The sequence below is a fragment of the Chenopodium album genome, chromosome 22, assembly GCF_948465745.1.
Source record: "Chenopodium album chromosome 22, dcCheAlbu1.1, whole genome shotgun sequence".
NCBI lineage: Eukaryota > Viridiplantae > Streptophyta > Magnoliopsida > Caryophyllales > Amaranthaceae > Chenopodium > Chenopodium album.
The window spans coordinates 37,104,860-37,158,323 of record NC_137855.1 but is presented as its reverse complement, the minus strand read 5'-3'; the positions used below and the strand labels follow the sequence as shown (position 1 = coordinate 37,158,323).

At 35.4% G+C, this 53,464-nt stretch overlaps 4 protein-coding genes and 2 pseudogenes across 6 annotated transcripts; 4 read left to right on the top strand and 2 right to left on the bottom strand.

Moving 5' to 3' along the window:
• The first annotated feature begins 535 nt into the window (after nt 1–535).
• On the top strand, nt 536–11,303 carry LOC145603734 (rab GTPase-activating protein 22-like). 2 transcript variants are annotated; one of them, XM_081659707.1, is made up of 11 exons: nt 536–1,078; nt 1,687–1,782; nt 2,311–2,414; nt 3,885–4,138; nt 5,129–5,251; nt 6,391–6,479; nt 6,761–6,866; nt 7,215–7,312; nt 9,392–9,649; nt 9,952–10,035; nt 10,913–11,303. In XM_081659707.1, exons 1-11 carry the CDS (start codon nt 983–985, stop codon nt 10,925–10,927), a joined length of 1,323 nt encoding a protein of 440 aa, XP_081515833.1. In that variant the 5' UTR covers nt 536–982; the 3' UTR covers nt 10,928–11,303. The 2 variants fall into 2 exon arrangements, with proteins under 2 accessions (XP_081515833.1, XP_081515831.1); XM_081659705.1 differs by lacking the exon at nt 10,913–11,303 and having other exon boundaries at nt 9,952–10,053.
• A 1,678-nt stretch (nt 11,304–12,981) lies between these two features.
• On the top strand, nt 12,982–15,739 carry LOC145604326 (COBRA-like protein 10 pseudogene; annotated as a pseudogene).
• Nucleotides 15,740–24,112: 8,373 nt separating this feature from the next.
• LOC145604325 (kunitz trypsin inhibitor 5-like) lies at nt 24,113–24,793 on the top strand. The gene has a single exon (XM_081660244.1). The coding sequence runs from the start codon at nt 24,113–24,115 to the stop codon at nt 24,791–24,793; it is 681 nt and encodes a 226-aa protein (XP_081516370.1).
• A 694-nt stretch (nt 24,794–25,487) lies between these two features.
• LOC145603541 (DDRGK domain-containing protein 1-like) lies at nt 25,488–33,879 on the bottom strand. Of its 2 annotated transcripts, XM_081659467.1 has the most exons (10): nt 32,878–33,010; nt 29,164–30,162; nt 28,785–28,920; nt 28,428–28,536; nt 28,114–28,217; nt 27,635–27,736; nt 27,396–27,554; nt 27,014–27,070; nt 26,452–26,488; nt 25,488–26,004 (listed from the first exon to the last, which is right to left on the bottom strand). In XM_081659467.1, the coding sequence occupies exons 3-10, from the start codon at nt 28,902–28,904 to the stop codon at nt 25,802–25,804; spliced, it is 891 nt and encodes a 296-aa protein (XP_081515593.1). In that variant the 5' UTR covers nt 28,905–28,920; nt 29,164–30,162; nt 32,878–33,010; the 3' UTR covers nt 25,488–25,801. The 2 variants fall into 2 exon arrangements, with proteins under 2 accessions (XP_081515593.1, XP_081515592.1); XM_081659466.1 differs by lacking the exons at nt 25,488–26,004; nt 26,452–26,488; nt 27,014–27,070; ... (4 more) ...; nt 28,785–28,920; nt 29,164–30,162 and adding an exon at nt 30,529–31,485 and having other exon boundaries at nt 32,878–33,879.
• Nucleotides 33,880–38,559: 4,680 nt separating this feature from the next.
• Nucleotides 38,560–41,388, top strand: LOC145603542 (protein translation factor SUI1 homolog). The gene is made up of 4 exons (XM_081659468.1): nt 38,560–38,715; nt 40,469–40,571; nt 40,703–40,962; nt 41,063–41,388. Exons 2-4 carry the CDS (start codon nt 40,535–40,537, stop codon nt 41,105–41,107), a joined length of 342 nt encoding a protein of 113 aa, XP_081515594.1. The 5' UTR covers nt 38,560–38,715; nt 40,469–40,534; the 3' UTR covers nt 41,108–41,388.
• A 7,329-nt stretch (nt 41,389–48,717) lies between these two features.
• LOC145603419 (protein DMP7 pseudogene) lies at nt 48,718–49,405 on the bottom strand (annotated as a pseudogene).
• Between the last annotated feature and the right edge of the window lie 4,059 nt (nt 49,406–53,464).

The following is a 53,464-nucleotide window of genomic DNA, read 5'->3' as shown; positions in this document are numbered from 1 at the left end:
TTACACTTTACCATATTTAGGTTATGTTCCGTTCAACTTATTTAGGCAATCATGAAATTTTCAATTATTGAAAGTACCCATGCAAAATAATGATAACTCATTCGAAATGAGTACGAAAAAAAAATTACTCGTATCAAATGAGTAATATTTTATATAGCATACAATTATGGTTACAACTTAATTAAATATGAAAAACAGAGCTAATAAACCAAACATAACCTTACGAGTTAGAGTAATTTAGGATTTAGCTTAGTGATGTAATGCTAATAGCTAATGCACACAAAAAAACCTAAAAAAAACACAAGCAAATCTCCGCGAAAATGGCGAGTCAATGAGGGGTCTTAATATTCTGACGCCAATTGAATTATCCTTCCTTGTCATCTTCTAATAAAATTAAAAGCAAAATTAGTTATAACCCAAAAAAATAACCATAAATTTGACTAACTCTGAAAATCCAATACATAAATAAAAAATGTAATAATAATAACATATCTATCAATCAATTAATTAATTAATTAATAATACAGAGATTCTGAGGAGAAAGTCACAGAGAAAGAGAGAAGTTGGTTTAGGACATCCTCCCATTTTTGTTGACGAAGTACAGCCCACCATATCAACCCCTTAACAAGAAACATCCCAGAAATTATACCCATTTTTAAAGAATCATTTTTCCTATTTATAAAAAACAAATTTTTCCCAAAATTATATTATACAGAAATTGATTTTTCTTGATTTTTTGCCTTGAATTTTGTGCTATTACTCAACTCCTGATCTGGGTTCCTCTAATTTTGTGAACCCTTTTGTCGGATTTGAAGTTTTTTTGCTTCTGATTGTTGGGGATTCCAAGCTCAGGGAGTTGTTGGGTTCAATCAAATTTTGATTCAGCAGAATTTTCTGATTTTGGGTGTAATAGATTATAATTTTCTGGATTTGGGGGTGTTGAAGATCAATTTTTTTTTAATATTAAATCTTGATTTGATTCATGATGATGTGGAGGGATCCCGGGCAACCTGCTGATTCTTATTATGAAGTCAGACCTGAAATTACAGATGCTCCAAAAACCAAGTTTAGGATCAAGGTTTGTTGGGTTTTATTTTTTATTTCTTATTTATTGGCATTTATTTTCAGTTTATTATTTATTGAAATTGCTGATTGAATGCTGATTTTTTTCACATGGACATTGCTTTGTGCTGAAAATATGTGATTTTGTCAATTGCAATGGTTGCATAGAAATATAGAATGATAGAATTGTGGGTGTTTGGGGAAAATGTAGAATGCTTCTCGTTGGTTTGCTTGGTTATTGAGCGGTTTTCGGCTTTAAAATCTGTTTTGCTGGAGATATGATGATTGAATTGGTAGGATCTTATATGTACTAACTATTGAATTGGTCAGCTAACATGCTGTTCGTATCCACCTGAACTTTAATAGTACTCGAACGAGGTTTGTGAATAGTACTCGAAGTCCGAACAGGGTTTGTGAATGGAACTTTGATAGGCAACAGATGTATTTCAGTTAAATGCAATAGGCATTGTTGATTTTCTTCTTTGAACATGATTTGTGCTTGTGGACTGCTGTCTTTATGGGCTGTCAGGCTGTTTGGTTTAGAAAGAATTAATGTATCAGCTGGACTTGTTTTTGATGATTGATAAATATGGATCTGTTTTAAATGTCAAATTTCTTTTTCAGGCTGGTAAAACACTGAGTGTAAGGAAATGGCAATCAGCTTTTACTGCAGATGGCGAACTTGATATAAGCAAAACACTTGGTAGGATACATCGCGGGGTAAGTTTGGCTGAAAAGCTTTCATCAACTTTATGTATGCTGCTATTCTACTGTTCTACTCTTAGTTGCATTTTTAGCCCTAAGACTTGAATTGCTTTCTAAAATTGATCTCATTCTAATAAATGACAAGGTCATCTGTAAGTATCTTTGAGGCCTGCTGTCTGCCATTATTGCATATCTTTACAAATTATGTTTCTTCTGAAAGCTAGTATTATGTGTATATCTAAATTAATAAGTCATAACTTGTTATCAAACATTCCCATTTCAATATGAAGAAATTAAAACTTGCAAACTGTTAGTTTCGGTCTAGTCACATGGATCAATACATATCGCAAGTTCCCATGGGTTTAAAATGTCTCTTTAACTTGTGGGCAATCATTTATTTAACAGGAATTGAGGAGCCAATTATGATAGTGAGACCTAGGGCATCCTGTGTTTGGCTCCTTGGTCTTCGTTTTTGAATATTTTTGATTTTTAGATACATTAATGTAGATTAGGGATTCTTATGTTTGAATATCTTCTTATCAGGGGGTCCATCCATCAATTAGGGGAGAGGTTTGGGAGTTCTTGCTTGGATGTTTTGACCCAAAGAGCACATTCGATGATCGATCACAAAAACGGCAACGGAGAAGGTAGTCATTTGAACCATGTTTTTGAAATCACTTCTTCTAATTTGAATAATACATCACTGTTTCTTGAAGAAAGTAGGAACTAGCATATCTGTTGTGGGTAAAGAATTGGTGGTTTTAAGAGTTTCGGAAATGGAACGTTATTAAATTCTACTTTACTAGTGTTGTGGGTGGTGGCCGTGAATATACAGGCTATATTATCTAAGTACAGCAAAATATCAGACGTGATCGGCATTGTAAGATACTATGAAACTCCTTGAGTTGGAGTGTATTCCATTAATCATATATATAGGGTTACAATGTTGAGTCCTAAACACGTTAGGAAATCTCAAAAGATATTTACAGAAACTAACAGAAACTATATCCTTCTATACAGAATACTATCTAGAATATTTATCATATTCTAACAGGCATGTTGCTTAATCAATTATATCAAATTCAGGCACAAGAATTGCAATCTGGTTTTGATACTCTAGCTGTGATATGAAACTATGTCATACTGATTATATTCGTTACAAATTGTTATGAATAATGTGTAATCCATTGCACATGCCTGATTTATTGCAATTGGTCCTCCTTATTGTCTGACCTTGTGGAAACAAGGCTTCACTGTTTGTTTGGTTTTTGGTTCTGTCTTTGGAGTCCTATGATTCTGGCTCTTTTCTGACTGTCCCATGACTCCAGTCAATGCTTTAATTTATTAGTTGCAATCATCTTTCTAAACCTTGTGGAATCTACTTCAAAATTGTTGGCCTATTAGAACTCACTTTTGTTATGTAACTGTGTTTCTATGATGTCAACTAGGGCTTCAATATCATAATGTGAAAATCGTTATGTATCTTCTAGTGTCTTGCTGCTCACAGCTTCATTACTACTGCCTTGTGTGGCTTTGAATATACTGATGCAGCTATTTTGCTGGCCGCTGAACTTGTGATATGATTTGGTTTTCTGTTTTTCAGTTTCCAACATGTTATATAGTAGTCTAAGCCCTTGATTGGTAGAGAGAGTTTTGGCCAAAATTTTAGAGGAATGGGGTACTTTAAGAGATACCTTTAACTGCACGTTTGGTTAGTGGTCATAAATAGTGGGAATGGTAATGAAAAAGAAAGTAATTTTACTAGGAAATCTTATGTTCCTTACCATATCATTGGAACTCTACCTCCAAATGTGTGTTTTTCTACATAAATTTCCATTAGCACATGATACCACCTGTAAAAAAAATAATGAAATTTTGTGAAGAAAAAGATTTATTTGAGGAGGGACTAGCATTTGGATATTGGCTTTACAAACTTAATTATAAAATCATTACCATTACCACTGTTAATGTAACCTACCAAACAGGCTGTAATACTTGTGTTAGGTAATTGGTTGCATGGAAAGGGTCACTGTGGTCTGTGGATATATATGTCAGATTAGCAAGATATAATTTTGTGGATTTCTGTTTACTTATCAGCCGATTTTGTGCATTTACAGGGTGCAATATGCTCAGTGGAAAGAGGAGTGCCGTCTGATGTTTCCCCTTATTGGCAGTGGTAGATTTATAACAGCTCCCATAATTAATGATCGTGGGGAGCCTATTCAGGATCCTTTGGTACTCTTAGAAGCAGGTCTAGGAGATGGTGCTGGTGCAGGAGCTTCCAGCAGTCAAGGAACGGACAATGTAACAAAGAATAATGGTCCCATGTCCAAGAAAGAAATTCAGTGGAAGCTCACTTTACATCAAATAGGTCAGTGTTTGGATAAACTATACTAAATTTGTGAGATATATGTCAAATTGTTGGGTCAGCGGTCATAGTCACTGGCAGGGTATTTGCTATTCCAATCTTATTCAGAAAACATCCTCTAAGTGGTGTCTGTGGTAACTGCTGTGGGTTTGACGCTTCTAGAAATCTAGAATTGCATTTGGATGAGAATTTTAGCTTTAAATTTTCTCATTCCTTGTAATTTCAGTTTATTCAGAGCTTTCTATGTGTTGCAAAATACAGGTTAACTAGTGGCATTGATTATATAGTTCCATGCTCTCACCATTACTTGTACCCCTTCTGTTTCATACTAATTGGTAATTAGGCTCCCATACCTTTTGAGGTCAAACCTTTCCAAAATATTTTTTGACAGTATGTTGATGAAAGCTTATAATTACAATTTTGATAGTGATCGCTGAACTCTGTTACATGTCTATTAATACAAGTAATTTCTATTCTTATGAATATATACTGAGCGAAAAAGTTTTTTTCCTTTCCTTTTTTTTTTCCCTCTTTTTTTTTTTTTTTTTTTTTTTTGTTGGAGGGGGGGGGGGGGGGGGGGGAGGGGGTCTGAATTCAGATGTTGTGTCAACTATTACTCCATCTATTCTCTTCTGCGAATGATATGCAAGTATAATTTCTGCCTGTTTGATATTCTTAGAAGCATTGGTTGTGGTAATGTCATATGTACCTGAAAGTCATTCAGATTAGAAAGCCTTGCTTGCTTTTATTCTAATTGAAAGATTTCTCCCTTGTCATCCTAAAGTTGTGTTACCAGTATTCTCTGCATTGCTTTCATCCCTGCTGCGGGTTAGCTCAGATAACATGTTGTGTTCCAAATCGAAAAGATTTTTCTTTTTCTTTTTCCATTTTCTGCCCTAGCATTGGAAAAACTTTTCTGTAGCTTGATAAAATTTTACCTTTTTGTTTTTTCCTATGTTTGTCGTAATTACGGGATAAATATTTTAATGGCAGGTCTTGACGTGAAACGCACTGACAGGGCTCTTGTCTTCTATGAGAAGCAAGAAAATCTAGCTAAACTTTGGGATATATTGGCTATTTATGCCTGGATAGATGGTGATGTTGGGTACTGCCAAGGTCAGTTATCATTTAACCCCCTTTTGTTTGAGCCTTGTTAATTTCAGATTAAGCATTATAGCTTTATGTTAAACTAGGTTCATGTTAATAGTTTTATGTGGTGGCTAGACCTACATTGAAAAAGCCATATTTAATCAGAAAGTTGGTTGGTAAAATTTCTTAAGCTGGATGAGTGAGAGAAGGATCTTCTGGATAAGTTGATGGAAAAAAAAAAAAAAAAAAAGTTGTAGATGGCTTAGGATTGCTGAACTTTGCTCTACCCTTTAAAAAATCTTTTTGCATACCTTGGAATGAGTTGTTTCTTATCGCTCCTTTGTTTTTGGGATAAATGTCGATGATCTATCCATGAGCATTTGTCATAGTTTGACCTGAAGCTGTGTTATCTGCCATACCTCTTAAAATATCACTATGGATTCAGTGTACACTCATATCCAAGAGACTTATCGTACTCCTACTATTTCCAAATTTATGCATCACTTAATAACAAATTTGGCCTTTTCTAAATAAGAGCATTACTTCTACATGTGGTATGATCCTACCATACTTCAGCATGTTGCCCACTTTTACATTTTAATATACTTTTCATGCCCCCATGTGCTCCAATGCCATCACATTCTATTTTTCACACTCCACCCACAAATTCACATAATATCATGTGTAATACAAGTGATGCATCTATTTAGAATGGCAGTGTGTAGACTGAGTACTATATTAAGGGTTTGGGGTGTTAGGTTGGTTTGGGATGAGAGCCAATCACATGTATGCTTTATATATCTTACAGGATTAAATGATACCATCACAGGTAGTAAGAGGGCTGAGAATGATGAGAGGTGCTAAATGTATCTTGTATTTGTGTAAAAGGTTTAGTAATTGAAATATATGAGTTGATTTTCTATTTTTGTTGTGGAGGTGGGTGGCAAATTTTTTTAATAACCACCATGTACCTATCAATGGGAAAAACCCTGTCCTGAAACTAAGTAATATACAACTGAAGCAGGGCATACCCGGTGAACACGACACATAGTACACAACAGACAACACTTATCTTACGTATATTCTTTAAATCTGAGGACAAATAGAGTAAAATATTCATGTGCCTGTTAGCTGTGCAATCTGAAGTATTGTTTATCTGAGTGCAGGAATGAGTGATCTTTGCTCTCCAATGATAATTCTCCTTGACAACGAAGCTGATGCCTTTTGGTGCTTTGAACGCCTTATGCGCAGATTGGTACTTTTTCTTCTACTGTGTAGTGTTTGATCAATTTGTACTTGCTAAAACTGCAGAAAATTAAGTTATTCTGACAATATGTCCAATCAGAAATCTGACACTCTAGTGTTTGGAACCTCTGGTTGAATTATCACTCTTTCCTCCTATCTTCCACCACTCCCCACCCCCTCCCCCCAAAAAAAGAAGTTAAAATATTAAGAAAACATTTGTTTTTCATTTCATATGTCATGATATATTTGGTGCAGTTGCTTACAAATGTTCTGTAATTTGAAATTTTAAAGCGAGGAAATTTCAGATCCACCGGCAGATCTGTTGGGGTAGAGGCACAACTTAGTAACCTAGCAACAATTACGCAAGTTATTGATCCGAAACTTCATCAGCATTTAGGTACTGATTTTTTTTTATTTTGTTATATAATATCTTCATTCATTAAACCAACACATTTGTTTTTTCTTTTTCAAAGTGGATTGTTTCAATTGTTGCTAAGTTTATAGTGAAAATATTTATTGTTAGCCCTTCTTCATTTCTCATGTAGAGATATCTCAATTTATTGAAAATAAGGATGTGTAGAGGATATATCCCTACATTAAATTAATCAATGTTGTTTTGTTGTTTAAAAAAGTTTAATTTGCTCTCAGATTTTAAATTACGTATTTATCCATTATAAATGCTTTGATGAATTGATTCCCAATGGTGATTGCGTGACAATAACTCCCTTTTGGTTTTGGAGAACAGAAACACTTGGTGGAGGTGACTATCTTTTTGCCATTCGAATGCTCATGGTTTTGTTTCGACGAGAATTTTCTTTTGGTGACTCTCTGTACCTTTGGGAGGTATGAATGAAACATCTTAAACTCTTAATTTCTTCATGGTCTGAGCTTACTTAGTGGACTATACTACCCACTAAATACCTCAAATGAAGGCTGTTATGATAAATTCACTGGATTCCTAAAGTAATATCTGTTGTAACATGTTAATAATATAATGTGATGGTTAATTGGTACTTTTCCTTGTGATTGAGCACTTACTTTCTTGATTTATCACATAAAGATACTAGTGAGAAGATATCATTTCCTTTTACCATAATATTTTGTATACATTAGTGGTAAAGAATTTAGTACTTTGTTTCTTCAAACCACGCTGTAAACTATACCTCAAAATCTTAAGATATCGAAATTTCCATTTTTAAGGTCATAATGTATATAAAGTATGAGCATGTTTGTATTTTCTTAAACGTAGTATAATAGTTCCGCTGTACCAGTGGCACCTAAATGTATGCTCATTATGTTGATGTGATCTGAAATGTTAATACTGAGTGTGCATTTATTCTCCAGAAATTGTTAGATTTTCTTGGTTATGCTCCTTAGGTACATACCACAAGAAATCAAAACCCCTTTCCATTGCTTTCTAAAATTTTCCTTGTATCCTTTACTCAATGATCTAATAAGTTGACTCTTTGGAAGCTCCAAATGCTTAGAATCAAGTATGGATTAAGAGCCTCCTTTCTTTTCCTTCTCTTCATAGGAACAAGAAACTGTGAGCTATAGGTTATAACAACCAATAAGAAATTCCGAGTCACTTTTTTATTAAATCAGGTAACTCCTGGATATGAACACGGGAAAAGCATATGAAGTTGTCTATCTTAATACTTGGTCTGACATCCCTCCTGCCCGTAAAAGACTTAACTAGCTAAGCTATTTAGTCTATGATTCCCATGTATGTACTTCAAATGGAGTTGATTCTTCTTTGATTGAGTAGGGGAGGTGGATAGTGTATGTATGTGCCATGTTCCAAGCAACAACACTAGGACCCCAGCAAAAACGAGATACAAGTGTTCAGCAGTGTAGGTAGCCTACCTCAATCCAACACACAATTTCCACAGCCCTTAATAGTCAATAGGAAAGGAGAGAGTAAAAAAACACACAAACATATAATAAACTACTGGAAAGTCAATACTGTTCACCAAGCAAAACCCCCAAATGTCTATTGTTCACCTGCAGTTTGATTTTAGTGGTACAGTGATCAAGGCCTTTGATCCTCCCAACACCATATAAACAAATATTTGATTCAAAACATGGTAATGCAGACTAGACTTTATGTTAGAGCCTAGGAGGACTGGGATTCTTCGATAATTGTTGTCAAAATTTGACTTTGTAAACAGACGAACAGTTGTTTTAAGATTATATAACCTGCATAATTTTTTTTTCTTTCTTTTTTTTTTTTTTTTTTTTTTTTACACTTGCATAATTCATTTGCATACTGAGGAACCTAGTTCTATCGAATACATGAGTTCTCGCTTGAAAGGAGGAGAATCATATGCAGATCTCTAATTTTCCAGAGAAGTTCCAGTCTTGTATGTATAAGGGCTTTGTAGTTTTTGTCATTTCAGACTCTTGCCTTAACAAGTTAGTGGGAAGGGACAGAGAAACTTGTGGAGAGTGACAATAACATTGGGCTAGCTTCATGTCTTTATGTGTTATTTAACGATGGATTATCTTGTTTAGTTTAGGAATTTTTACTCTGTTTTTTCAAAAAAAATTATTATATTTTTATTAATGTATATACACATGTATGTATCCATGTACACATTGCCTCTCTTTCTTACCAAAAATAATAAAAATCAAAGAATCGTTTGTGGGATAAAGTAGAAAACATCGGTACAGATTTATTGTACATATTCACTGCAGGCCTGCAGCATTATTACCCCATACTCTTGCAGTTTTGGTCTTGCTTTCTCACTTTCTGTTTTGGAAGTCAAAAACTTTGCTGTGCACTTTCCTAGTGTAATTAATTAACTGAAGATTAATGCTGCTGTTTTCCCTTTTATTATTTGTTTTACCATCATATTTGACATTTTCTTAGTAACTGAAACAGCTCTGATAAATTCAACTTTGTGTGAATTTGGTGGACAGATGATGTGGGCTTTAGAATACGATCCTGATCTTTTCTTAGTTTATGAAGAGCCTGATATTGCTACTGAAAGTTCTGAGGGATCTAAAGGAAAACCGAAATCCATTCGCCATTACGGAAAGTATGAAAGAGAAATTTTGAGAAGTGGAGCAAAGGAAGACGCACCCCTCCCCATTTCTGTCTTCCTTGTTGCCAGTGTATTGAAAGAGAAGGGCCCAAAACTACTTAAGGAAGCTCGTGGTCTGGATGATGTTGTAAAGGTTTGTCTCAAGTCCTTAGAGTACTTTATGCAGTGGTAACCATTGTTGGCTTTAAGTGTCACTGTAAATTTACCAGCAAGATAAAGAAAGTATATTTTCTTAATTACATTGATAACTTAATATTGGATTATTGTCATTGATATTGTAAAGAAAGTTTCTTTGTAATTGTTTAATTGTTCAAACTGGAAAACATTAAATCCTGCAGCAAGTTAGTACAGAAAAGATGTAATATGCTGACTCCATTATAGTATATGTGTTTTCAATCGTTCTTCCTGCTCATTTCCTTCGTCTTACATTTTCAGATTTTGAACGACATAGCTGGAGATCTGGATGCCAAGAAAGCTTGCGTCAATGCATTGAAGCTACATAAAAAGTATTTAAAACAGGTAGCTTTTTTTCCTTGAAAACTCTTAGAAGTTGGATGGAGTAAAAGATGAAGAAGTGTAAGAAAAAAGTGGATAAACTATGAGAGTAAATGGGAAGGTGTAAATACTGTGGGATATGGGCGGGTAAGATGGTTAAAGCCTTAAAGGTGTTCGCCAAAATTAGAACAATGTAAAAGTGGGTAGAACAAAGTACGACATTAAAGATATAGTGTGGTAACTGACAATGTAACAAAATAAGAAGATTTGGTTTGGTCTAAAACGTTATGGTTTGATTTGATTGTGTTTGCTTCTAAATAAGAATGAGTAATATACATTTGAAATGGGATGAAGAGAACGTAAAGCAAACAGTGTTAAATCAATGTTATGTTGAGACAAGAATCAGTGTTATGAAGAGAACATAAAGCAAACATTATGGTTGTATAGTCAAAGATGAATCAAGAGTCACCTCACAGCCTATCTACTTCAAAAGTTACCGTGATTCAACCAAAAGTTGTCACATAGCTAGTTAAGTCATCTTTACAATTTAACAGTCACTCCTCAAGCCCAAGATACATCCTAACATACATACACACTTACCCTAGTAGTTCTGCATGAATAACAGCTTTGTAACTGTAAGGGCCTGTCAATGTCATTGTTAAGAAATTTGTACCCAGTAATGGGGATCTTGGTTGTATTTTTTGGATTGCGTTCCGTGGAGAGACACTTAGAAAGGCCCTAGGCCAAGAGCTGCTAATTTCTCTTTGGATGCATCCATGGCTTAGCAATTTAGTTGAATTCATTTTATAGATTGAGGCATTGAGCTCCATTTTTATATGCTGTTGTTGGAATGAGTTTATGTTGATCAATATATTTATGTACAGTTTTGTATCATTTTCAGGCAAAGAAGGTATAGCACAAAAAATAGAGAAAGTTTTGTCAGTCGAGATTCAACCAATCAATACGGTGTACTACCTCCGTTACATATTAGTTGCAACTTTGGGGAATATTTGTGAGAGATAAAATATTCCAAAGTTGCAACTAATATGTAACGGAGGTAGTATATCTTTTTGGGTGTACGGCAAAGAATTGTATCATAAGAAATCTGTTGGCCAATTCAGCATTAATCCACGTGTAATTTATAAAGGATTGATGCTTGTTGTACATCTTAAACATTCTTTGTACCAGTTTTGCAAAATTTATGAATATATACAACCCACTGCTTGTGGGTTGCAACTTTGATTGTAAAAGTTCTTCAATGGAGTTTAATTCAAGCTCTTATCTTCTTCTTTTCTTTGTTTTTCTTTCCACTGTACTTCTAGCTGTCACAGATATTCTATGATTTGCAATTGTTGTACATTTCAGCAATTTATATAAGGGATGTACTACATTTGCAACGATCATAAGATTTTTTATTAATTAAATAATTTTATCATAGAAAAAATATATATATATGGCATACAATTAGTAAAATGGTTGCTTGTTTCAAGGGAAAAAAAAAGGTTAAATTGTTTCTAGGAGGTATAACATATCACATTTATTTTTCTATTTAAAAAAAAAAAAAAAAAAAAAAAAAAAAAAAAAAAAAAAAAAAAAAAAAAAACCATATCACATCTACCATTATCTCTTTATTTTCACACAGTTGTTTTTGTTCCATCAATCCTAACACATCCAGCACTACCAAGTGAACTGCTACAATAATCAAGTTCTTATAATCCATATTAAAATTTTACACTTTTTTTTTTAAAAAAAATATATTACTCTTTAGTTTTTACCCTTTTATTTTTATGGGTCAGTGTAAAAAAAAAAAAAAAAAAAAAGGAGATTGAAAAAATGTGTAAATCAAAGTTGTAAAAGGGATAAGACAGAATTTGAGGTGTGGCTAGTAAAATGCACAATGATAATAACATTATCAAACAGATTCAAACTAGTATAGCGATCGAGTAATGTACGATTTATAAATCAAATTTTTAATTATTAATCTCATTGGAAAAAAATAATAATTTCATTAATTACAAGGTAATTTACCTTGTATCATTCGTACATGAACAAGATCATATTACTCATATAGTAGGAAATGGAGCAATTCCTAGTGGACAAACCAAACAGAAGAGTGTAGCAATCTTTTATAATGTAAATAAGATTGTATATACTATGTCATATTAAATTATTTCGTACACTTCGTGTCAAAGTTTAACCTTCTCTTTTTTTTCAAGAAATTTTAATTACATATTGTTGATAATCTACAATTGTTATCCGTATTGTAGGCCGCTAATGTAAAAACTTGCACTTCAATAAAGTTTTCATATAATATGGAAATTTTTTTACTCCCTTTTAGTGTAGTTTTAGAAAAATCACTTGACTATGAATTGGGAGAGTAATGTACGTTCAAAAATTAGAAAAGTTGCACAAAAGCATGGAATTTTTTCAAGACAACAAAGACTACAAGTTGGACTATTTAAAGACCATCAAACGGTCTTTTAGATAACTAACAAATTTTCAACTTTATAGCATCATATCCCCATCTTTCTCTCTACCAAAAATATATAAACCAATAATAACCAAATTTCCTCCGAAAAGTTAGTTAAAAACTAGAGGAACATAAAAGGCTTAACTAAAATTTGACATTACAAGAATCCCAAGTGTCATATCCCTCCTTTTCTTCCTAGAAAAACCAATTCATCACCTTCATTTGGGGGGTTTCCTTTGAACTCCCCATTTTCACTATTTTCACCTCTCCCCCTAATTTTCTAACCCCTCTTTGTCCTCCGGTGAGGTGTCCGGCCTCCGGTACACCATTCTCTCTTTTTTTCCCCTTACATTATTGTCTAAATTTTTCCGTTACATTTTTCTTTCCTCTCATATCATTGACGCCAGAGAATAAAATATTAAGAAAGATATAATAGAACGAAAAGAGAAAAAACATCTTACATACACCCCCTAGGAGGCTTCATAGGAGGTGATAAGGCGATGAAAACGAGCCTTAGATCTTCCACGAAAATACCATGGAAGATACCAATATTGTTAGCAATTGTTATTATTGTCCTATGTTCATTAGTTGAGGTATGTAGAGCCCAAAACAAAGACGTCGATGAGTTTGGTGACCCTACAACAGGGTCCGATGCCTTTGGAGGAGACTCCGGTGGCTCAGGAGGAGCCACCGGACCTCCAAAGATCCCCAAAGATGTCCAAAGTTGTGATGGAATATACATCTCCTATGACTTCTTAGGGCGCGAGAAGGAGTACCCCCATGTCAAGAACACAACAGCCCAATCATGGGCATTTAAGTCCCAATTGCAGCTTGTGAACATGGGTAATACCGAGCTTAAGACGTGGAAGGTCTTCATCGGGTTCCAACATAGGGAGCTTTTGGTATCGACTGATGGAGCTGTTTTGGTGGATGGGGATGAATTTCCGGCCCAAGTGGGTAACAATGGTACCACTCTTGGAGGGTATCCACAAGCCGATCTCAAGACTGCTATTGATACAGCCGGGGATTTTACACAAATCGCGGTTAAGGTTGGTCTTAAGGGTACTCAATTTGGAGTTAAGCCTCCAGGAACTCCAATGCCTAAGACACTTAAGCTTCAAAATGATGGATTTAAGTGCCCTGCTCCTTCTAAACGAAGTAAGTCATACTATGTTGCATTTTTATTAAATGAGAATGCAATTTTTGCAATATATGTCACATTTTATGAAATTAAATTACAATTTATGTCACTTTTCGACGTAAACATTCACAACTTCATGATTAAAAATTGTAAAATGGACAACTATACATTGGAAATATATGACAGGGGAAGTTATACTATCCCACATTATATATACATCAAGATATAAATCAATCTATACATCAAGATATAACTGTCTTAAATTTGTAAGATATTTACCTTTATTTTGCTATCTTATTTCTATATGATTAATGTGTACTAGTATATTTTTCTCAAGAATAAATGCTACATTATAGAAAAATCTAGAAAACAATAGAACAATAGAATGATTAGTTTGATTTATTTCACCAATAAGGTTTTCAATATGGAAGATTATATTTTCTGTAAAATTAAATGTAAGGTTTTATAAAATTTCATTACTTGTTCATATTATAAACTAACAATGTCTTGTAATGTGTTTCTACAGAGAGCAACATCTATTTATGTTGTCGAAAGGACAAGAAATTCAAGGTGAACACCAAGCTGAAGTACTCAAAAAAGAAAACCGGTGACCTTAACATAATGTACGACGTCTTACAAACCAATGGTAACAACTACTTGGCACAAGTAACAATGGAGAATGATCACCCACTAGGTCGTCTAGACCACTGGAATCTAACATGGGAGTGGATGAGGGGAGAGTTTATCTCCACAATGCGAGGCGCCTTCACCCACCTTAAGGACCCGGCTCAGTGCATCTACGGCCCTGCAGGCCAATACTACCAAGACATGGACTTCACCCAAGTTATGAACTGTGAGAGGAAGCCTATTATGTCTGACTTGCCCGCCGAAAAGAAGGATGATGAGAAGGTTGGTAAATTGCCATTTTGCTGTAGGAATGGCACTGTGTTGCCTAAGACTATGAATGAGAGCGAGTCGAAATCAGTTTTTCAGTTGCAAGTGTTCAAGATTCCTCCTGATATGAACCGTACTGCTCTGTATCCACCTCAAAATTGGAAGCTCACTGGTGTTCTTAACCCTGACTACAAGTGTGGGCCTCCTATGCGAGTCGAACCTTCAGAGTTTCCGGATCCCACTGGATTGCAGGTACTTCAATTACAATACTGTATAAAAAGAAGTGCTACCTCCGTTTCTTTTTAGTTGCAGCAAAGGAATTTCATAGCCTGAATGTTTTAAATTGTATCTAAAATCCGCATCCTAAGAAGTTTATTGGACATTGACTCTAATCAATAACAACTTTGTTCTAATGTTTTGTTTTGTAGGCGTTGGTATTGGCAGTAGCAAGCTGGCAAGTGGTATGCAACATAACCCGTCCAAAGGTGAAGCAAAATAGATGTTGTGTGTCATTCTCAGCCTACTACAATGACTCGGTAGTGCCGTGCAACACATGCGCCTGTGGATGTAACAATCTTCCAGAAGGGGACCAGTGCAGCACAAATGCCCCTGCAATGCTCCTTCCACCTGAGGCACTACTTGTGCCCTTTGATAACCGGAGTGTCAAAGCCGTGGCATGGTCAAAGATCAAACACTATCATATCAATGATCCAATGCCCTGTCCTGACAACTGTGGAGTCAGCATCAACTGGCACGTTGATGCTGACTACAAAAACGGGTGGACTGCTCGTATGACCCTCTTCAACTGGGGTAACAACGCCTTCGAGGATTGGTTTGTAGGGATTCAGATGGGAAAAGCATCAGAAGGGTTCGATAAAGCCTACTCTTTCAACGGAACAATGTTAAGGGACTTAAATAACACCATATTTGTGCAAGGATTGAAGGGGTTGAATTACCTTATCGCCGAGACAAATGGGACTAAGCCACGCGATCCAAGGGTGCCCGGGAAGCAGCAGTCTGTGCTTTCCTTCAACAAGAGACTAACTTGGCATCTGAACATCCCTGAAGGCGACGGGTTCCCGAAAAAGCTGCTCTTCAACGGGGAAGAATGTGCCCTGCCTAGTTTCATTCCTGCTAAGAGTGGAGGCATTCGAACAAACTCAAAGAATTCTATCATTACTTTTATCTTCACTTGCATCATCACATTGTTTTTGGTAAGATAACTTCATATGGGTTTCAATTTACTTGATTGATTGGAACAATTACTCGAAAATGTATGTCGAACGATGTTTGAGTAACATTATTATTCACTCCGACCAAGAGAAAGCTAGCTTATATATATATATATATATATATATATATATATATGCAGGGGAAAATCCGAAAATATAATGTTTTGTAAAGTTTTACAAGATTTCTGTAAGTCATACAAGTAATTAAGTGGAGTGGTGAAGGATGCCTGGTAAATGTTTTAGGTGAATGAGATTGATGACTCTTAATGTTTGTAAGTAAAGTAATTTGATTTTTACATGTAACACAAAATTTGCAAGAAAAAAAAATGGAGGAAAAACAGTACATTGCACCTTGAAATTTTTGTAATAAGGGTAGATATATTATGTTACAATTTGCCCCTCTTAGTTACTATTGTTACCTTGAGCGGTTGATTTTCTTGTACACCCCTAAGGTTGCTCGCCTATAATAATGGCTTTTGCTAAAATGGACTAACATGATTAATCTGTCTTGGTACCAATTAGTGGTTGATTATTATCCTTTTTTTTTTAACAGGGTTATTGCTCTTTAATCATCAAATGAGCACAAAATAACCTTGGTGTATCATGTACTCAAGCGTATAAACATTTTTTTATCCCCTCTGTGGTCACCAAATATTATGAACAATTTATAGCACCAAAAGTTGCCTTTTCTTTAAATATTTTAATTACTCTATATAATTAGAGTTCTAGAAGATGGAAGCCCTACTTCATCTTTGTGATAAAAAAATAAAAAAATATATAAAAAAAAAAAGTTCATTTAGTGGTATTTTTGTAAATAAATAAAAAAATTTCAATTGGCATGACATTATGATAATAAAATTTATAAAAATTTGATATTAATAAACTATACTATATACAATGAGAACAATTCGACAAGACTCCATATCTATCTATATTATCTCTTACGAAGTATATATTAACAAAATTTTATGATATAAATCTTGAAGTTTGACCCAATTATTATTAATGGGGCAAATAAACATAGTTGGAATAATTAGTATGTAGAAAGTGTTGCAAGAATTTAGAAATGCACAAAAGAGGCAAAGGTTGGAGGAAGTATCATTATTATGATATCAAAATGTGTTCTGCTTTTCTTTTTGGTTCAAGAAGTGTTATTTTTAATATTTATTTTGATTATTCTCATTGAATTATTTCTCCTTTTTGTCAAAAAATTAATTGCTCATAATATATTAATTGCTCAGACAACATCAACTTGAATATAAATTACGGAGTACATAAAAAGTACAAGGAAAATTACATATGTGATATAACAATCCATATGAATCGTTAAGAAATTAAAAAAAAATATCAAAATGCATTGGTAGATGAAAAATCAAACTTTGATGAATCTTCTGTGGTAACCGTAGTTAATATACGGGTGCTTGTTAGTGACCAAATTGCAGTGTATTTATGTTGGAGGGCATGGAGGTGGCGAGGAGTATGATTTTGGTGTGTACGCTTCTTCATTGTATGCCGGTACATTGGAGCTTGATGATGCCCATGATGGGGTGTATATTGGTGGGTTATAGGTGATAGTTTTGTAGGATGGAGCATACGACGACGGAGTGTATGAGGAAGGCTCGTAGCTTGATTGTTGGGTGTATATTGGTGAACTATATGTGCCGGAATAGTAACTAGGAGGAGTGTAAGATGGAGCTTGGTAAGAAGTTGAAGTTTTACAATTTGTTGTTGATGTGTATACAAGAGCTGTGACGTAGTATAGCTCAACTATATAATCACTTTCATGAACATCATGTGAATAAATGAAGGGTGCTCCTGATTTACCAAGATCAATGTTGGTGGCAACGTTGCAAGTGGACGATGGCGAGCTTTCAAGGTAAACTTTGCAATCTTTTGGTGTTAAAGAAGTGCCCAGTTGTTCCGGGGTGATTGTGGCTAGGTAGAAACCATTCTTATCAGTTTTAGGAGATAACATGGAGAACTTAGTTGGGTTGTATCCGTCCTTGCTATTTGCTTCGCAAGAAATCTTGACAACGGCACCTATATACAAATATATACAATATCAAAGACAATTAGACTAATGCTTAGCTTAGTAATTGCTTTGAAATTATGGTGCATTTTGGGGTCAACTCAAAATTATTAAAATAGTATAATGGACTCAAGTTACAAAACTTAATAGCACATAGCATTAATGCATGTAACTTATAACTTTTTTAAGAAAAATACTACTTAAGGTAGTTGAATTATATGTATGTATGTATGTATGTATGTATGTATGTATGTATATATAAGAAAGAATGTGAGATGAAATTAAAAGATCACTAAGCTAAAAACATTAATAAAGAAAAAATTACCTTCAATTGGATATGTCTCAAAGCATGAGCCACAATAGACTACGCCTTGTACTGTGTAGATAGTAGGTATATCTTCATACACTGGATTTTGTGTATATGATGAACTCTTGTACTTAGGAGACTGACCATCAATTGAGTTAGGGGTGTCTGCCGAAGTTTCAAATTTAGGAGTGGGTGTGTTGTAAGTTGAGCTTGGGGTATATGAAGGAGTTTGGCTTGGGATATATGGAGTTTGGCTTGGGATATATGAAGGAGTTTGGCTTGGGATATATGAAGGAGCTTCATAATTTGGAGTTTTTGGACTATGAACATGATTGTAGTTATCATCATGATCTTGGTCATTACCATCTTGACTTGCGGAATAGTCATAGCTTGGGCTGTAAGCATGATCATGTTCATCATTGTGGGTATGTTCACGATCATGATTATACTCATGATCTTGATCAATTCCATCTTGAGAACTTGGAGTATGACTATGATCGTGACCACCATTGTGACCATCAACTAAACCATTTTCAGAAGTTGGGCTTGAATCATGATCATGAATGTCGTGGTCATGTTCATCCTCTAAAGCTGGGGTGTAAGCATAATCATGGATACCTTCGTGGTTTTGCTCATAACCATCATCATGATCATGATCATGGACATGGTTATGGTCATTATCATTCTGGTTATGGATGTGATCATACTCGGGGCTTTGACTTGAAACATGACCATGGTCGTGATCGTGATCATGATCATTGTCTGGACTTTGGACTGGAGCATGATTATGATCGTAATAATGGTCATGCTCAAGATCATTTTCAGGACTTTGGCTTGGAACATTACCATGGTCGTGATCATTAGTACCATGATCATGTTCATGGTCGTGATCATTAGTACCATGATCATGTTCATGGTCGTGATCATTATCAGGATTCTGGCTTGGAGCACTACTACCATGGTTATGATCGTGGTCGTGATCGTGCTCATCATCATTCTCGGGATTCTGGCTTGGTGCATTACCATGGTCGTGGTCGTGATCATGCTCATTATCATTCTTCGAACTCTGGCTTGGAGCATTACCATGGTCATGGTCGTGTTCGTGCTCATGATCATTCTCAGGACTCTCGCTTGGAGCATTACCATGGTCGTGGTCATGCTCATGATCATTCTCAGAGCTTTGGCTTGGACCATGGTTATGGTCGTTATCATCATGACCATGATCATGGTCATGATCATTCTCAGGACTTTGGCTTGGAACATTATCATGGTCATGGTCATTGTCATGCTCATGATCATTTTCAGGACTTAGGCTTGGAGTATGGTTATGGTCGTGATCATTCTCAGGACTTTGGCTTGGAGCATTACCATAGTTATTTTCGTGGTCGTGGTCATGCTCATGATCATTCTCAGGACTTTGGCTTGGACCATGGTTATGGTCATGATCATGATCATCATCGGGGCTCTGGCTTGGAGCATGACCATGGTCGTGGTCGTGGTCGTGATCATTTTCAGGACTTTGGCTTGGACCATGGTTATGGTTGTGATCATCCTTGGGGCTCTGACTTGGAGCATTAACATGATCATGGTCGTGGTCATGATCATGGTCGTGATCAGGAATTTGGCTTGGAGCACATTCAGGGGATGGAACATAATTGTAGCCTGGTGGGAACGATGTTGCTTCATCATACTCATAACTTGGATTATCAACATGATCATGGTCGTGGTCGTGACCATCTTCAGAGTTGGGGCTTTGTGCATGATCATCGTTGTTATTGTGGTCATGATCATGATCATTTTTAGGAGTTTGGCTTGGAGCATTATTATGATCGTGATCATCTTGATCATGGTCATGACTATGGTCGTGATCATTTTCAGGACTTTGAGGAGCATGATCATGGATTTGGTCGTGGTCATAGTCATGGTCGTAGTCATGATCATCCTCGGGGCTTTCACTTGGACCATGACCATGGTCGTGGTCATGGTTATGATCATTCTCTGGACTTTGGCTTGGAGCATGACTATGGTCGTGATCATCATGATCATGATTATGGTTGTGATCATCATGATCATGATTATGGTCGTGATCATTCTCAGGACTCTGACTTGGAGCATTATCATGGTCGTGGTCATGCTCGTGATCATGATCATTCTCAGGACTTTGGCTTGGAGCATGGTTATGGTCATGATCATGATCATGATTATTCTCTGGACTCATACTTGGAGCATTATTACCATGGTTGTGATCGTGGTTATGATCATTTTCAGGACTTTGGCTTGGAGCATGGTTATGGTCATAATCATCATGATCATGGTTATGATCATCCTCAGGGCTCTGACTTGGAGCATGATCATGGTCGGGATCGTGGTCATGATCATGATCATTTTCAGGACTTTGGCTTGGAGCATGGTTATGGTTGTGATCATTTTCGGGGCTTTGACTTGGAGCATTACCATGGTCATGGTCATGATCATGATCATGGTCGTGATCGTGGTCATGATCATTCTCAGGACTTTGGCTTGGAGCATGATCATGGTCGTGGTCGGTGTCATTGTCATTACTTGGGCTCGGGTTTCCACAATCAGGAGATGGAGCATACATGTAACCAGGTGGGAATGTTGTAGCCTCATCATACTCATAACTTGGATTATCTGTGTTATCATTGTGATCATGGTCATGGTCATGATCATTATCAGGACTTTGGCTTGGAGCATGGTTGTGGTCGTGATCATCATGATCATCCTCGGGGCTTTGGCTTGGAGCATGACCATGGTCATGGTCGTGGTCATGCTCATGATCACTCTCAGGACTCTGACTTGGAGCATTACCATGGTTGTAATTGTGGTCATGGTCATGCTCATGATCATGATCATTTTCAGGACTTTGACTTGGAGCATGGTTATGGTCATGATCATCATCGGGGCTCTGGCTTGGAGCATGAATATGGTCGTGGTCATGATCAAGCTCATGGTCATAATCATGGTCACGTTCGAGATTATGACCATATTCGTAAGTAGGGCTTTGAGCTTGGTCATGGTCATCGTTGTGGTAGTGATTGTGATCATCTTGAGAGTTTGGAGAATGAGATTGATCATCGTGGTTATGATCATGAACATCTTCAAAGCTTGTGTTATTTACATGACCATGGTAATCATCGTAGTTGTGGTTGTGATCTTGATCATTTTGAGTGGCTTCGATGTGAACATGATCATCATTATTGTCATGGTTGTGGTCATGTTCATCATCAGAGCTCGGACTATGAGCATGATTATGGTCATGATCATGACCATCCCCTATAATTGGGCTTGGAGCTTGAGCATGGTCATGATCATGACCTTGGCTATCCGCTCCAAATGCAATAACTACGATAGTGAGTAAGCAAGTTATAAAAAGGTAGGTTTTAACCCAAGATTGGGCCATTTGTGAAAAAGGAGGATTATTTTTTTTTATCTTCTGTTAGAAGTTGAATGGAAAAAAAATATGTCTCGACTCTTTAGGAGACATATATGGTATGATTTGTTGGATGTTACTTGGTTAGATTTGAATGTCCACAGTTTATATAGTGACTTGCTATCTCACTAAAGTTATATTGTCGAATAGCATCATTCTATATTAATGATGTTGTAATATAGATTGTTCGTGCCAAAGTACTGAGTAACACGACTTATTAATGTAATAATTTTTAATACAATAATTAATTAATATCAAATCTATTTTTCTGAGTATGTAATTTATTCATCCATATGACGAGCAATGTGGATCATAAATAGGGCCGATGTCTCAAATGTATATTTTAACATAGTAGCGATGCATGCACTTGTTGATAAGTTAATGCTCATTGGTCATCATGATACTAATTTTTGTAAACATTTAGATTTTAACGTGGTCACATGCATGTAGTGTAGTCCTAATCGTCTGATTAATGTCGTAATATGGTCGCTAGTTGCCTCATGTACTACTTAATTATAATATAATCAGTCATCATGGCAACAAATTAAATTGGGATAAACTAATACTTCGTAGTACAATAATGACAAATTTTTTCCCTTTATTTCTATCATTGTAGATTTGTAGATAATTATGGAAAAATTAAGCTGATAACTAGACTAAGAGCAAAGGCAGCTTATCTATTAAAAGTGTGTTCAATTCAAATGATTTTCACATATCTGAACATAATTATTATCATAATTAATTAGACTTTATTATTACTTAAATTAGTTATAATTTAATTTTTAATAACTTGTTTTTTGTTACAAGAATTTTAAGTAGTTGGTTGATTTTATGATTTTAATCTAAAACCTACTCCGTATCTTACTAAAGCTAAGTGTTTTTATTTTTTTTTTATTTTTTTTTTTTTTTTTTTGTATGAGTACTTATTTTGACATTTAATAAAAGGATATCGAAAAGAGGTGTATCATGACAGATAATCGCCTAAAAGTATGTGCCAATCTTCATGTGATGATTGAATTGAGACATAAGGGATATCTCTCAAGATTGAGCTTATACAACAAGTTGCAGGGTGATTTATATCGACATTATGTCTTTACGATGATAATTGTACAATAATCTAATCTTGTGAATGTAAAGACTAATGAGTGAAATGTATTATTATTCGATTTCTACATATTTATACATTATAGTATTTGTAGTGGATTGATGTATAACATACTGTATATAATTTCATACAAATGATCAACAATTGAAAAACTAACGTGGTCACATGTATTCATATTTTCGGAATTTATGTCGTAATATAGTAGCCTCATGTACTTCTTGATGTTGTCATCAGTATGATTAATAGCTCTAAATTATCCATGTATTGTAGTATTGTACTTGAAATAGTACATTGCTTCGTACAACCGTACATGAAAGAGACTTTTGTTTTAGAGATAAGAAAATTTTGTTTAATAGAAAAACTATGATGCCATGATATACTATAAGTTTTTTAATTGTGAATGTATGGATAAAGGTCTAATAACTTAAAGGGTCTAATTTCCATTGGCTTTGACCTTGATCATTTGCATTAGGTGAAAATAAAATGACATGGCCCAAATGCAGGAAATACAACTAATTAGATAAATAATGTTTAAATTGGTTTATTTAAAGTGTTGTGGACATGTAAATAAATCACACATCCTAGAGACCTAGAGTTGTAATTTATCCCGCAAATATATATGAACTCGTAGTAATCAACCTCTATGGATATACGACAAATATAACTCTACACTATATGATCAAGACTCGAGAGTTAAGGCTTATTTTGCATATTCACCTTATTTTACCCATTTTAAGTCTGATAGGGTTAGATGTATTCATTTAAATTTAAAATAAGATAAGTATAGAAATAATGGGTTTTGATATGGGTTGTCCAAGTTCAAATTACAACTAAAATAAGCTTCACAAAATCAGATTAGTAAAAATCATGTGAATAGAACACACCCATATGGCCATATACGTAGTATATACATTGAGAACACATTTAATTTGAACCAAAGCTGAAATAATGAAGGTTTATCATTTGCATTGTAGAGAGCTAATTGTCTAGTTAAAGTAGGGGGGGTGATAAGTGTGCTTCATACTCATCATTAGTATTGCAATTACGAGTAGTTTAAAGCATTTTAAATGCATTTCAGATCATATTTTCATATTTTTGTAACCCCACTATTTACGTATTCTTTCTACAAATACAACAACGAACTTTATCACCTAAAACTCTGTCTAAAGCAGTGAACTATTAAGAAAAAGAGGGCTTAGCCCTTGAATAATTGTATACTTCTACATGTAGAAGGTCAATTCCTAGTATATTGACATAATGAACTCATATACAATACGACATTATCACCCCTTTTAATTTGGTTATAATGTCCCCCACTAACTATTACAAGTGTAAATTACTAACATGCTTAAGAAAGCCAACTGATATACTGGGTGTTACATACATATAAATAGCGAGCTATCTTGATATAGTTCTAATACATTTAGCTAACAATCTCAATCTTTTTTCACCTAGAACAAGTGTACCTGAAAATGGCTACTAAAATTATACCACAAATTCTTGCTTCCTTCCTCATCCTTTTTCTCACTACTCCCACTGCTATTGCTCAGCATAACCACGACCATGACCATGGTACGCCCCCTGCTCCAGTTGTTCCAGTGGTCGTGAACGACATATTTGACACGGATGCTGAACGAGTTGTACTAGGAAGGAAATACTACATCCTCCCCGTTGTCCAACGTCGAGGGGGTGGCATAACAACAGCTCCTAAGACCACTGATAACGAATGTCCCCTATACGTTGCTCAGGAGACACACACAACAGCTCTTGGCATCCCTGTCAAGTTCTTCCCACCGAGTTCCGCCTCCCAAAATATTACATTCTCCATGGACATGAACATAATTTTCACTTCTACCAATAATTGCAATCAATCCCCTGTATGGACTTTGAAGCTTGATGAGGCTACTGGAACACGGTTCGTGGCTCCCGGAGGTGTTGCAGCCTATCCTGGTCGTAACACAATCAATAATTGGTTTAGGATTGAGAGGTTTTTCCCAAGGTTTCATTTTGATTATAAGCTTGTCTATTGTCCTAGTGTATGTCAAAAGGCTGAGGTCAGTTGCGGAGATTTGGGCATATACATTCAGGAAGATGGAACTTGGCGGTTAGGTGTTGGTGCACCACCACTTAGAATTAAGTTCAAGAAAGCTTAATTATAAGTATTTTTTCCAAATCTGATTTTTTTTTCCCCCATTGTTTTTGAGTGTGAGATGTTTTTCTTTAAGAAAAACTTTTTGATCAATTAATTTGTACTATTTCATTTCTTCATTTTGGAGTGTATTGTCTTTTGAATTTGAGTTTAATATCATTACTAATATTTTGTCGTGTTTTAATAATTCTCTACTCCCCTTTTTTTTTCTGAAATTAATTCCCCCATACTATATTTCGGAATGTATATACCTATCTACATTACTCAAAAAGAGATGCCATCAAAAAGCCTTGAAGATGATGTTTCAATAGAGTTTAACTGCTTCATCAGGTAAAAAAAAAAAAAAAAAAAAAAAAAAAAAAAAAAAAAAAAAAAAAAAACTCAGTTACAAGCTAAAACAGGATTCAGAAGAAAGAAAGATGAGGCAAGATTTTCATGATAAATTAGGCTTATTACCAATAAGTTCAAATACAGACCAATATGTTGAGATAAGAAAAATAGAAAATATTGTATCAGATAATATCTATTGGTTATTTAGTTCAAATAAGCTCAGGTTACTTGCCTTCAAACTTCATTTATCCTATAGAGACCAAGAAAAATTTAAGCAGAACTGTGAGTACCCAAAAACAATAGCTCAATCAGCATAAGGCCATAAGCTGCATTCGATTTGCTCATTTGCAAACGACAACACAATAAGATGCACAATCCAGAGGCTTTTCCTTATAAAAGTAATTCACATATTTAAGTTGATGTTACAATATTAAGGTTGGTTCTAACTAGAGCCCTTTCCTTTTCTTTTCAAACCCTATCACTCCCCTTACCTCTTCTTTTTCCCAGTGTAATAGTAGCCCAGTTTCATACCTGTGTTATGTGAATCACATAGCGCTACAGACAAGCAAAACTAAACACAGACATGAAGCAAGTTGGTAACGTACTTTCTTTCATATTTCCTGCTGCTCTTCTGCAATCATGTAAGTCAGGCAATCTGATTTTCCATAAACTATGTGTGTAATCAAACAGCTAAAATCTCATCTACACTGGTGATTTCCTCAAACTGGACTTTGGGCTCCAAGTCAATGAACTGGTTAGATTTGCTAGCTAAATGTGAGATGCTAACCCTGCCTTCACGCTTTATATAATCAGCAACAGCTTTCATTTCTTCAAGTGAGATATATATGTACTTTCCTCTATCGTCCATGACTCCTGAAAGTCTTCCTGCAATTTTAGACCAAAACAACAAAGCACCAATCTTTTCATGAAGAAAATTGCACCATGATTCCATAACTAGTATTGCAAATTTCTATGATCCAGATAATTCAGAATTATCACATATTTTGCCTGAAGGGTTGAACTAACATGCAGCATAGTACTCCCAAGAAATTGCAAGCATCATCTCAATCAAGAAAATAATCAGTGGTCAATACTCCAATATTATATTAACAAACAAAACTATAGTAAAGCCTAACATAAAGCTCAAAGGAGAGCACTAGCAGCATAGATGGGGGGCAGGGGACCAAAGATCATACATGATTAAAAGCTACAAAATGGCTCGTATGAAGTACAGGATGATTCAGCCTCCATTCTAATATGCTATAAATCAAATCCCAAAGAAAATCCATAAATAAAGTGGAAATAAAAGAAGACATTGATTATAATACATACCCATATTCTCTAGAGCTGTGATACGATTAATACACTCCTGTATTGAACACAAGTCAGCCCATTAGCAGACTAAACATTAGGTACCAATAGATACAAACAAATCGAAAACTAGATAACAGATGGCTATACCCTAGTAAAACAAGGAATGCATGTATGAAAGATGCAGTATATAAAAACTATATTACTTTTGACTCTTCATTTCACCTCAACAACCAGTATCAAATTCTTAAAACTCCGGCATGGATAAGGACACTTGATACTTCATTTTGGAGGAAAGGAGGAATTTTTCATCAAAAAGCAGACTCTGACACTAGAACCCAAATCCAAGTAATATATATAGAGAATCAGATTATTACAAAAGGTTTAACTTTTTTTTTTTGAGGAAATTACAAAAGGTTTAACTTATGTTCAAACAATACTTGACTGTTCTATCAACTCTATGCTCGTAACTGAATGAGTATGAAACTATTTATGATTTTGTCATTTCAGTTAAGTAGCTATGTTCTATTTTTGTTACTCTCTTTCTTTCATATGCCTAGAAGTGGAGAGTTGATTGACATACCTGAGTCCTCAACCTAAACTCTGCAGCCAGGTCTTCCAGGGGTACACACTTTTGCTTCTGTAAAGATGAGCATAATATTAATAATGCTACAAAATAAAAGGATAAATACATGCATAAAGCTGTAAATAATAGATTGCATTCTTACAGCACATGTTTTAAGATAATTTAAAAAACCAATTTACAATCATTTGTGTAGCAACAAACAGAGTAACAGACCATGACAGCATGACTTCAAATGTTGCAAAAGTGAGAAAACAGACAAAGGACACACAGATAAGGCTTAAATATGTACCAATTCAGAAATAAGTTTCAGAGAGATGGATCTTCAACATGCAATTAACCAGTCAAAATTCATTTAGGAACTCAGACCTACAACACCTACCTTTATGTATTCCACAAAGTCAGAAAGTAAATCCTGATTCTCTTGCGCCTCATTTTCTGTTGTGCCTTCAGCATCAATTGAGAATGCCCCTTTCCACTTTTCAAACTCTAATGCAGCGGCAGCTTCTTCCTTAGCTTGCCGAGCCTTAGCTTCCTCTTCCTAAAACATGTGGAGTCACATTATTCAACAAGTGACCAATTCAGAAACAATCCAAATTGTTCGAGCAAAGCAAAGCGTACCATTCGTCGCTCTTCTGCTTCACGTTCCTCATCTTTCCTTCTTCGCGATTCTGCATAACGATCTTGCTTGGCTAACCTCGAGTCACGTGAAGCTTGTTCAGCCTTCATGAAAGATCACAGTAAGAAACAATGAAAAAAGCAGAAATAAATGTATAGCTGTATAAGTAACTTTGATAGATAGCTGTACAAAACCATATTATCAACAAATGCTAAAGTAATACTTGTGCCTAGCAAATAGAAATCAAGGAAAATTATCATAACCCTTAAATTTCTCCTTTTTTTTAGTTGATAAGAAAACATCACATTTCAGCTATATAGAGAAACAGACAATGATTGTAGTTCATATGAAAGATAAGTGATTGTTTAGGTAGCTAAGGTAAGACGTAAGAGTACAATAGAAAGGATGTTAGAATAAGAAAATGATTCTTAGGACATTAAATATACATACATGGTACATGAGAGAGTAACATTGATTTCACCTGTCTTTGTGCTTCACGTTCTTGTCGTTTCTTATCTTTTTTCCTTCCTCCCCTAGCATCATTCTCAACCTCAGCATCTTCATCATCACTTTCATCGCCTAATTCTGCATATACATCATATATGAGCCACAGCATTGGCCATCACAAGTACTTCACAGTCGTCTCTAACAAATTACAGAAACTTTTATTGCACCATATGGAAACTTTACATACATCTAAACAGACTATTTCCTATAAAATATAGGACATAACAATTAGGAACAACATACAAAGTAAAACCATATCACATAAACCTTGATCAGAAGAAAACCAACCTTCAACAGCTGCTGCTGCTGCAGCTGCAGATGTACTAGCCCTGGCTGCTGGCCTACGACGCATACGACGAGCCCCGGTAGCACGAACCACATTTTCCCTTTGAGGAACCTGAAACATTTGCAATCCACCTTCTTATTTTCACAAACATTTTCCCCCCTTTCTCCAAAACCCTCAACTAATTTTAGAATGGCAATTACTTTTACACAACACAATCACTCCCAATCACATAAAAATCAACTTAACATAGGGTAACTTCCATGTTTTTTCGGGCGACTAAACATTTTGTATACAATACACCCGTTGTATATAAGACCGACTAATTGCATTTAACCTGAGTGATTGAATAACCTGATTACCTGAGGCTCTTCTTCATGCCTATCGGCAGCTTTGGAATCCTGACGACGTTTCCATATAAACAACGGAACTAAAGCAAATATAAGTAGCATCGAAAGCACAGCAACCAAAATATCATCCATCTTTCAATTCTACAAACTGCCCAACAAAAATTACAATCACCCCATCAATAATTATTCATTATTTAGCTCAAAAAATGCAAAATTTCGCAAATTCATTACATTATGTAAAAGGGTTTGTGATTTAACATCTTTTTTTCGAGATTTAAGTCATCAATTGTTGAATTGTTCAGATAAATAGGGGAATTGAATGTTTCGACAAAGTTAGGTATTGAAATAATGATGGAAATTGAGAATTAAGCGAAAATTGAATTGGAATTACCTGGAATTAGATTGAGAACTGGGGAAATTGAGTGATCGAATTACAAATTTGAGAGTCAAAGCCGTTTTCTTCTCTCTTTCTTCAAAGTGTCGAGTTATTTGCTTGAGCAGTAGATATCAGACGGTTGAGGTCCGTGGAAAGGCATCAAGCAACACGAATACACGATGTTGGGAACGATTGTCCTATGTTGCATAAGTGCAAAGTTGATCCAAATTCCAAACCGATTTGCCCAAACCAAAACTAAAAAAGAATCTTGATCCGATCCGAAATCCGCTATATCGACTTGATAGCCAAAGTGACCCGAACTAATCCTCATTTGATGCTAACAAAATTACTCTTTATAGTTTTCCATTGGCTTTTGGCTTAATAAAAAAAACTAAAAGTTGGATTTTAAGCCAAAATGATAAGCTACTTAGAATAGCTTTTAGCTTACGTTGATAGTACTCCGTAATATTCAACAATTGGTTTTACAAATATACTTTTCAATTAATAAAAGTCAACCAATTGATGTAAATTGCTGGTCAAACTAACAAATCAAATAAATTAATCAATTGTCAAACAAGGCCTTAGATCATACGATATTGAAGTATGAGGCAAAGTAATAGTTGTAATACTATATAATCAAAATAATTCAAACATTAATACTTTTGTAGCAAAAAACATAGAATCAAAATAATTCAAACACAAATACTTCTGTAACAAAAAAAGTGAAAAACATAGGTTAACCACTTAACCATGAACATATCTAGAGTTAGGCCCCGTTCTTTAGAGCTGCTTTGCTCTGCTCTTCTCTGCTGAAATTTGCTCTGATCTGCTTCATTCTGCTCTGCCCTGCCCAGCTTTGCTTAAAAATAATACTTAGAAATAGCTGCTTCAATCTGTTCTGCCCTGCCCAGAAGCTCAAAAGAACAAGGCCTTAGTCCTCTTTAATCTTCGTGCAATGAGAAGTTGGATGTTAAGCTTTGGGACTCTTTGCTATAAGTATGTGTTCATCATCTTCTATTGTGAATTTGTGAGTCAACACAAAAAAAAAACTACATATTAAGTTTAGATCAAGGTCAAGCTAATTAAGTTTGATCTAAGGTAAAGACTACACTTTCAATATGAGACTGGGAAGTGAAAAGTAGAGACTAATTGACTGAGCTCAGCTGAACTGAACTGAACTTATTAGAACTAAACTGAACTGGATATTTTCTAAGAGAAGGAAATTAGCCGTTGAACTGAACTGATTAGAGCTTAACTGAACTGAAAATAATCGTATAAGAACATAGTGGAAAGTGAAAAGGAATAAACGACCTCTAGTAAACAGCGATACAAGCTAGCTCTCATAGAAGTGGAGATACAATACATCATAACAAGAAGAAGTAGTCATTGAACAATACCTCTAGTAAATTAAATGGCGTCCACACAATACACTACAACAAACAAACATACACAGCATTTCACCCAAACTTATTCCATACTATGGAGTAATATTATATACTATTATCTTCACTCTTTATTTAGTTGTGACACTACTGTACGATCTAATAACAGACAACAACAAATCTACAAGACTACGATATAATTTATTCTAGGTGGAGATGAGAAAATGCATGTGTTCAACATCATGTATTGCCTTTTTTTTCATTCACAACCCCTCATCATAAGTAACACCAGCTTCATCCAACCACTCTTGTCCTTGAATAAACACCCCTACAGTAAAATTCCTTGCCTCCTTTGGGTCAGTTATAACATTATAACCAGTCCAATTAACTCTCTTACTTGTATCAGCACCCGGACCATAGTTCATGTACTCGGCATAATACAATGTGTCCAACGCAAAATCTCCGTCCCACTCAAACCAACCCCTAGGATCAATATGATCACTAATGTTCGATTGCATAACAACAGTCCTTGAGAAATTCTTCCAAGGTCGACCCAAGAAGGTTGGGAACTTGGCTTTGACCGGTGCTAGGTTCGGGCTAGGTAATATGTCACAATATTGAATCGATGTGCCCGTGTTTTGGAATGGGTCAGTTCTTCCTTGGGCAGTGACCATGTTTTTTTGGGATGCCATAGGTAGTCGTGCGACTAGCTCACAATTTTGTAGCACAACAGCCGCGTTACCAAATATGAAGTCTACCGTGCCTGAAATATAAGAGTACGTGTAGAATTGTCTAAGGGAGTGTGCATAGAGCGTGTCTTGGTAGGCTTCGATTTTGCACCGGTTTATGACCGATTGATCGGCTCCTACTCGAAGGGCGACTGCTTGGTGCTTCTCTGGCCCTGCGGTGTTTCGGATGCATATGTCTTGGAGTATAAATCCATCACCAACGGCGGCTGCAATTGGGAATCATATAAGTGTGAGACAAATCAATTGGATTTTTACATGTGTTAGTAATTAATTATTCATTTCATCAATAATTCAATGAACAAACATAAGGTTGACAAAGTGGAAAATTAGCTCCAAATTATTAGTTACACCACAATTTGTTCACATATGAGTCATTATGTTGCTTGTATTCTTGTAAGGGGCTGTAACGCTATAAATATCTTAATTTTGCGGAGTATAAATCATGTAAATATGTGATCATAACAAATTATATCGAAACTTTATAATGTTTTCATATAGTTTAAGGTTGGCAAGTCTTCATCGTAATTAAAAGATGTCTAAGAGCAATCAAAGTCAATAAAGACATTAGTGATAGGATGAGGAGACAACCATTTGAAAATATGGTAAAGGCTAATAATTATAAGGGATAAGGAAATGTGAGGAAATACTCATTCCATTATTGTACGGAGTATCAACAAAGTAAGATATTTTAATTAATTTTTTAATTAAGGTCTAAATTTAATCATATAGAGCCTATAATCGGTTTATTTTCTCGTACACATTGCCTTTTTTTTTTAAAATTTTTTTTTTTAAAATTTTTTTTTTTTGGTTTTGGTTGGAGCAAAATGTATGTATTCATAGTTTAATAATGTATTATGCATCCTTTTATTTCAACAAAGTGGATGCCCCTTTATTTTGTTAAATTACAATCAAATACCCTTTCTACCCCTACCACCTATCCCAAGCATGCTATAGCATGATTAGCATCTAAGCCTCACGATAATGAGAATAATTACCCTACGATTAAAGAAAATAAAGTAGTTATATCCTATACTCTCTTTCAAAAGTAGATCAAACATGGGGTGCTTGGAATAATATAAAATGCCTACAATGGACACCATGTCATATTGTCATGATAAAAAGTGGTAGTTTATCAAATTAAAGTATGAAAAAAGCATCAAATATGAGTATTTATTTCTCTGAAATTCGTGAAAGTGTAAAGCCCACTTAAAAATCTAATATTATCAATTATGCATGTTTCAAGGTCAATTAATCTATTATCTCTTGTATTGTATAGGCATACATTGCATTGAGCAAACTAATACTTTCCTTGTAATGCTTAATACATGAGAAAAATTATTAAACCCCAATCAATTAAGTCCACAAGAAAATTACACAAACATAAATTTGACACATTTAATAAACTTTTTAGGTGTTTGTGACATTATCTTGATTATTAGAGAAACCTGACGCCATATATAATAACTGACATATCTATCCTTATACCCAAATAATAAAATCGATCAACTTTAGAATTGAACAACTGACTTAAGTGATAATATAAAACAAAGTCCAAAATAGTTGAAATATAATTGAAGTAAAAGTGGTATTGATCTTACCCAAAGTAGCTGATTTAAAAGTGGTATTGCCATCAACAACATTAAGACTCCCACTAATGACAGTCAAGTTCATGCCATCCCCAACAATCATAACATTCTTCTTCTTCTTCCCAACTTCAACAATCTCTTCATACACCCCTTCCTTCACATATATCACGTACCGCTTCTTCCCTTTATCCGGAGCACTCGCCACCGCCTCTGCCACCGTCGTAAAGTTCCCACTCCCATCTTTGGCCACCACCACATTCGCCTTGATTTCGCTCCCCGAAACTCTAAGGAGCTTACTATCACCCCTCCTAACCCAAGATGGGTACACTCTCCTAGTACCACTTCCTAGTAGAATCTCCTTGCCACCATAAAAATTACTTGCATCTCCTAAAACATTAGCTTGAATTGCCAATATTATCCTTGAACTTGAAATTAATTTCTCAATTATAAACTTTAGCTCTAATAAATGTGAATAATCTTGGAGTTGGTCCAAGCATGTAACATAATTAGTTAACACGGCACTTAACCATGTATTAACATCATTAGTATTAGTTTTTCTTAATTTGTTAGAATTAACCAATACTTCGATAGAATTAGTAACTCGATCATGTGACAAGTCCATAAGCTCTAAGCAATCTTGTACAACTTGACCACCCGTTACAACATTATTGATACCTCTAGTAGTACCAATAGCCTTGTTAATATGCGATACGTGTGCTAGTAACACGTCCACCAGCACGTCCGTTCTGGTGGATGATAACGTCCATTGCGACGATTTGTTGGAGGTTGCCTCAATGATCAATTCTAGACAATAGTCGCGGTCATGGGATTTATCGCAAATCGACGAGTGGTTATTAGTAAATGAGATTGTAAGGAAACAAAGGTATAATGAGATAAAGGTAATTGAGAGGAAGATGAAGAATTTTATGTGGCTTCTTTTTTGGGTGGTTTTGGGATGGTTGATAAGAGATTGGTAGTGATTTGAAGTGCCCATTCTTTGGTGGAATATTTTGGTTTGATTGTAATTGGGGTTGATGTTGTGGTTTAAATAGACACAATGGAATTTTTTTTTTAGCCTAGGTGGGTTTAAAATGTCGTTACTTTTGGAATTTGTGGGAAAAAAAATTCTAAAGCTAAAGCGTTGGAGGGTAGGTGGTAACTAATAATGTTTTTTTTTTAATTCTAAGAGGTGATAACTTGATAAGTAAGGATGACTATGGATTTGTGGGATACATTAAGGGCTTGTTCACATTTAGTGAACTAAGCTGAACTGAACTGAACTGAACTGATTGGAGCTGAACTGAACTGAACTAAACTGAATTGAGCTGAAATGAATATTTTATGAGAGAGGGAAATTAAGAGCTGAACTGAACTGAACTGATTGGAACTGAACTGAACTGATTAAACTGAAATAAACTGAAATTAAGTAAATATGAACAGGCCCTAAAAGGGGTTCGTTCCTAAGAAAGTTTATGTGCCACGTAAACCCCTTTATTACGCTATATCATCTACTCAATTTTCATATGTTTCACCTTGCATGTCATCCATTATATTATTAAAAAAAGTTCTCCACAACATTTGAACAAGCAACCTCACATTTTAGAGTTTAGCATCTTACCACTAAACTATGTGATATTTTATGTTACTTTTTGATACAAAATATCAATATGAATAATAAATTTAATCAACAAGAAAAAATGTAATGACCCGAGCCCCGAGGCATCGCATGAGCCCAAATACTAGTTAAAGATGCACTCAGCTGGTTCGGCCCAAGGCATAACATGGCCCATCACAAAAAAAGAATAGCACATCAAAGGTATTGTGTGGACAATGCCCTAAACATTATTGTAACTTTGTAAGCATCGAGTCATGGATCGGGTCTACCCTACCTTTTTTTAGGATAAACAATTAAGCATGATAAGGCTCGGTCCTTCTGTCACAAGACATCATGGAATGTGGGCTTGGACCGTGCATGGGCCGACCTTTATAATAAATTGACTCGAATCTAGATAACCCCAAAGCACATGGCTCGGCACAAGGGTCAGTTTTGCAAGACTTACGACCATCATTACTCAAAGTTTATAATTTTATTCTTGCTAAAGAACGGCCCGAGACGTTAGATAAGCATTTAAAATATCATTTAAAATGGTATTAGTTAAGGAATGCATGCCAAAGTCACATGTCAATCGGTGTAATTAACGTTCATTTTAATTCAATATTTCTACTTTTAGTTATCCTACTAGCTTAGATCTCGTGCCACGCACGGTCCTGACAAAATTTTTATATGGATTGCAACTTTCTGTTAGTTTTTTTTTTTTTTTTTTTTTTACTGAAATTATACAGAAAAATTTTCCTTATCACTAGTGATTTTTTTTTTTTAAAGAAACTACATAACATGTATGTAAATTATAATATCTTTGATAAAATAGTTAAAATTACATATTGCATTATATTTACAAAAAGAAATGCACTGTTAATTATACAATCTCATGTATTTATTTCGTATCGGAAGTTTTGATGGGTTTGTTATTAAAAACAACATATGCATATTAGATGGAAAAGAATTTTTTTTTAAATAATATATATATATATATATATATATATATATATATATATATATATATATATATATATATATATATATATATATATATATATATATATCATTTCCAACCGGATGATCCATTAATCCAACTGGCCGAAGATTATAAATAGATCAACTTTTTTGATTTTCATTGGCGATTAGGAATCGATGGACTTTCGATAGGACCTGTTTTACTAACAGGATTCATTACGACTTTAGCTACTCTAGCCGCTTGGCCAGTTACTCGAGATTCTCGATTATTCCATTTCTTGATGTTAGCAATGTACAGTGGTCAAATAGGATTATTTTCGTCCCGAGATCTTTTACTTTTTTTCATAATGTGGGAATTAGAATTAATTCTTGTTTATCTACTTTTATCCATGTGGGGGGAAAGAAACTCCGCTACTATATATATATATATATATATATATATATATATATATATATATATATATATATATATCATATTATTCTTAATTTTTTAAATACAAAATAAATTGATGAAACATTTCTGCACCAAATTTTGACACATCATTGCTAATTATTTTGACTTTAAATTGTTGGAATATACATTTTTTATCTTTCCTCTTCTCCTCCCCTTTTCTCTCTTCTCTTTCCTTGTCTGATTTCTTTGTCACGAGCGTGGAGTTGGGGTGTTGATATGGTCTTCTTTATCGTCGGTGTGGAAGTGCAGTGTTCTCTATGGTTATTTTAGTCAAATTCGACCATGAAAACTCTAGATTTAGAGTTTTCATGGTCGAATTTGGCCATATTAAACCAATTTGAGGTGACATTCAAAGCAAAATTCGATTTTAAAAGGTATGTTTTCTAGTTTTTAATTTTTTTTAATTGTTTTGTTAATTTTTGGATTGAAGTTATGGTTATGGGCGGTCATGGTGGGTGGTTTTAGGTGGGTATAGTTGGTTGGAATATGTCTGGTTAGGGTGGTAGATCTGGGTTTTGTTTGGGTGGGTTTAGGGTTGTAGATCTGGGTTTTGTTTGGGAGGGTTTAGGTGATAGATATGGGTTAGTTGGGTGGTTAGTTTAAGGTGGGTGGGTTCGGATTAGATGGGTTTAGGTGATAGATCTGGGTTAGTTGGATGATTTTAGGTGGGTTAAGGTTATGTTGGTTAAGGTGGTCGGTCTGGTGGGTGGGTTCGGGTTAGGGTGGTAGGTGGGTAAGGCGGTGGAACTGGTGGGTTAAGGTGGTGCGTCTGGGGGGTTAAGGTGGGTTAGGCGTGGTGGCGGTGGGGGCTAGCAGCGGTGGTGCATGGTTTTTTTTTTTATTTTCTTCCTTGGAGTTTCGACGGATTACAGTCCGTCGAAAATTTTCGACGGACTTTTTCAGGCCAAAAAACCACTCCTGACGGACTGATTTCTGTCGGAATTTCTGTTGAAAAAGTGGTTCCGACGGAATTTCCGCCGGAAAAGGTCATTTTTCCTACAAACTGTTTTCCGACAACCAGTTCCGACGGAAATTCCGCCAATAACGGGTTTTCCGACGGATTTTTTCCGTCATAATTTGGTTGTTTTCTAGTAGTATTAGATATTATGACCATTTTACAAAATATTATATGCTTTATTTGAATAAAACAAATGCATTCAAAATCTTTACAAACTTTTTCCATGAAAATAGTATTCCTGAGTCCATAAGTTTCTCTAGTAAGGTTTTCAAAGAATGCTTAGGTAAATTGAAACAGAGGACAAAGTTTTAGAATGTGTTAGTTGGTTTGCATAAATGAACATGAGTTTGGGATAATCTATTTATAAGCATCCAAGTCTCTCTATTGCTAAAATCTTTCTATTCTAGAAACTTTCTAACATCCTCTAATGGAGAGTTCTACACACTTATTCTTCCTTTTTTAATTGCACCACTTTTCTTTTTGGAAAGTTGCATATTAATTGCACCATTGTCTTGTATGTCCCCCCCCCCCCCCCCCAAAAAAAAAAAAAACTTTTTAGTTGTTTTTGACAAACAAAATTGGTTCATTGGTTTGGTTGAGTATTCACATTTTAAATATTCACTCCGCCCACGATTATCTGCACCAAATGTCCTTTTTGCGGACTCCTAGGCAAAACTTTTTGTGTAGTTTAATTAAGTTTAGGTAAGTTTACTTAAGTTGTAAAAAGGAGGGAAATAGGAGAGAGAAAGTGGTCTCATATGTTTAAGTTTGTTAATGGGTTAAAGTGAGTGGAAAATAGGAGAGAGAAAGTGGTCCCATATGTTTAAGTTTGGTAAGATGGTCTTTTTACACTTTAAAATTTACTAAAGAGGAAAGATAAAAAATTGTTGCACATAACAGAGAGCACCCTTTTATGGAAAATATTGCAGATTTTTGTGGGCGGAAGGAGTATCTTGAAATGATAAGCTGCTCGAAGTGAAATTCACATTATATTTGGAATTTCACGTTATAAATTCACACACAACTTCACTTTTTAGTTGTTTTCACGCACAACCAAACCATCTTTGTAAGTAGATTGAGAATTTAAGATTAAATATCTTGAAATTCACATTTTAATTCTTTTTGTGCTTCATGCAAAGACATATACATATAGAACCTTAGCAAGGACCTTACCCATGCCCAACACTTAATACTCCTTATAAGTGGTGAGATGGACGAGATTTGAACCTGCGATTATTTTTTGTAGCATTGACTCTTGTATCATATTAAAAGATCAAATCAACCAAAAATTCAAGCTGATGGTTAAACCACGTAATTGGATTCACACTCTATCATCAACTAACATTGATATGTAAAACACATAACTTCAACACCCAATCAACCCATCACATATACGTATATCACTTAACTCCCTCTTTTCAACCATTTCTCTTCGCCTTCACTTTCCACCTATTTCTTAAACTCACTCGAAAACTCGAAACCCGCCATGTAAGGTGACCCCAAGAACACCTATTAGGCTAATACCCTAGAAGTGTACCTTATCAATATACAACACACAAACATATATGGATCAAGAATTGATCTTTATGACACCCAAAAAAACTTGACCCAAACCTTAATATGTTGGGCTTAAATCAAAGGGCTCAACATTTTTTTTTTCTCTCTCAATCCATCGCATTCAAGAGAGTCGTGCAAAAACCGACCTAACCCCCCATAAACACTACTCCATATCATCTCATCATCGAATCACATTTCCATAAACATTGTCGGTTTTTAAAATCCCCAATTTCTCTCTCCTTTAACCTTGCTCAGACTTATCCGATCTAGGGTTCATACTTCTTGTTCCCTCTTTTATCGGATCAGGTACTCTTTCTCTCTCTCCTCAGATCTTTTTTTCTTTCTTTAGCTTCGACTCTTTTATTTTTAGTTTTTGTTTTCCTCAAGATTCTTTTTTGTTTTGTTTTCATTTCTCCCCGTTGATTTTGATTCTGTGTCAAGGTATTTTCTTGATTTTTTTGGTTTTTTAATTTGAGATTTGATTGTTTTTTCTGGGTTTCGATTGATTGTTTATCGCTGTTTTATTTGGTATGTTGTATTTTTTTAATTGTAGAATTGTTCACGTGTTTTTGACTTTTTAGTTTGAAAGATTAGGGTTTTTAATCATGGATGTCATTTCTTTTAATGTTTATCTTGTATGATTGATTGTCTGTTGGTAGATCTTGTTCTTTATGTTGTAGATTGAATGAAATTTTTATTTTTTGATTGTAATTTTCAAATTTATCTGTTAAATCATGGTTTATGGGTTAAAATTAGCTTTTACGATGGCATAGAAGCTATTTGGCAATTAGATTTGCCCCATTTGTTGATTCATATTCATTTGTGGCGAATTGGTTGGAAAGTATGTTCTTTGCACAAAATTTGTTAATCATCTTTTGATGTTTTCATACCTGTATGTTTGTAATTATGAATGTTTAGCTGTTTTCATTATATGTGGTTATGGTAGATGGGAAGAGCCGAAGAGGGGTAAGAAACTGGGTGGGGGTGTGGGATAGTTTTAATTTGCCCAAGGCCGAGCGCTTCCCTCTTTAGTGAGGGGTGGCGTGGTATTCCACGAGAGAGGTTTTAATTCGTGGCGCACCTGGTGCGATGGGCATACAGTAAATATTAATGGACTCCTTGGCCGCTTGACTGTTTTAGTTTCTGCAGTATGAGTGAGGGGATTATCCTACATGTGACTTTTGTCGGTTTTTCTTGGGTTTGTTTGGTGCATTGACCATACTTTTTTATCTAGAATTGCTGGTGGCTGTGGACAGCCTTGTGGTTGGCCTTTGTGCTGACAAAAATAGGGATCCAGATGTTCGGAGGAAGGCTGAACTGATTGTAGCTGTTCTATACTTGCAATTTTTGTGTTTGGGGGCCTTTAGTGTGTGTATTCCGAGTGAATCATGGACTCAGAGTTGGTTACAGGATTGAAACTTTTTTATTGTTTGCCATTTTGTTGCAGTAGTTTTGTGGTACGAGTAAGATCAAGTTTCTTCTCTTAATTGCCTGAATTTATTACTCTATATTTTAACTTGAGATCGTTCAATGGTGCTATGTCATTAAGGTTTTAATGATGCAGTAGTTTTGTGGTGGGAATAGGGACTTTGCACTACCTTAGATATTTTAAGAAGTTTCAAGACTTAAATTTATTGGTAATATTTAAGAAGTGTTATAATAACCCAACAAACTTGTTTTATAACAATAAAATGAACTTGTTTCATTTTTATGTGGTGTTAAATGAGCAATGTGTAGATGTTGCATCAATCGTGTTTCTCTTAGAAAAGACATGGGTTAATTTCTAAGAATAGTAAGTTTTAGTTGTTGTAAATCATATTGAAACATTCAGTAAAGTAATTTGTGTGTGTGTGTGTGTGTGTGTGTGTAAAGATGTGGTCTTTTCAGAGCTGATGCTATTATATATTTTCTCTGATGGAGCATTTTATTCTATCTATTTTCTTCTGTGTTGCAATTTGTGTAAATTTTCCTGAGTTTAATTATATGGATCTGTTCTGAACTAAAGGTATCACATTTGGGCTTTCTTGATTAATTTTTCCTTGTGTTCTCTGGATTGCAGGTCTGAGCATTTTATATCCACATCAACTCTCCGGTCCGCAGATCCTTAATCACAAGCCTAGTTTTCATGTCTGATATCGACGTTCAGATTCCTGCTGCTTTTGGTAAGTTCTCTAATTAATTTTGATATTGGTCTGATTAGGCGGAATATATTTTCAGGAGCATGCACTATCGATGTTCTGTATATGGCATATGCCACCGTTGCTGACTAATTTTGGTCTATGCTGGTCTTTAGATCCTTTTGCTGATGCAAATGCTGAGAACTCTGGTGCTGGGTCAAAAGATTATGTGCACATCCGTGTACAACAGAGGAATGGTAGAAAGAGCCTGACAACAGTGCAAGGATTGAAGAAAGATTTCAGCTACAACAAGATTCTCAAGGACCTTAAGAAGGAGTTTTGCTGTAATGGTACTGTGGTTCAGGACCCAGAACTAGGCCAGGTTATCCAACTGCAAGGTGATCAACGAAAGAATGTGTCTACCTTCCTTGTTCAGGTACAGTTGATTTTGCAATTATTATTTTTTTCACATCTTAGGGTTAAGTGATGGTATAGATTTCCTGACTTGGGCTCTTTTTACTTTTGTTTGTTTACAGGCTGGAATTGTGAAGAAGGAACACATCAAAATTCATGGTTTCTGAGTAACGGCGGTCTTAGATCTGTACTTGTTCTTGTGCCTGTTCTGTGTCACGGTTCTATGGTAGCGACATTGTGGAAACCATTATCTTAATAATTCTGGTGACTGGCGTATATGTGTGTAGTAGTGTGTTATAATAACTCTGGTTGTTAGGATATATTTGTGTGGCAGTGCTTCTGTTTCTGTGTCATGCAGAGCAGCACATGGAATATGAGACGGATGTTAATGTCTTTGACAATAATGGTCTATATTATGATATAATGATGAAAAGTTTGCTTAATTCTGGTATTTGTCTAATGTAAATATGTGTGCTCTACTGTTTTGCCCGTGTTTCCTGCTGTGTCTTGGTTCTCTTATTGTTTGGTGCTGTTGTCCAATTTCCTTCCACTCGAGCTTGAGGTGTTCTGCACCTCTGCTGTGCTCTCTTATTGTTTGCAATTTTACCAGTAATTTGTTTTTTGGGTGACGATTAGGCAACTCCTGCCCAACGCTGTGAGGAGTTCTCTTATTGTTTGCAATTTTTACCAATCCTTTTGTTTTTTCGACTTACTATGATAATTAAGCATGCATCACTTGAGTGGTTATTTTAAGGGCACCTAAGCCGGCTTCCCTTGTGTTAATTGGTACTGGCCTAGGCACCTGCCCGGCTTCTGTTGTCTTGATTGGAGGTGGTCCTGTTAGAAGGGTGTGGGTGTAGCAGAGGTGCAATTTGCTAAACACACAATAATGGTTATTGATTCACAATCTGACATGACATATTATGGCATGACTGACATGTGGGCTTGCCCCTTCCATTATTTTAAATACTCCGTACCATAGGCCAAGTATGATGGAGGTCCAGGTTGACAGCGATATTGTTATGGACAAATTTAAAATCTTGAGTGAAATTTAGCAAAATTCGTGCTCCTTTATTACTTTTTGATTCACAAGTTTTGTGATATTTGATGGAGTAAACTCAATAGAGTAGCAAATGGTTATTCTTGAAAAATAGTAAAATTCAACTGATGAAGATAATTCAAATATGGAACAAGAGTACCTATAAATAAGAACGAAATAAATAGGGGATGACAATTTGTTTTTTTTTTTTGTTTTTTTGTTTTTGGTGTAAATTTGAAACTGATTGATGATCTCTCAAATTTTTTAGTTCTTCCCGGCAAAATATTCTTTAGTTTTTTTCACTTTGACTTGTTTGTCTCATAAAAAGATTTCAAATGAAGCAATTTTTTTAGCAATTAGCGCAAGATAAAACAACTATTCTGTATACTTGAACATAAGAGGTACTCATACAATTTTTTTTTTATTTTTTTTTTATGAAAAGGTACAATTTTTTGTAAACATAATACTAACATCAATAAGGAAATGAATATACTTTGCTCTCATGGAAAAAAAACGCTCTCGAAATTGCTCCTTCGTCTCAGGAAAAAGATCTGATCAATCGTTCTTCAAAAAAACCAAAACGCAAGATCAATCATCTTATCTTCAATAACGAACCTATCAATGAGGATATCCAAAATTCTCTTCAATTCCCTCCTTTGCCAAATGGAGGAAATTTTGCTGAACAGATGAAGACTACATCTTTCAAGGATATGGTGAATACTGATGGACATTGGAATAAAGCTGTTTTGGAAATGAATGCTGAGGAGGAGGAGATTTCAGATGATGATGAACCTCCTGATGATGTTGTAGACGATCCAAAGTGTCCTGTAATTTTGCTATCAAAAGAAGAGAAACGCAGATTGAGACAACCATGGCAACATACCCTCATAATCAAAATGTTCGATAGCAAAATAGGATACATGTCCTTAATGAAGAGGCTAAAGAAGAAATGGGAACTTGCTGGGGGCTTAGTGCTGACTGATATTGGTCATGACTACTTTATTGCTAGGTTCTCTAATCTAGGGGACTATAACCATGTGTTAACTCAGGGTCCATGGATGTTAGATGATAATTATCTAACGATTCGAAAATGGAGGCCAAATTTCATTCCGGATGATGCTCCCATGAGATTTCTTACTGCGTGGGTAAGGATTCCACATCTATCCGGTCGAATATTTTGACAAGGAATTTCTTCACATGATTGGTGAAAAAGATTGGTAAAGTTGTGCGCATTGACAGCAATACAGCTTTAGCACAAAGGGGAAAATTCACTCGGCTTAGTGTGGAACTAGATTTGTCAAAACCTCTCCTATCAAAATTCTGGTTAAGAGGTAAGACATGGAGAATTCAATACGAAGGGCTCCGTATGATCTGTTTTGAGTGTGGAAAAATAGGACATCAAGGTGATGCTTGTCCTCTTCATAAGACATCTAACATGGAAGAGGATGCTGCATTAAGTCATGATCCTCTGATTCACAAAATTACCAGCCCAACTCCTACCCATGATAGGAGTGACTATGGGGATTGGATGCTGGTAAAGAAACCTCCTCCCCGGAAGCGTATAGTGAAACAGGACAAAGCTCCTCATAGCAATGGTGGGTTGGCTCAGAAGCCTACTACAGGCGGTGGTCAAGGTCCAGTGGTCAATGGTCAACAAGCCAAGTCAACAGGATCAAGATTCAAAATCTTGGAGAGTCAAGATTTGGAAATTCAGGATCCCTTAGCTGCAAACTCCGGAGTTTTAGTTGATAGTCAAAATTCTCGGGAAGGATTTGTGGAAACAATCAATTTGGGAGATCTTTCTCAGCAAGATAATTTGCTTCCCAAAAATAATTCTTTCAATTTGGGAAAAAATAATCAGAATCCCTTATCTTTTGGTCAATTCTTAGGCAATTCAAAAAAGTGGCAAGAAGTTAGGAAAATAAATCCTAACAAATCAAAATCTATCCTTAAAGATAACACTAATTTGATTCCATCTTTGACTCCTAATGTGACCAAAATAAGCGAACCAGCTGGCAAAGAAAACACCAAAATTACCTTCCAAAATACCATAGAAGCTACTCCAGAAGAAAACACCATAGACCTTATCAAGCAATCCCAAGAAACTCATGTCTCAAGCTCACTCAACCATGTCGACCTTGTTCCTGAGTCCTGTGACTTTGAAAATTCCCCCGGAGAAAATAATTTGTGCAACCTACCCAATGGAGGATCCGTATCTAGGAGTGGCAGACCCCCTGACTCACAAACTAGAGATGGAGATACATTTATGGTCGGCATCGAGGGAGATGAGGCCAGAGCTTATGGTGACTCTCAAGTTACCAAATGACATTAGGGATGCCCTGCGTCTCTTCTCTAATGCATACCAATCTAAATTCCCAAAAGCCCCTGACCTTATGAATAGCTCTCATAATCTTAAAGTTGATTCCTATCCCATCACGTGTATGGTTTAGAATGTGCAAGGGTCTGGTAGTCGTGAATTTATTTCGGTGCTAAAAGAATTAATCAGAGTCAATAAGCCTGTGGTTCTAGCTTTGGTCGAAACCCATATGGGAGGAGATCATGCTCAGCATATTGCCACGATTTTGGGTTATAATGGCCACACTCGTGTGGATGCGCAAGGTTTTAGCGGAGGTATTTGGGTTTACTGGAAACCTGAGTTGGTTACTGTCGATCCAATTGTGAGAAACTTCCAGTACATAACAGTGATGATTACAAAACAAGGGGAAACGCTCTGGTATTTTACAGCAATATATGCAAGTCTTGACCCGACAAAAAGACAAGACTTGTGGAGGGAGTTATCTGATTTTGCTCGCAATAATAATAAGGCTTGGCTTTTAGCAGGGGATTTTAACGAAACCCGGTTCGATTGGGAGAGGAGTTCATGTAGTGCAGATACTTCGAGAAGGAGTCGCCAATTCAATCACAGGGTACAAGAGAATCAGCTTATCGAAGTTGAGTTTTCAGGACCCTCCCATACTTGGGCCAGGGGTAACTTTGTCGAGACACGAAGGAGTGCCAGATTTGACAAGGCTCTCTATTCTTCTGAATGGGGTTTACAATTTGACAAAGCTCGTGTTAAACACTTACCAGCGCTGCAGTCTGATCACTGCCCTCTACTTGTTTCTCCGAATGGTTTCGCACCAATGGATGCTATGAACCGCCCCTTCCGCTTTCAAGCGGCTTGGCTCACTCACGAAAAGTTCTCCAATTTTATTGAAGAGAAGTGGGATACAGCAGCACCGCTTGTTCCTCTCCTCCATTCTTTGTCTCATGATCTCCAAGAATGGAATCAAAATGTCTTTCATAATATATTCCGTGAAAAGAGAACATTGATGGCTCGTATCAAGGGGGTACAAACCTCCTTATCTCGTGGAAAGAACTCAGGCTTGCTGAAACTGGAAGCAAAATTGCGCAAGGATCTTGACTTGGTTTTGCATCAGGAAGAGCTCCTTTGGTACCAAAAAGCTCGGGTTAATTGGCTGCAACATGGAGATCAAAACACAACTTTCTTTCATCTTAGCACAGTTGTCCGTAGATGGAGAAATAGGATTGTGGCAATCAAGGATGATGAGAATCAATGGGTTCATGACAAGGAAAAGGTAATAAATTTAGTAGTTAACTATTTTGCTAAATTATTTACTGATGATGGAGTGGAGGGTGAGTATAATATTCCCTCGGGTGTTTGCAATGCTCCCTCGAATGAGGATTGGATGAAACTCAATAGACCATACACTGCTTATGATATTGAATATGTGGTCAAGTCTATGGGTTCGCTCAAAGCCCCCGGCCCAGATGGTTTTCAAGCCCTATTTTATCAAAAAAATTGGGATTTAGTTGCTCCCAATGTCATTAATTTGGCTTTGGCAGCCTTACAGGGTAAAGGTTTACCTCAAACTTTGAATGAAACTTTTCTCGTGCTCATTCCAAAATCTGATAATCCCGAGCTTCCTTCTCAATTTCGACCCATCGGTTTATGCAATGTCACCTACAAAATCATCACCTAAGCTTTAGTGAATCGCATCAAATTGGTCTTGCCAAAACTGATTGCTCAATCTTAAGCTAGTTTTGCTCCCGGGAGGCAAATCACCGATAACATAGTCATAGTGCAAGAGGTCCTCCACACCATGAAGAGAAAGCAAGGGGGAAAGGGATATATGACTATAAAAATCGACTTCGAAAAGGCTCATGACCGGTTAAAATGGGATTTTATCCGTGATACCCTTGTGGAGATGAATTTCCCGTTAATTATGATTGAGGTGATAATGGAGTGTGTTACTTCACCTTCTATGAGACTTCTTTGGAATGGTGAAAAAACCGACTCTTTCTTTCCTTCTAGAGGTATCCGCCAAGGCAATCCACTTTCTCCATACCTTTTCGTACTTTGTATGGAAAGGCTCAACCAAGTTATTGAAGCAGCCATAGCAATGGGACATTGGAAACCGATATATGCGAGTAGGGGTGGTCCGATGCTATCCAATCTTTTTTTCGCGGACGACCTCATTCTCTTTGCTGAAGCATCTATTGAGCAAGCGAATGTGATCTCTGATTGTCTCCAACGATTTTGTATGGCATCAGGTCAAAAAGTTAGTTTGCAAAAGTCGAGGATTTATTTTTCTAAAAACATCACTCATGAGCAGCAACTGGAGTACAGTACAGCCCTTGGGATGGAAGTTACTGATGATTTGGGACTCTATTTAGGCATGCCGACCTTGACTAGTAGAGTGACTAGGGAGACCTATGCACATCTATGTGAAAAAGTGGACCGAAGATTAACAGGGTGGAAGTCTAAATACCTATCATTAGCTGGGCGTATCACGCTTGCAAAATCAACTCTGACGACCCTTGCCAACTACTCTATGCAAACTGCCAAGTTACCTCGAACCATTTGTGATGAACTTGATAAAAAGGCACGAAGATTTTTTTGGGGGGGCAATGAGGAAAAAAGAAGGATTCATCTCCTCTCATGGGAGACGCTTCAACTTCCCAGAGACAAAGGGGGTATTGGAATTCGCTCAGCCAGACAATCCAACTCAGTGTTCTTGACAAAAGTTGGATGGAGAGTGTTGAATGAACCCACGACACTTTGGTCTAGAGTACTTCGTTCAAAGTATTGCAAGGGTCGGTGTGATATAGATATGTTTGTCCCCACAAACAACATGTCTAAAGTTTGGAGAGGAATCACGGACAATGCTATTTGGCTGAAAAAAGGTTCAAGTGTTGCAATAGGTAATGGCTGCTCTACGCTTTTCTGGGATCACTGTTGGGCCACCACAACACCATTGCGAGAAGCTGCTACTGCCCCTATCCCAGATAACCTTGAAGGTGTGTCGGTGGGGGAGTTATGGGACAGTAATGTGGGATGGAAATGGAATTTCTTTGCTCACCTCTTACCAGCTCATGAATTGAAGTGCATAGCTGCTCACAGTCTAAGGGAAGACCCAAATGCTTGTGACTTGCGCTATTGGAGAGGTTCCAAGTCTGGTGGTTTCTCTACTAAGTTTGCCTTACAACTTATGCAAGATCATGAGAATATTCCCACTAACTCAAAGTGGAATCTTGCTTGGACAGTTCCTGTTCCACAAAGAATTTGAACCTTCATCTGGTTGTGTCTTCATGATCGAGTCCTATGCAATGCTAACAAGGTCAAAAGACATCTTGCTGATGATCCTTCCTGTCAACGCTGTCAAACACATACTGATGAAACCCTCTTGCATTTAATGAGAGATTGCCCTGTTGCTAGAAAAGTCTGGCAAAATGTGGGAGGTACTGCTTTCTACCCCTCTTTCTTCACTGGTGACTTTACTACTTGGATGGAGCGCAACTTGAAGGCAGACGGCCTGATCTTCTCTGAAAAATGGCCGACGGCATTTGCTACTACCTTATGGTGGTTGTGGAGGTGGAGAAACAATGACCTCTTTGGTAGTAAGGAAGCTATCCCCGCGGATATAAGAACCTTTTTAGGAAGTAAAATTGAAGAGACTTGGTCTGTCCTAACTAGTAGTTCAAGTCAAAGCCAGCAAGTTGTTCCTTCCAGGAAGACAAAGAAGGAGATTCTCATCAGATGGCTGGCTCCTCCCTCAACTGGGTTTGCTCTAAACACTGATGGCGCTGCAAAAGGTGCACCAGGGTTGGCTGGGGGTGGTGGAGTGCTACGTGACTGCACAGGACATTATGTGAAGAGTTTTGCAGCCAATTTTGGCATATGCACAGCTTACAAAGCTGAGCTCTTAGCTGCTGAAATAGGGCTGAAGATGGCGAATTCATTGGGAATCTCCAAGCTAGTTTTACAGATGGATAATCAAGCCTGCATTGAAGCATTGAAGGACCCCGAACACATGGGTGGTGAATGTGTTCACATTTTAAATTCTTGTCGTAGCTTAATTAGTCTGTTTGATTGTAATTTTCAGTTTTTATTTTGTTTTAGAGAAGGGAATAGGGTGGCTGATGGACTTGCTAACTTGGGTGTTCGTCTTGAGGAAGGTGTGGTTTATTTCGATACTCCTCCGATTGAAATAAACAACCTTCTAAGGGAGGATGTCATAGGGGTGGCAATGCCACGGTTTGTCATGTAACCTTGCTATTTTATTGAATAAATGGGCTTGGCCCTCTTTTGCATCAAAAAAAAAAAAAAAAAAAAAAAGGAAATGAATATTACACCAAGTCACCAAACATCATATTAAAATTGAATATTATTGCACATTAGAATCATATCATAATTTTCTTTTTCTCACAGGGCCCTAATCTGAAATAAGAAAAATAAATTTGGGGGAAAATAATAATATATGTTTTAACTTTTCGTAAGAGGAGTTACAATGGTATTACGAGTGTTAGGAAAGCAAACAAACAATAAACCACAAACAACTCCAACCACAATAGGAAACATAACAAGTCTTGCCTTAATTTCTTGAGATGGCAATGGAAACAAACACTTGACAACATTTTGATCCAACAAAACAACGGCCATAAACACTAATATCCCCATTAATGCATGAACAAAATCAAGAACACGAATTCGATACTTGGCCCCTTGTTCAGGGCTAAGAGTTAAAGTACCATCAACAATCCATATACCTTTAAATGTTGCGAATCCATAACGAACTTTGCCTCGTTCATCTCTCACACTATCCGTGAAAGACATGATAATACATGTTAAACCAAGGAGTGTTATGAAACATATTGTTAAGAGTTGTGATTGGAACGTTTTGCATTGGCCTTGATTTGTTATAGTGGGAGAGAACATCTCAAATATGAGGACTGATCCTGAGGGAAGGAGGCTAGATAAGCGGGATGTGCCTTTGAATGTTTTTCTGATGGCCTTTTGGGTTCGAGTTTTTGGTTCTTTTGTAATCTTTGATTCATTTTCCAAAAGAGGTTGTGTTTGTTGTTGAATATCTTGAGATTCATCGCTTTCAATCTTGATGTCCATGTTATAGAAAAAGGTTAAAAAAAAAGTTTTGATGGGGCAGGAAAAAAGTTATGAATAAGAATAGATTTACACAATTGATCAACTTTATGTTTTCTTTGTATAACTAATGTTTTGCTGTTTGAATATAGTATGTGTATTTGACGAATTAATGCTCAAATTAGAAACTCCCTCCTGGATTAATTAAAGGTTTTCATCACCTTAATGAATTCCGCTTAGTTAATGAGAATTTTGTTAAATCTTCAAGCTTCAAGCTGTCAATCTATTTTGGAGGTGCTTGATAGTAATATGATGTCATTTTTAGACTAAAGTATTCATTTTTGGTTTAACATAATCGGACTATAATTCTATAATTTTTTATTTTATTTTTTTATTTTTATTTATTTTATTTTATTTTATTTTTTTTGACAAAGAGAATTCTATAATTACTTATGTGTATTATAGTTATGAGTTTATGACATGTGAAATATATATATACTAGACGAACTATTTTGAAAATTAATGCAAATTAATAGCTCGATATTTTTGTTCTCTGTCTGAATCTTTATTTTGTACGGAGTATTATTTTCTAGATTACAATCCACAAATTGACAATTTATGTAAAAAAAAGTCACTACACAACCACTCAAATGTCCTTTTGGAACTATCGTTGTCTTATAACTAAGAATTTAGGTAATTTGAAAATTAAAAATTACTAATGTATTACAAATTTACGTGTAAAAAATATTTTGGAACTAACGTGACACATCTTTCGTGGCACATCTTTGTAAGTGAAGACAAATAAACAAAATATATATTACTCTTATCAACAAAAATATACAAAAGTATAAAACTTACGTGTACATTCTCTATTATTTTATAAATACTAAACTGTTTCACAAACCAAACAAAGTCTAGTCTAGTACAGCGATAAGGATTAGGGTTCGTTTTCAACTTTGAGGTTGGGGGTCGTCTAAGCTAATATCCATTTTAGAGGCACTTTGAGGATAGAGATTTTCATTCCTTACCAACCCCGCCACACACTTCAAAGTGTTTAGCTTGCAAACTTGATCAGGTTGACTTGTAAGAGGTTCGAGTTCGATAGGGCAGTTTATCTTACCTAAAAGAAATACCAAACCGTTCCATGAAGTTTTAATCTTATTCTAAATTGATGATCTAATGAATCACTATAATATATAAGTGACGATGTAATGAGTTTGGTAATTGCCATTTCATTTTGTAATTGCCATCTTATTTTGTACTTTACTCCGATTAAAGAGGTATAGTTCTTCAAATAACAACAAATTGATGGAAAATGACATTGATATGTATAATAGTAATCGTCATAATGGTTGTCAAAAATCAATAATCACGAGAATTCCGAGCCACCAATTTCAAATATGGCAAAATCACCACTCAAGAAAATGCCAGAAGTGGCTATCAACCTCATTGCGCATATACACGTTAGAGAGATAATTAATGTAACTTTACGTTGTACCAAAAAATAAAAAAAAAGGCTTGAATGCTACATTGCTACAAGTGAGTAGCGAATTACTTCACAGTCCATAGTTCCATAGGAGAAATCCATCCTGTTTTTTAGGTTCATCGATTATTATCCCCTCAAAAAAAAAAAAAAAAAAAATGTATTGATTTATTGATCAGTTGTTTTGTTAAGTACTAGTACAATTTTTTTAAAAACATTTTCTCTTATTTTTGTTTTTATTTCTACGGCATAGATGTTCTCATTTCTACTGATTTTATTATATTCTTCCTCTCACATTTTTTTTTTGAGAGACTGAGGAGCCTATGATGACAAGTTTCTAACAATGATAAGCGTCGTATTTTGTTAATCAAATGACACTTAAGTAAATTTTTTGCCTTGAATATCGTGCTGCATGTTGTATATACAATAATATTTCTTCTTTCTTTCAAAAAAAAAAAAATAAAAAATCTTCTTTTTGCTGGTTATCCCTGAGAACTTTTTTTTAAGAGGAAGTTCCAGTTAATCAATTTGATCCAAAATTTATTTATCAAATGGCAAAATGGTAAATAAAACAACATAAATGCACAGTCATCATGACATTTTCGTAAATATATCAACAACATTGGGACCCATATTTAATAAAAAGTTGTTGATTTATTTACAATTGTGTCATTTGATAAACAAATTTTGTTTATCAAATTGATAAACTTGAATTTTCCCGTTTTTTAACGTCCATTAATTTTCCTGTCTAGCTTCTCCTTTCAAAGAAAAGATAGAATGATGAGAATATCCAACCCTCTCTTTGTCAATGGATGAATGAAGCCAAAAAAAGAAAATTTTGCAACCACCACCTTAGCTCCATTAAACTCCGCTTCACAAGAATGCTCTCTCATGTGTCTCATTAACTTCCAACAATAGACCCATAAGTTCAACCCTCCTCTATACTCAAACAACAAAGTGGTAGTCTCAAATATCATCATTTAATTTGCGACGACTTTACCACTAAATTTAATTAAATGAAAACTCTAAGAAAATAGAGAAATTAAGGGTATGATTAACCCTTTTGACGGAAAATGATTATTAATCCTTAAAAGGTCGGAGTTTCCTCCTTTATTGCTTTCTCCATTGAAGCTTAATCACAACAAAGTAATGGTGAAAATTCTGTTTAATTTTGTAAATTTATAAAATGTCCCTTACAACTTAATTGAATGTAAATCAGTTATTATGATAAGGTTGAGAATAATAACACTTCTTAAACAAGTTCAGAGTACGTTTTTAAAATATTATACTTCGTCTCAAAATAAATTAGATGATCACAAATAAAAAAAAAAACCTGAATTACACATTAATAAAAGCTCCAAATATCAAAATTCAAATATTCAATCTCTTATGTCAAAAATGTAGAAATTTAAGAGGTTTCAAAAAAAAAATGTAGAAATTTAAGAAGTAAATCAAAACATACATTATTGCATATTATAACAATATGACTTGAGTACTAACGAAGTTTGATGAATTATTGACAATCATGTAAAAAATTAAATTGAGATTCAAGTATTTTATTTCATTTACGCTTCAATTTTTCTTATTTCTTGCTTTAAAAAATAAGTTGATTATGTTTTTTTTGTTTTTTATTTTTTTATTTTTATTGATTTATTATTTTTTACATGCATAATGATATATTCAATACTTTAAAAGGTTTAATTTTTTCAAAAACCCTATAATTTAATAAATTAAATAATACAGCGTAATATTTTCTTTTACATATCAACATTTGGAAATACTGTGACTAATTAAATTTTTTTTAAAGTAAATTTAAAATTAAAAAAAAAGTCCCAAAAATATACTATATTTCATATTCACTACTATATTAATTTTTTTTTTTTAATTTGTCCATCTAAAAATGATCATTTCCCTCTTCCACTTACCTCATCAACGATCTATTTTCCATGGCTTGCTTAATCAATCCAACTCTTACAAAAATAAAGATAACTTGATTGACTGGAATGCTAGGATTTAGATTGAAAGCTCTTTCATTTCTCCACCTCCATAGCCACCAACAAGTCACTGCAAAGACTCTTGGCCACTCCTCTCCTCGGATTAAATTCCCCTCTACAATATTTTTCAAGAGCCAGCTCAGAAAAGGCATTGTGTTATCATCAGTATTCAATTGAACACCCAACCTTTGCCAAATCACGTGAGCAGCAGACACCTTCTCACAATGTATTTTGTATCTTCTTCATCCGCACCACACATTTGACATCGAGGATCCTCAGTCAGGTTTATAATAAATCTGTTCTTGTTGGTCATCAACCTAGAGGCTAGAGTTGTCAATTAAAGGAAAAACCTTATTCTTTGCACGGGTAACCTCCAAATAGCATTCTAATCTGCTCAAATTGTTCAAAATTAATAGTGTGAACCAACATTCCAAATATCAAAACTTAAAGTTTGATGAATTACTGACAATCATGTAAAAAATTAAATTGAGATTTAAGTATTTTATTTCATTTACGTTTCAATTTTTCTTATTTATTGGTTTAAAAAATAAGTTGATTATGTTTTTTTTCTTCATAATACATGCTGATATATTCAATACTTTTTTT

What these genes read in the sequence shown, in the direction of transcription:
- LOC145603734 (XM_081659705.1), top strand. Translation starts at nt 983, where the DNA reads ATGATGATGTGGAGGGATCCCGGGCAACCTGCTGATTCTTATTATGAA. An exon ending in AAACCAAGTTTAGGATCAAG is followed by an intron (nt 1,079 to 1,686) that starts GTTTGTTGGGTT and finishes TTTCTTTTTCAG; the next exon opens with GCTGGTAAAACACTGAGTGT. An exon ending in GCTCACTTTACATCAAATAG is followed by an intron (nt 4,139 to 5,128) that starts GTCAGTGTTTGG and finishes TTTTAATGGCAG; the next exon opens with GTCTTGACGTGAAACGCACT.
- LOC145604325 (XM_081660244.1), top strand. Translation starts at nt 24,113, where the DNA reads ATGGCTACTAAAATTATACCACAAATTCTTGCTTCCTTCCTCATCCTT.
- LOC145603541 (XM_081659466.1), bottom strand. Translation starts at nt 33,859, where the DNA reads ATGGGCACTTCAAATCACTACCAATCTCTTATCAACCATCCCAAAACC. An exon ending in TTTTAAATCAGCTACTTTGG is followed by an intron (nt 31,486 to 32,877) that starts GTAAGATCAATA and finishes TCCCAATTGCAG; the next exon opens with CCGCCGTTGGTGATGGATTT.
- LOC145603542 (XM_081659468.1), top strand. Translation starts at nt 40,535, where the DNA reads ATGTCTGATATCGACGTTCAGATTCCTGCTGCTTTTG. An exon ending in TCAGATTCCTGCTGCTTTTG is followed by an intron (nt 40,572 to 40,702) that starts GTAAGTTCTCTA and finishes GCTGGTCTTTAG; the next exon opens with ATCCTTTTGCTGATGCAAAT. An exon ending in TGTCTACCTTCCTTGTTCAG is followed by an intron (nt 40,963 to 41,062) that starts GTACAGTTGATT and finishes GTTTGTTTACAG; the next exon opens with GCTGGAATTGTGAAGAAGGA.